The sequence below is a fragment of the Mobula birostris genome, unplaced genomic scaffold (genome assembly GCF_030028105.1).
Source record: "Mobula birostris isolate sMobBir1 unplaced genomic scaffold, sMobBir1.hap1 scaffold_913, whole genome shotgun sequence".
NCBI lineage: Eukaryota > Metazoa > Chordata > Chondrichthyes > Myliobatiformes > Myliobatidae > Mobula > Mobula birostris.
Window position 1 is genome coordinate 82,765 of NW_027278630.1, and position 72,089 is coordinate 154,853.

General features: G+C 48.6%; 1 protein-coding gene across 1 annotated transcript; it reads left to right on the forward strand.

The window, feature by feature from the left end:
• The first annotated feature begins 30,234 nt into the window (after positions 1-30,234).
• LOC140193841 (high affinity cGMP-specific 3',5'-cyclic phosphodiesterase 9A-like) lies at positions 30,235-44,137 on the forward strand. The gene is made up of 14 exons (XM_072250997.1): positions 30,235-30,331; positions 30,703-30,757; positions 31,579-31,649; positions 35,368-35,443; positions 36,169-36,250; positions 36,900-36,974; positions 38,903-38,989; positions 39,645-39,749; positions 40,063-40,145; positions 40,905-41,061; positions 41,836-41,949; positions 42,784-42,888; positions 43,194-43,322; positions 43,996-44,137. Exons 1-14 carry the CDS (start codon positions 30,235-30,237, stop codon positions 44,128-44,130), a joined length of 1,371 nt encoding a protein of 456 aa, XP_072107098.1. The 3' UTR covers positions 44,131-44,137.
• The last annotated feature ends 27,952 nt before the right edge of the window (positions 44,138-72,089 follow it).

A 72,089-nucleotide genomic window follows, 5' to 3' on the forward strand; every position in this document is an offset into this window, starting at 1 on the left:
GCATGTCCACAGTTTACAAATCCGAACTCGTGAGTCTTTGGAATGTTGGAGCAAAACTCGAGCACACGGAGGAAGCCCACACGTTTACAAGGAGAACATAAAAATCACTTTCCGCAGCGGAAATTAACCCCCCATAGGCGATTGGAAGGGAGGTGGTGAGAGAGTGGTTGATGATGGGAAGTGAGACAGGTAGTGGAAGTGGCAGGTAGATTCTCTACAAAGGAAACTCTGAGAATTACACGACTGATTCCAGCTGACTCATCTACAATTCCAATTGAATGATTAAGTAGATTTTCCCTTCTCAGATAAACACACTCCCCTTCCAATCCCACTCCTGTCTCTTTATTTTTGCTGTCTTCCCTCTCCCCCAGGCAGACAGCGCAGTCAGACCTCCACTGCACGTCTCCAAGACTCATGGATAGGTACCTTAGCCAACCTCAGGAGTGGATTAACGAGGACATCCTCCTCCCTCCCTACTCCCCTCTTTACTGAATGACCAAAGATAACGAGGGCGGGGTTAAAATGCGACCAGGAAGCGAGAGAAAATCCCAACAGATATTTGATAGGGGCTGCAGCCTCGCGCACACCCTGTTTATATGGTACCCCGTCTCTTCCAGCCCGCGGAACGACGGGTGGCTGGGAGATCCGTGTAGAAAGTGATGGACTTGTTACAGAGCACAGCTCTATGCAGCACCCTGCACTCCCGGTCCCTGATGTACACGGGAAGGACACACTCGTAAAAGGACTTCCACTGGGGACATCGCCACCCATCACACCCACCTCCACTCCCAGGTGGAAAAACTGACCGCGCCGTGTGTCAGGCCGCCGCACAATTTGTTTTCGGTTTATTTTGGTGTAATATATTTATTACAAATTTCGTTCTACGATACGACAACAAACGCAACAATTAACATAAAAGGCAACACTGATTGTCAAACAAACACGTCCTACAAATTACATTCTACGTTACTACAATAAATATCGTAACTTAGATAAACACTAACACAGACTAAATTAAACCGAAATATTCCCATCCTGATCAAGGATGACATTTATCCCCTGCAGTTCCCAACGGCCCCGGAACACCTCTGTGGTACCCGTGGACACCGCGTGTTACCTCTCCACGGTTACATTTGTTATAAATTCAAACCACAACAGTCACATTACAAACAGAACCAGACAAATCATATCTAATTCCCCATCCTCATCGAGGGAAACATTTTCTGGCGCATTGTCCTGGCAGCACAGAAGAATCAGAAGCCCTGTCCATTGGCAGTGGTTGGGATTTGAATCCACATCTCCCCAGTGACTGACCCCTTACCCCAGCGATTTTAACTGCTTCAGCACAATACCACCCAGCTCGGTACAACTGTTTGCTGTCAAGTGCTGTGCGGCGCTTTCGGGTGAAGTAGAGGTTGTGCCGCAGGGGTTCGGTGGGGCCACTAGGAGGGAGGAGAGGGGATAGGGTGGGGTTAGGAAGCCCCTCCAATCATTGGCTGATCTGACCATGGACTCCTCTCCACCGACCTACTTTTTCTCCATAACCCTTAATTCCCCAACTATGCAAAAATCTAATCAACCTTGTCTTAAATATATTTACTGAGTTAGCCTCCACTGCTTCATTGGGCGGAGAATTCCACAGATTCACCACCCTCAGGGAAAAACAGTTCCACTTCATCTCTGTCCTAAGTCTACTCCCCCGAATCCAGAGGCTATGTCCCCTAGTTCTAGACTCACATATCAGAGGAAACGACTTTCCTGCCTCTATCTTATCTATCCCTTACATAATTTTATATGCTGCTATGAGATCTCCTTTCACTCTTCTGAAGTCCAGCGAGTGCAGCCCCAGGCAACTCAATCTCTCCTCATAGTCCAACCCCCTCATCTCTGGAATCAACCTGGCGAACCTCCTCTGCACCACCTCCAAAACCAGTGCATCCTTCCGCAAGTAAGGAGACCGGAATTGCACGCAGTACTCCAGGTGTGACCTCACCAGTACCCTGTACAGTTGCAGGATAACCTCCCTGCTCTTAAATTCAATCCCTCTAGTAATGAAGGCCAACATCCCCATTTGCCTTCTTGATCGTCTGCTACACCTACAAACCAACCTTCTGCAATTCATACACAAGCACACCGAAATCCCTCTGTTCAGCAGCATGCTGCAATGTTTTACCATTTAAATAATAATTTGCTCTTCCATTTTTCCTTCCAACGTGGATGATCTCACTTTTACCAACATTGTATTCCATCTGCCAGACCTTTACCCACTCATTTAACCTATCTATATTTCTCTGCAGGCTCTCCGTATCATCTGCACAATTTGCTTTTCCACTCAATTTAGTATTGTCAGTAAACTTAGTTACATTGCATTCGGTCCTCTCTTCCAGATCCACGATATAGTACTGACTGTTTAACTTCCTGCTTCTCTCCATTATTTTATCCATGTATATATCTGAGAGTCGTTTAAATGACCCTCATGAATCTACCTCTACCAACTCCCTCGGCAGCGCCTTCCACGCACCTAACACCTGTGGGATCTCCGAAAATAAATTACCTGTGTTAGTAAAGATAATGAAATAAACTACCTCTGACATCTCCTAAATATTCCCCCAATCACATTAAAATTATGCGCCCTCGTTTTCGCCAAATACGAGGAGAATATAAAAACAAGTGTCCTTGGTCTTTGTTGTATCGTAATACAGCGGTTGCCCTATTGTGACGGGGAGCAACCGCCGAGTGACCGTCCGATGATCGGAGACCTCTGTTACGCAGCATCCTGCTCCGCCTAACCCAGCACCGGTCCCGCCTCGCTCCCGAAGCACCTCGGAAGGCGGCTCCAACGCGGAGATGCTTCGCTCTGGCCTGGCGCCCGTGCTAATCCTACTCGCCGTACTGCCGAACCGGGGACGCGCGTGTGTGACCTGTGACCGGAAGCTGTGGTCCAAGTTTCAGGAGATGATGGACCGCTGCCTGTTGGTAGCGAACGAGCAAGAATGTTCGTCGCGGCTGAATCCTCTCGTCACCTACACCAGGAACTTCAAGATGGGTAAGCACAAGAGATTTTGGAGACGCTGGAAATCATGAGCAACACACGCAAAACGCTAGAGAAACTAAACAGATCAGGCAGCCTCTATGGAAATGAATAATCAGTCAACGTTTCGGGCCGAGACCCTTCTTCAAGACTGGAACGGAATGGGGGAAGAAACCTCCTGGCCTTACCCTGCAAGCATGACTTGCTACACCTCCACCCTCACCACTCTTCAGTACCAAATAGTCCTTCCAGGTGAGGCAACACTTCACCTGCGGGTCTCTTGGTGCCGTTTTCTGTATCTGATGTTCCTGGTGTGACCTCCTCTACATCGGTGAGACTCCACGCAGAACTGGTGACCGCTATGTCCGCCCCAAATGGCATGATTTCCCGGTGGCCACCCATTTCAGTTCTATTTCCCACTCACAAATTGCTCTCTCTGCTGACAAGACAAATCTAAACTAGGGTTGGAAAGGCAACACCCCATATTCCATCTGGCTAGCCTCCAACACAATGACACGAATATCGATTTATCTAACGTCCAGTGAATTCTCTCCTCCCCCCCCCCTCCCCCCCCCCGCCCCCGCACCCCGTCTTTCATTTTCTATTCCACATTCAGGTTTTCATCTCACCGTTTCTCCTCGCCTGCCCACCAACACCCTCTGGTTCTCATCCTCCTTCCCTTTATTCCATGGTCTAGTCTCCTTACCTTTCAGATTCCTTCTTCACCTTTCACCTCCCAGCTTCTCACTTCATCTCCCTCCTCCCTTCACTCACTCACCTTTCCCTTCACCTGGTCTCACCTATCACCTGCCAGCTTGTACTCCTTCCCCTCCAGCTATCTTCTTATTCTGGCTTCTGCACTCTTCCTTTCCTGTCCTGGCGAAGGGTCTCCAACAGAAACGTCGAATGTTCATTTCTCTCCAGGGATGTTGCTTTGCACGCTGAATACCTCCAGCATTTTCTGTCTTCAAGATGGAGATGGGACAGTGGTAGTGGGGGAGGGATGAAGGCGAGAAGAGGGACGAAGGTGTTGGTAGTCAACTTCCCAACTGGAGAGCGACTATGGTCATAATCCGGCCAGACATCTCCCTCGTGATCGTGAGAAGGGAGCAACATGCTGGGATATGGAGACTGCGGAGTGGGAACTGAAGGAGGAACAGTGATAAGGGTGTATTGGGGGAAGGGTGAGGAGGGAGCGCTGTGGGAATGGCGGTGAGGAGTAAGTGCTGTGGGTAGGTCGGTTTTGGCAGCCCTGTGGGACGGGCGGTGAAAAGGGACCACTGTGGGACGGGCGGTGAGATGGGAGCACTGTGGGACGGGCGGTGAGGAGGGGACGCTGAGCCATTAAAGTTCAGTTAGGGTCGGGTGTGTGCCTGGCAGTGCAGCACACTGAGTATGTGCCCTGGAAAGAGTTAGGCTGTCCTGGAGGAAGGTTAAACCGGTATTTGTTTGAGATACAGTAGTCACTGCTCTGAAATTAATCTCACCGCAGTTATGACCCAATATGTCTCTTCCTCCCGTTAGTGTACACAGAGACAATGATTTATTCATTCCTGGAGCTGATGGATTTGATTTATCCTTTCATGTTTTCCTTGGGTAAGTTATAATCCTAGATATAGTGCTCGGTCTTGTCGAGGAAAGGGGTTGAACCAGCGGGAGGGCAGCAGTTTCTTGTGCCTCTATAAAAACTCTGGGATTCACCTCCATATAACTGTAAAGTAGAATTGTTCGCTCGCACAGTCTCTTCAACTGTGGGTCAGACCCACACCGGGAGCACCGTGAACAGTTCCAGTCTCCGCATCCCACACCGGAGCACCGTGCAAAGTTCTAGTCTCCGTATCCCTGGGTCAGACCACACCGGGAATACCGTGCACAGTTCCAGTCTCCGTATCCCTGGGTCAGACCCACGCTGAGAGAACCATGCACAGCTCCAGTCTCCGTATCCCTGGGTCAGACCATACCGGGAACACCCACCCCCGACTCCCTAACCTTCTCCCCGCGCAGGTGGACTGCAGTGAGGAGGGAGCACCGCGCTACAGGAGGGGAAGAAGAGGAAGCGTCACATTGCGGAAGGGAACGCCGAGACGTTCTTTCACTCTTCCGTTCCCACTCAGAAATAGATTAGTGGGCACCGAAACATACAGCGAAATGTGTCACTTGCGTCGTCGTTTGCGATGTCCTGGGGCAGCCCTCGAGTGCCGCTACGCTCCCGGTGTCAACATAACATCCACACAATTTACTAACTTTAATCCTTGCATTGACAGAATGTGGGGGAAACTAGATGAAACCCACGGTTTGCAGCTACAAACGTCTTGCAGTTAGCGGCAGGAATCGAACCTCGGTGAAGTCTATTGTCATTCAACCATATATATGTTTACTGGCGAATGAGCCCCGGTTCTGCTTCATCGGATGTGAACCCCGGGACTCCCTCCACCCCGATCCCCAAGCGGACGGCAGAGGAACGATAGTGCAGGCCTGTCCTTTGAGGGACAGATCCAACACTGTACATTGGGGTCTTGTTGTTCTGTCCTCTGGGAGATATCTGTGTATTGACGTTTGTTTGCAGAGGGATGTATGAAAGACTGGAGTTTAACAATGTTATTCTCTCTCTGCAGACTATGAACCGTTAGATATGTCGCATGCCTTTACTCAGACGAAATTGAAGGAAGGTCAGACAGAATTCTTTTCCCAAGCTCATATCAACAATTCATGTAAATCAGTGTTCTAATTCTCCGTGAACATTGAAATGCATCTATCGATGGTCTGATCCAGTTAGGAGGAAATTGTAGGGGAATACTGAGCTGTGGGAGGGGCGGTGAGAAGGAGGCGCTGAGCTGTGGGGGGAGCAGTGAGGAGGGAGAGCTGTGCTAAGGGAGGGATGGTGACGGAGTGTGTGACAGCGGAATGTACTGTGAGGCGGGAGCGTTCATCCCAGTGATAGAGTTCCTCCTGTCCTTCCCTGCAACCCCATGAGTCTTTACATCCAATACATCACTCTCCGCAAGCGATACAAATGGCCAAAGTGATACAGCTGTCCATCACCTCCTCCCTCACCTCCATTCCGGGCCCCAAATAGTTCTTCAAGGTGAGACAAAGCATCACCTGCGAATTTGCTGGGGTTGTCTACTGTATCCGGTGCTCCCGATGCGACCTCCTCTATATTGGTGGTACACATTGTAAATTAGAGGAAGATTCACTGAGCATCTTCGCTCCATCCAACACAAACATAACTTCCCAGTGACCCAGCATTTTAACTCCATTCCCATTCCAGTTCCAACATGTCGGTCCATAGTCTCCTCTTGTGCCACGACAGGCCACACTCAAGGTGGAGGAGCAACACCCTATATAGCGTGTAGCCTCCAATCTGATGGTATAAATGTCGATTTTTCGTCCAATAAAAAGTCTTCCCTTCATTCTTCTTCTATTCTTCTCCAGCTTCCCTCTTCTCACCTGTCTTTCACCTCCCGCTGTGCCCCTTCTACTTCCCTTGCTCCTCTGGTTCACTCTCCTCTCCTATCAGATGCATTCATCTCCAGCCCTTTAGCTGTCCCATCTACCTGGCTTCACCTATCACCTTCCAGCTAGCATCCTTCCCTTCCCGCAACGGTTTTCATCTGGTGACTTCTCTTCCGTTCCTGAAGAGGGGTCTGGACCGGAAACGTCGCCTTTGTTCATTTCCATAGATGCTGCTTGACCTACAGAGTTCCTCCAGCATTGTGTATCTGTTGTTTTCGATTTCCAGCATCTGCAGACTTTCTGGCGTTTATAACCTGCTAACCGCACACTTTTGGAACGTAGGGGAGAACGGGAGGACCCGAAAGAAACCCACTCAATCACGAAGAAAACGTACAAACACCTCACCCACAGTGTTGGAATTGAACCCAGGTCGCTAGCGCTGTAATAGTGTTCCGTTAACCGTTACACTACCGTGCTGCCCACTGAATCGCTGAGTGTAGATGTTCGGGTTCCTATAGCTCCTTCCGATAGTTTTAATAAGAAGAGGACATGTCCTGGATGGTGAGGGTCCTAGTGTTGGATGCTACCTTCTTGAGGCACCGCTTCTTTAAGATGTCCTTGATTATGGGAACGGTTGTGGCCGTGATGGAGCTGGCGGAGACTCCGCAGCCCCTTTCCATTCTGCAGAATGCTCTGTACCGTACAGCTGTAAGAATTTGCAAGTGTTTGGCGACATTTAAAATCTCGACAAGCTCCCAACGAAGTGGAGCCACTGGATAAATGGTTCGGAAGGTGAGAGTAGACATTGACACCCGAACAGAATGCTCCTGTTTCCCCACTTACTGGTATAAGAATATAGACTTGCAGGCCTTGTCATTAACTGATCATCTTCTCCTTCTCTTTCCCAACCCCAGCTGTGTGTGGCGACGACTGCAGTGAGTATCAGCTATTATTTAAACCAAATTCCAAATTAACAGTTACTTTCAAACTTGAGTTGGGTGGGTGTTATTAATCCTCCCCTGTTTTCCGTCTTTCTTCTTCTGTCCCAGGTAGTGTTAATCTTAGTGTGTTTTCTAAAATTTGTCATTTCAATTCTAATTTTTTCTTGCAAATTTTCCAGATCGGTTTCAGACCAATATATTATGCCAAAAGAATACGTTAATATGGTATAGTGAAAACGTTTATTGTCTTCGTTATATTTTTCTACTAATTGGCTCTGTTTAGGAAATTTTCTTAAGCTTCGAAGTAAATTCTGTCGAGAGTTTTCTCTTTATCCCAAATGCTTATATGTTTCATATTCATACATCGGTTGTATTGTACCCCGCTTCTCTGTTTGTATTCTATTAGCTCTGTTATTAGTATTATTATTTTATTTTTTTCTCTTTGTATTTGCACAATCTGTTGTCTTTTGCACACGGATTGTTCTTTAGTCCTGTTGGGTGCGGTATTTCATTAATTTTATTGTGTTACTTATACTTACTTTGAACGCCCGCAATAAAATGGATCTCAGGGTGTTTCTGCTGACATAAATGTAATGTGATGATAAATTTACTTTGGACTTTGAATTTTAGCTTCTCCACCCTCCTCCAGTCCCAATTTCTCCACCATTGAGCACGCTCCGAGTTCTGGACTTCTTTCCCTGACACTCCTGCCTCTCCTTCCTCTTCTCCCCTCTACCTCTTCCATCACCCTCCCCTCCCTCTTTCCCTCTGGATACTTTATAACCATATAACCATATAACAATTACAGCACGGATACAGGCCATCTCGGCCCCTCTAGTCCGTGCCAAATGCTTACTCTCACCTAGTCCCACCGACCTGCACTCAGCCCATAACCCTCCATTCCTTTCCTGTCGATATACCTGTCAGATTTTACTTTAAATGACAATATCGAGCCTGCCTCTACCACTTCTACTGGAAGCTCGTTCCACACAGCTACCTCTCTCTGAGTAAAGTTCCCCCTCGCTTTACCCCTAAACTTTTGCCCTCTAACTCTCAACTCATATCCTCTTGTTTGAATCTCCCCTACTCTCAATGGAAAAAGCCTATCCACGTCAACTCTATCTACCCCCGTCATAATTTTAAATACCTCTAACAAGTCCCCCCTGAACCTTCAACGTTCCAAAGAATAAAGACCCAACTTGTTCAGCCTTTCTCTGTAACTTAGGTGCTGAAACCCAGGTAACATTCTGGTAAATCTTCTCTGTACTCTCTCTATTTTGTTGACATCTTTCCTATAATTTGGTAACCAGAACTGTACACAATGCTCCAAACTTGGCCTTACCAATACCTTGTACAATTTTAACATTACATCCCAACTCCTATACTCTATGCTCTGATTTATAAAGGCCAGCATACCAAAAGCTTTCTTCACCACCCTATCCACATGAGATTCCACCTTCACGGAACTTTGCACCACCATTCCTAGATCCCTCTGTTCTACTGCATTCCTCAATGCCCTACCATTTACCATGTATGTCCTATTTTGATTAGTCCTACTAAAATGTAGCACCTCACACTTATCAGCATTCAATTCTATCTGCCATCTTTCATCCCACTCTTCTAACTGTCCTCAATCTCTCTGCAAGGTTTGAAAGCCTACTTCATTATCCACAATACCACCTATCTTAGTATCATCTGCAGATTTACTAATCCAATTTACCACCCCATCATCCAGATCATTAATGTATATGACAAACAACATTAGACCCAGTGCAGATCCCTGAGGCACACCACTAGTCACCGGCCTTCAACCTGACAAACAGTTATCCACCACTACTCGCTGGCGTCTCCCATCCAGCCACTGTTGAATCCATTTTACTATTTCAGTATTAATACCTAACGATTGAACCTTCCTATAAAGGTAAAGGAAAAGCAATAAAGGAACAGCAGTTATAATGGGTGACTTCAATCTACATGTAGATTGGGTGAACCAAATTGGTAAAGGTGCTGAGGAAGAGGATTTCTTGGAATGTATGCGGGATGGTTTTTCGAACCAACCTGTCGAGGAACCAACTAGAGAGCAGGCTATTCTGGACTGGGTTTTGAGCAATGAGGAAGGGTTAATTAGCAATCTTGTCGTGAGAAGCCCCTTGGGTAAGAGTGACCATAATATGGTGGAATACTTCATTAAGATGGAGAGTGACATAGTTAATTCAGAAATGAAGGTTCTGAACTTAAAGAGGGGTAACTTTGAAGGTATGAGATGTGAATTAGCTAAGATAGACTGGCAAATGACACTTAAAGGATTGACGGTGGATATGCAATGGCAAGCATTTAAAGGTTGCATGGATGAACTACAACAATTGTTCATCCCAGTTTGGCAAAAGAATAAATCAAGTAAGGTAGTGCACCCATGGCTGACAAGAGAAATTAGGGATAGTATCAATTCCAAAGAAGAAGCATACAAATTAGCCAGAGAAAGTGGCTCACCTGAGGACTGGGAGAAATTCAGAGTTCAGCAGAGGAGGGCAAAGGGCTTAATTAGGAAGGGGAAAAAAGATTATGAGAGGAAACTGGCAGGGAACATAAAAACGGACTGTAAAAGCTTTTATAGATATGTAAAAAGGAAAAGACTGATAAAGACAAATGTAGGTCCCCTGCAGACAGAAACAGGTGAATTGATTATGGGGAGCAAGGACATGGCAGACCAATTGAATAATTACTTTGGTTCTGTCTTCACTAAGGAGGACGTAAATAATCTTCCAGAAATAGTAGGGGACAGAGGGTCCAGTGAGATGGAGGAACTGAGCGAAATACATGTTAGTAGGGAAGTGGTGTTAGGTAAATTGAAGGGATTGAAGGCAGATAAATCCCCAGGGCCAGATGGTCTGCATCCTAGAGTGCTTAAGGAAGTAGCCCAAGAAATAGTGGATGCATTAGTGATAATTTTTCAAAACTTGTTAGATTCTGGACTAGTTCCTGAGGATTGGAGGGTGGCTAATGTAACTCCACTTTTTAAAAAAGGAGGGAGGTAGAAACCGGGGAATTATAGACCGGTTAGCCTAACGTCGGTGGTGGGGAAACTGCTGGAGTCAGTTATCAAGGATGTGATAACAGCACATTTGGAAAGTGGTGAAATGATCGGACAAAGTCAGCATGGATTTGTGAAAGGAAAATCATGTCTGACGAGTCTCATAGAATTTTTTGAGGATGTAACTAGTAGACTGGATAGGGGAGAACCAGTGGATGTGGTATATTTGGATTTTCAGAAGGCTTTTGACAAGGTCCCACACAGGAGATTAGTGTGCAAACTTAAAGCACACGGTATTGGGGGTAAGGTACTGGTGTGGGTGGAGAATTGGTTAGCAGACAGGAAGCAAAGAGTGGGAATAAACGGGACCTTTTCAGAATGGCAGGTGGTGACTAGTGGGGTACCGCAAGGCTCAGTGCTGGGACCCCAGTTGTTTACAATATATATTAATGACTTGGATGAGGGAATTAAATGCAGCATCTCCAAGTTTGCGGATGACACAAAGCTGGGTGGCAGTGTTAGCTGTGAGGAGGATGCTAAGAGGATGCAGGGTGACTTGGATAGGTTGGGTGAGGGGGCAAATTCATGGCAGATGCAATTTAATGTGGATAAATGTGAAGTTATCCACTTTGGTGGCAAAAATAGGAAAACAGATTATTATCTGAATGGTGGCCGATTAGGAAAAGGGGAGGTGCAACGAGACCTGGGTGTCATTATACACCAGTCATTGAAAGTGGGCATGTAGGTACAGCAGGCGGTGAAAAAGGCGAATGGAATGCTGGCATTTATAGCGAGAGGATTCGAATACAGGAGCAGGGAGGTACTACTGCAGTTGTACAAGGCCTTGGTGAGACCACACCTGGAGTATTGTGTGCAGTTTTGGTCCCCTAATCTGAGGAAAGACATCCTTGCCATAGAGGGAGTACAAAGAAGGTTCACCAGATTGATTCCTGGGATGGCAGGACTTTCATATGAAGAAAGACTGGATGAACTGGGCTTGTACTCGTTGGAATTTAGAAGATTGAGGGGGGATCTGATTGAAACGTATAAGATCCTGAAGGGATTGGACAGGCTAGATGCAGGAAGATTGTTCCCGATGTTGGGGAAGTCCAGAACGAGGGGCCACAGTTTGAGGATAGAGGGGAAGCCTTTTAGGACCGAGATTAGGAAAAACTTCTTCACACAGAGAGTGGTGAATCTGTGGAATTCTCTGCCACAGGAAACAGTTGAGGCCAGTTCATTGGCTATATTTAAGAGCGAGTTAGATATGGCCCTTGTGGCTACGGGGGTCAGGGGGTATGGAGGGAAGACTGGGGCGGGGTTCTGAGTTGGATGATCAGCCATGATCATAATAAATGGCGGTGCAGGCTCGAAGGGCCGAATGGCCTACTCCTGCACCTATTTTCTATGTTTCTATGTTTCTAACTAACCTTCCGTGGGCAACCTTGTCAAAGGCCTTACTGTAGTCCATATAGACAATATCCACCGCTTTACCCTCGTCAACTTTCCTAGTAACCTCTTCAAAAAATTCAATCAGATTTGTCAAACATGACCTTCCATGCACAAATCCATGTTGACTGTTCCTAAGCAGACCCTGTCTATCCAGATAATTATATACAACATATTTAAGAATATTTTTCCATTAATTTACCCACTACTGACGTCAAACATACAGGCAAATAATTTCTAGGTTTACTCTTAGGACTCTTTTTAAACAATGGAACAATACGCCAATCTTCCGGCACCATCCCCATTTCTAATGACATTTGAAATGTTTCTGTCAGATCCCTGCTATTTCCACACTAACTTCCCTCAAGGTCCTTGGGGATATGCTGTCAGGACCTGGAAACTTATCCACTTTTATATTCCTTAAAAGCGCCAACGCTTTCCCTTCTTTAATCATCATAGTTTCCATAACTCCCTACCTGTTTCCCTTACCTTACACAATTCAATATCCTTCTCCTTAGTGAATATCGAAGAAAAGAAATTGTTCAAAATCTCCCCCATCTCTTTTGGTTCACTCTGATTCTCTAAGGGACCAATTTTATCCCTAAACTATCCTCTTGCTATTAATATAACTGTAGAAACCCTTTGAATTTATTTTCACCTTACTGACCAAAGCAACCTCGTATCTTCTTTTAGCTTTTCTAATTTCTTTCTTAAGATTCTTTTTACATTCTTTATATTCCTCGAGGACCTCATTTACTCCATGCTGCCTATTTTTATTGTAGATATCTCTCTTTTTCCGAACCAAGTTTCCAATATCCCTTGAAAACCATGGCTCTCTAAAACTTTTAACGTTTCCTTTCAACCTAACAGGGACATAAAGATTCTGTACCCTGAAAGTTTCACCTTTAAATGACCTCCATTTCTCTATTACATCCTTCCCATAAAACAATTTGTCCCAATCCACTCCTTCTAAATCCTTTCGCATCTCCTTAAAGTTTGCCTTTCTCCAATCAAAAATCTCAACCCTGGGTCCAGACCTATCCTTCTCCATAATTATATTGAAACTAATGGCATTGTAATCACTGGACCCGAAGTTTTTCCCCAACACATACCTCCGCCACCTGACCTATCGCATTCCCAAACAGGAGATCCAACACTGTCCCTACTCTAGTTGGTACCTCTATGTATTGCTGCAAAAAACTATCCTGCACACATTTTACAAACTCCAAACCATCCAGCCCTTTTACAGTATAGGCTTCCCAGTCTATGCGTGGAAAATTGAAATCTTCCACAATGACAACTTTGTGCTTACTACAAATATGTCATTACAAATTTGTGGGGACCTCGCCACTCCCATCTCCCCACCCCCCCAGACTAATCCTCGGAGACCAGCGGCAGTGACGCGGAGTGTGATCGGTGGGTTGCCGGTTGGAGGAGAAGCGCGGGTCAGAATCAGAAGCATATTTCGTGAAATTTGTGACATCAGTACATTCCGATACATAATAGAAAAAAAAGGCAATAAATTACAATGAGAAATTAAAATAAAAAAATAGTGACAAAAAGAGAGGAAAATGGTGAGGCGGTTTACATTGCCCGTTCAGAAACCCGATGGTGAAAAGGAAGAAGCTGTTTCTGAAATGTCTTCAGGCTTCTGTACCACGGTAGCGATGAGAAGAGGGCATGTCCTGGGTAATGGGGATCTTTAATGTTGGATGCCACCTTTCTAAGCCATCGCCTCCTGAAGCTGTCCTACCATGGCGGTGTTAATTACACTGACACTCCGCCTTGTCTGTGTCTTTTAGGTAAGGATTTCCCCGTCCCGGTGCTGTTCTGCAGCAACTGCTCGGTGAACCCGGTACCCTGTCATTGGCCGCACATCTGCGGAGGCGGGAGGCGGCGCACAGCGCGGGGTCTGGCCGCCCGATCCCGAAGAGGTACGAAATCAATGCTGGGAGGTGTGGCTGGGACTAAACTTTCCTCACCTCCTCTTACCCCATTCCCCTCGCCTTCCCGTCCCAGCTGCGCTCACGGAGATGGGTCCCGGGGAGGAGGGGCCATCCCGGAGCGGTATCTGCGGTGAGTGGGGAAGGTTGAAACAGTTCAGCTCTGACTCTACACCAGCTTCACATTCACTCTTACCCATCCCTTCCCCGGGCTCGGTGTGGACTGGGGAGTGGGGGAATGGTGGATGTTGTACAGACAGGTCAGTGGGTGGCGTGGAGAGGGGTCGATGTGGGTGGGAGAGAGTAGGTTGGGGACGGATCAGTATGGGGGGAGATGTCGATGGAGGTTGTGGGAAGACCGGTCTGTGTGGGAGAGGGTTCGTTTTGAGGAGATAGGTCAGTGTATGGCGACGGATGAGTGTAGGAGCAGGGGTCTGTGAGGGCTCTGGCGGGAGGGATAAGTATGATGTGTGGATGGGAGGGGTCTGTGTGGGCTTGGATCGGAGGGAGACAGTGTGGGTTCCAGTCCCGTCACTGAGCCCCGCCCTCCATTCCAGTTCCCAGGCTTCAGCCGAAGACGAGGAGGGATCTCGTAGGCCTCGAGTCCCTGGAAGCGCAGAGGTGGAAGATAGCAGAGATGATCATAATTCCCACCATCGCCGTCCTCTTCATCGGCATGTGAGTGCGCCCCAGTGTTAATGATCTGTTAATTGTCAGAAGCACAAGACCTTGGGTGTCAGGGCCAATGCAGCAGAGAACAGTGCCGGCCCTTCGGCCCACTTTGTTGGTACTGAGAAATGAGAGGATGGAGGGAGCTGAAGAGGGAGAGGGATCGTGAGGAAGAGAAGGAACTAATAAACAGGGAGAAACCACTCTGTAAAACAAAACTATCTTTGACATCTCTCACTCCCCCCCCCCCCCCGGCGCAATAATTTTCCAGTTTCTCGCTTCCTCTTTCTGTTACTCTCCCTTCATCCTCTCGTTCCTCAGTCCCTTATGGCCCAGGTCGAAGGGCCTGTACAGTGCTGTACTGTTCTGAGATCTATTGTCCGGTGCAAACTTGGACGTATCTGCTTGATCTTTGCCTTTTGTCAGTTTCTACACCGCTATCAAGTCAGAGGTAATGCAGAATCACAGAATTACCGTATCAGATAAGGAAGATCAGGGTCATGAGCGCTGCGGCTTGCCGTAGAGCATTGAGCATCTCGGGTGTTTGAACACATGTTTCCCACATGCTATGATTATAGAGGACTCTCATTCAGTGCCTCAGTCGGGTCATGGTGTCAGAGAGGATGAATTCTCCTGGTGTCGCTCATTCGCACTTCGGAGGTTCTGATTCCGACGTTTAATCTCTTGTTTTCGTCTATTCCTGGCGATCCTGCTGTTCCTTGGTCCTGGGTCCAATCCTTCGTGAGCGCACCATGACAAACATAACTTATACAATTTTACACCAAAGAACACAGAATTAAAAGGAAGTCAATTTTAGCGGCAAAGGGTGAAAGTGAACACAGTGTAACCCGACTGAGGTTCTGTTGGTTGGTTCAAGAACGTCCCCGCACCCTCCCCAATCCCTTTCTCTCTCCCACCCTCCCTCACAGATACCCTTTCTCATCCACTCACTCACTCACTATCCGCCCTCCAGCCTCTATCCTCCACCAATTTGTGTGACATCATTCGGCCCCTGCACCCTCTCTGACCCACGTCCCCGTTGACTCCTACATCCCAGTCCGTCCCTGTCAGCCCCTTTGACGCCTACTCCCCTCCCTATCTCTGACCCTCCTCCACCACCACTGATCATCCACAATCAGTATCCAGTTCCTGCCTTATCCCCATTACCTTTGATTCCACTATCTTTATGAACTCTAGCCATCTCTTTCTTGAAAACACCCAGGGACTTAGCCTCCACTGCCTTCTGGGGCAGAGCATTCCACATATCCAGCACTCTCTGGGTGAAAAAGTTTTTTCCTCAACTCCGTTCTAAATGGCCTACCCCTTATTTTTAAACTGTGGTCTTTGGTTCTGGACTCACCCATACATCCCACTCCGTCTCTGTCAGCCCCTTTGACGCCTACCCACTCCCCATCTCTGACCCTCCCCCACCACCGACCCGCGTATCCCTCTCCATTTCTGTGAGCCTCTCTGACCCCTGTGTCCCCACCAGCCCCTACAACCCTCCCCGTCTCTGTAACCCTCTTCATTCCTCTACAACCCTCCCCGTCTCTGTAACCCTCTTCAGGCCGCTACACCCTTCCCCGTCTCTGTGACCTCTCCATCAGCTACATGCCTCCCTGTCTCTGTGATCCCCTCCGGCACCTATACCCCTCCCCCGTATCTGTCACCCCATTTGAGCCCGACTCCTATCCCTATTTCTATGAACACCCACCGCCCCCGTATCTCCATTTCTGTGAGCCTCTCTAACCCTGATGCACCGTGACCCTCTTCCGACTCCTGGACGGCTCTCCGTTTCTGTGACCCCCTCCAGCCCCTACACCCCTCCCGTCTCTGTGACCCTCCCTCCGTACGTGATGTGCAGTATACAACGGACAGAATCGTTACAGGAGTGGGGTTGTGTTCGTACCCCGACAGTGCACGGCACGCCTGCCGCACGTTCATGGGCAGCGTGGGAGGGAGGTGAAGCGCCTACATTGTGGAGCATATTAATCCTTCTCCTCCTGGTGTTCCTCTCCGGCAGGGTATCAATTCTGATTATTATCCTCCTGTGGATGAAGCAGGTGAGACAGTACGCAGCGAATTGCAACCAGGGCTACCGATACCTGAAAGACGAGACCGTGACGCCCACCCACTGACATTTAATGGCGAACGCGGGGAGGCCCGATTCTGGGTTGGAGAAGTAGGGCCAGGTCTCGGTCTGTAAACACGTTCTTCAATAAAGACTCAAAGTTTAAACACAAGAGATTCTGAAGATGGAGGAAATCCAGAGCAACACACAGAAAATGCAGTAGAACCCAGCAAGTCAGGCAGGATGTGTGCAGGGGTATAAACAGGGGTGGGGTCGCAAGGTTGCTGTGAATTGCAGAGGTGGGTAGGGGAGTATTGGGGGCGGTGTCAGGCTGAGGGAGATGGAAATTGGAAGCTGGTCAGGGTGTGAGCGATTTGGACAGAAGATTCTGCACCAGAGGCAGGGGTGGGGTCTGTGAGTGAGGGTTATAAAGGCGGGGAGGTTTTATCAGTGAGGGAGGGAGTTACAGCGATTGGGATTGAGTCGGGGTTTCGTTGGGGGAGGGATGGTTCTATTTACCAAATAAATTGTCACCTCACCCCTCCCTCCAACAACTCGGCTAATCCCGGGGTGTCCCAGCACAACGCTTGTATAGAAGATAACCATGCCAACGAAACGGAGCAGTTGGTGTGCACACAGCAAGATCCCACAATCAGGAATGTGACAACGTGTACCTTCGACTCTGTCGTATCACACGCCTTGGGGTCAGACACAGAGTGAAGCTCCCTCCACACCATCCCATTTCACACTCCTGGGGTCAGACACAGAGTGAAGCTCCCTCCACACCGTCCCATCTCGCACTCTCATGGTCAGGTACAGAGTGAAACTCTCTCCACACTGTTCCATCACATAATCATGGGATCAAACACGGAGTGAATCTCCTTCCACATGGTCCCGTCACACACTCCTGGGGTCAGGCACAGCGTGCTGCTCTTCTCAAAGAGCTAAGAGAAATAGAGGGAAAACTGCTGCATAAAGTTTGTGAGATACTTTGGAAGGGATGCGAAGTCGCTCTTGGACATTTCAGTGAGTGGCTGTTTTAGTGTGGAAGCTTCGTTCAGAGTTTTTCTGCCAGTTTGGACTGGGTTTCTTGGCGGCTGCTAACTGCGTAGCTCCCAGCTCCCAGCAACCAGCCAGGAAGCCGTTTGTCTCCGAAAACAGGGAGACAAACGCTGTTGTTCTCCCAGTAACATCGGAACAACATCCTTCGTCCTTTGTCATCGTGATTTTCGTTCGGTACAGGAGCCGGAGCATTTTTTGAGACGTCTCGACCTCTCACGGTCTGAGAATTCCTCAGGACCGACGGAGCCTTTCCTGGCTTTGGAATTTCTGACGCCGAGCCAGCAAGGTACTTTCCAGTACAAGCTTTTCCATCCAGTTACTCCACTCGCTCCAGTATTTTATAACCGGCGCCGCCACATATTTTTCGATTCGGAGGTAGTGCCAGTATACCGGACCGGTCTCCAGGGATTCGCAGGCCTTCGGGGAGTTATGCAAAGGCGGCTGCGTCTCCACCCTCGGACTGTGCCCTGTTTCAGTCGGTGGAAGATGAACACGGGGTGCAATGTATTTGCGTCCTGGAATAACTCTGGAACCATGTGCCGAGGCCATGGAGGACTTGGTTGGGGAAGGTGGCATTTTGGCCTCCGAGAAAGAGTTCGGGAAGGCAGTGTCTTATCTGGGAAATGATCAGTTAGTGCACCGGGCTCTCAGTAGGGCGGGGGGTGTGGGGAGTCTCTGTGAAAGACGTATTTTTACAGATGGAGCCGGTGACAGCTCCCACGCAACGAATTGTCCTCGGTCTCGTCAAGCCTTTCATCCCCAGCGAAGTCCTGCTTCCCCATCTAGCCTGCTTGGGACAAGTACAGTCAGGGATAGCTGCCATAAGGCACAAATTTAAGAGACATACCCTCCGCAAGGTATCTCTTTCCAGCGCCAGGCCTTCATGCATCTGCTACGGGATGACACCGTTCAGGGCCGGTTTACTGCCCGGCACAAGCGGGTGGACCATCAGGTGCATTAGAGCGCTGAGCGCCCACGATGTCATGCGTGCAGGAAGGTGGGGCACTTTCAGAGGGACTGTCCCAACTCCCGAAACCCTGGGGAGACTACTTCTGGCACCAGTACCCCAGCTGCCTCTGCCCCAGTTGTTATTCCTGCGCCAGCGCCTGCCCCTACCCCTGACCCTATTCCCGCGTCTGTTTCGCCCCTGCCTTTACCGCTGTGGTTCGGGTGGGAGATCTTGAGGCTATGTGCAGGAAGGTTCCGGCAGGGGACGGGGTGGAGCCTGCGCGGGGCAAGAAAGCGAAGAAGAAATACAAACACCCTAAGAAATCGGCCCCCGAGAACGCAGAGCTCACGCTCACTTGCCCTGAAGTGGAGCGTGAGGCCCGGGGAACTGTGCGGGTGGACGGGACGATGGAAGCTGAGAGTGCCGCTGCATCGGTGAATCCTGCAGCTGTGTGCTCCTCCGGCTGGAAGAGGAAAAGGGGATCTTCCCCACGAGGGCAGGGAATGTAGACGTGTGGGAGACCCCAGGAGGGGTGGGAATCCGGGTGGAGGTTGGTTCTAAACCTGAATCACCAGACGTGGCCTCTCGTCCTGTGGTAGATGAAGTGTTTGTGCAGAAATGTGGTGTTAGCCCTGTTTACGCAACTGAGACAGCCCTAGAGCCCTCCACCCAGGACTTAGTAGTTAGCGCCTCCCTGGAGGCAAGGGTCTAAAATAATGTCAGCGGAGCGGAGCCCAGCCTCTCCCACTCTCAGCATCAGACTGCCGGTGGACCCCTAGAACCGGAGTTGCTGGGGTCCACCTCGTAGCTGTCTCCTGGGGAGGGTGATGTACTTTGCATGCCGACCCCATCAACTAATGGCTGGCAGGGAGTTCCTGCGGATTATCCCTCCACTGTCGCAACTGTGGGTAAAGTTGATGCGACGGTGGAGCGGGCAGGTATGAGTGAGGTACCTGCTGCGCAGTGTGGGTTACAAGCGCAACCGGCAATTGGTACATATGGGGAGGAGATGGGGCATCTATTTGTAGTGAGGGGTGGAGGGAGATTCCTTTGATAGTGAGACACCCCCTCTTGAGAAATCACCGTTGATAACTGTGGAGGAGATCAGAGAGTTCATTCTCACCCCTGAGGGTGCAAAGCAACGGCCGAAATTAGCCTCCCTTCGCTGGTCGAGCATGCCGAGACTGGTTAAGTCCTTGCGTGTCATCCTCAGACGGAACGGGAAGGGGAAGAGGAATGTTGTGTCCCGGCACGACAGGCGATAGCTGAAATCCTTCCCGGATGACCTGGTGAGGGACATCAGAGTGGTAAGCAGCTTTACTCCTTCGGAAAATGGTGGGTTACAGGGTGGAGTTGGAACAACTCGGGCCCGGAAGGCAAAGAGTATGCTTGTTTTTTTTTCGGGAAAGTGTGGTTAAGGGCGCCTCCTATTGTACTCCCGACATGAAGCTCACTAGTCTAAATGTAAATTGTAACAGGGATTCTCTCCGCAGATTTAATAATTTCTCAGTCCTCAGGATGGGAGATATGCGCTGAATTTCCGGCAGGAAACCCATTCCATCCCGGGGGACGAGTCCGCTTGGCTCCTGGACTGGCAGGGAGAGGTCTACATGAGCCACCTCAGCAACAGCTCTAGTGGAGTGGCGATCCTGCCGGCCCCAACCTTCCAGCCGGCAATCGTCAGAGTCCAAGATGTCGTGCCCGGCCGTCTGCTCCACCTGGCCGTGCGCCTGGGTGGTGAACCTTTGCATATCATCAATGTTAATGCCCCGAGGGGCGGGGTGATGCAGACGCGCCTATTCTATCAGCTGTTCACTCTGCGGAGTTCCATCGATGCTGGGGACTGTGTTATCCTTGGGGGAGACTTCAACTGTATCCTCGAGGTGGAGGACCGCTCTGGACCCCAGCGCAACCCAGTATCGGCAAAGACATTAAAGGAGTTAGACCGCTCCTTTGACTTGATGGTCACCTGGCGGAATATTCACCCCGATTCTAGCGCCTTCTCGAGAAGATCTAGAGGGGGAGATTCCCGTATAGACCGCCTGTATGTCTCTCGAGTGTACTTCTCACGCGTGTCGGCACCCTCCATGGGGACGGTGTCGTGCTCCGATCTTGTGTGGATGGAAATTACTCCTCTGCACCCTCGGGTGGGATCTGGATATTGGCATTCTAACAACCGGCTGCTGGGGGACAGCCGATTCCGGGATACTTTCCGAGCGTTCTGGGTCACCTGAAGAGAGAGACGGGAAATTTCTGCAAAGCCTACATCCGGTTTTTATGTCAGGAGTACACTAGGGGTTCGACAAAGAAGCGGGGCTCTGAGATTGAGCGGCTTGAGAGAGCGTTGCTTGACCTAGGGTCCCGTCTTGGTCCGACCGCTGGAGACCAACAGCTATGGCAGGAATATCAGGAGAAGAAGGACTCACTAAGGAATCCGCAGCTCCAGCAGTCCCGGGGTGCGAATGTGAGATCAGGGAGCCAAACACTGCAGGATTTGGACCGTGGCTCACCCTTCTTCTACTCGTTGGGAGTCCAAAAACAATTAGTGGAGTTACGGGCTGCTGATGGTTCCTCCGTTACGGACCCTGATGAAATCAATAAAGAAGTTCGTTCATTCTGTCGGTCCTTATTCTCACTAGACCAGTCAAATGCAGATTTGTGCAATGAGGTCTGGAAAGATTTGGTTAAGGTCGCCCTAAGGACACAGTGCGGCTGGACGCTCCCCTGACGCGGGAGAAGCTGACTACTCTCCTTAAGCAACTCCGGAGTGGTAAGTCCTCTGGCTTAGCTGAACTAAGTGTAGAATTTTATCAGGCTTTCTGGGATGTTCTGGGGGATGACTATAGTTTTCTCCTAGGGTAGAGCCTCGTCACGGGGAAAATGTTCCTGTGATGGCGGAAAGCCGTTGTGATCCTACTGCCCAAGAAGGGAGACCACCGCCTGCGAAAGGACTGGTGTCCGGTCTCCCTCTTGTGCTCGGACTAGCAAATCTTCACCCGGGCAATGGGCAACCGTCTTGGCTCGGTATTGAGGTAGGTGATCCTTCCTGAGCAATCTTACACAGTCCCGGGCCGGTCAATTCAGGATAATGTCCATCTGGTACGGGACCTGATCCACCTGCTCCAGAAGACTGGGTCCCCAGCAGCGTTTTTCTCTCTTGACCAGGAGAAGGCGTTAGACCGGGTAGACCAGAGTTTCCTGGTGGGCACTCTGCAGGCGTTAGGGCTCGGACAACACTTTATAACCCGAGTTCGGCTCCTTTTCTCTGCCGCAAGAGTGCCTTGTTAAGGTTAATGGATCACTGACGGCGCCCATTCCCTTCAGAAGAGGAGTACATCAGGGGTGCTCCATGTCCGGCCAGTTGTATGCGATCTGTGTCGAACCATTCCTGAGCCGCCTTCGCCGAAGTCTGACGGGTCTGGTTCTGCATGAACCGGACATGGAGGTAGTCCTCTCGGCTTTCGCCGACGATGTACTCCTCATGCTTGCAGATCCCGATGACCTGCGGAGGATGCGCGAGTGCCAAGAAGTTTTCTCGGCGGCATCCTCCACTACTGTCAACTGGGCGAAATGTTCCGGACACTTAGTGGGTCATTGGCAAGTGGACTACCTGCCGGAGGAGATGAGAGCTTTTGAGTGGAGCACCGGGTATCTCCTCTATCTGTGAGTCTACCCAAGTCCTTCTGGGGAGACCTGGCTTGCGAACTGGCAGGACCTGGAAACGAAAGTCATGGCCCGGCTGGGGCGCTGGTCAAGCCTTCTCAGGGTGCTTTCTTATCGAGGCAGGGTGGCGGTCAAAAACCAGCTGGTGGCCTCCATGTTGAAGTACTGTATGGTCATCTTGGCCCCACCTGCCCCCTTTGTCGCAAGAATGCAGAGGAAGCTAGTGAACTTCTCCTGTGGTAATAGGAAACACTGGGTCTCCGCAGCGGTCTTGAGTCTCCTAGTGGGAGAGGGCGGACAGTCGCTGGTGTATGTACGTCCGCAACCGGCGTCTCTCCGCCTCAGGACCCTGCAGAGATTCCTGAACGCCGAGCACCCTCCCAGGTGGCACGCGTTGGCGACATTCTTTCTCCGGAGGGGCTGCTGTCTTCACGAAGAGATGCGGCTACCACCCGGAGGCGTCAGCCGTGCCGCTTTGCGGAGTCTGCCCGGCTTCTATCAGGACTTACTGACAGCCTGGAACATAGTTCCCTCAGGCCGGGAATCCCCTCCTCTGGCAGAGGGCGGAGTTCTGGCTGTCCCCTGCCCTACCTCAGCAGATGTCGGTGCTGCTCAGGCGTGTGGATCGACTCAGGCTGGTCTCACCTCTGCACCGCCGGAACTGCTTGTCGGGCCCAAGCCCCGCGATTTTATCCGAGGGCCGAGCCACACAAGTTGAGCCGTCGCTCCTCGACATCCACAATCCCATTCAGGAATGCAAGTAAGAGGTACCTGTGTGGGTTGCTGATCCACACCTTTCACTTCCGAGCCCGTGTCCACCGTCCCGACACGCCATGGCGGGATGTCATTCCACCTGGAGGTGAGGGTAGTCCCAAATGGAAGCCCCTTTACGAGGGAGTTCTTCCCATGAAGAACATGGGGTGGAGGCTGCTGCATAGAGCAGTACCCTGTAATAAGTTATTTAGTTTGTACATTGACCTCCCAGCCGCATGGAGGAGACCTTGTACCAAATGTACATGGAGTGTGCGAGGCCTCAGCCGCGTTTTGCGTATATGTTTGGCCAGCTTCTCGCCGTCTGGTTACATTTTAGCTCCAACCTATTTTTATACAGTCATCCAGTGATAAGGGGGCATGGTTGGATGAGGATATCCCTGTCAACTTGCTCCTGGGCTTCTCGTGGGGGGCGGGGAGGTTAGTGCAATCATTGACAGAGATGGAAACATTTTAGTTTAATGTGTATTTTCTATTTGTAGTGCAATAATTGTGTTAGTCACTGGTCTGCATACATTGTAGCACTGAATCTTAGAAAGATATTTTGTAAAATATAGGGATCAGACATAGAGTAAAGCTCCCTCGACACTGTCCCATCACGCACTCACATGGTCAGGCACAGAGTGAAACTCTCTCCACACTGTTCTGTCATATAATCACGGGGTCAAACGGGGAGCGAAGCTCCCTCCACATCGTCCCATCACATACTCCTGGGGCCAGACACAGAGTGAAACTCCCTCCACACAGTCCTGTGGTCAGACACAGATTAAAACTCCCTCCACACAGTCCTGTGGTCAGACACAGATTGAAACTCCGTCCACACAGTCCTGTGGTCAGAAACAGAGTGAGGCTCCCTCAACATAGAAACATAGAAAATAAGTGCAGGAGTAGGCCATTCGGCCCTTCGAGCCTGCACCGCCATTCAGTATGATCATGGCTGATCATCCAACTCAGAACCCTGTACCTACTTTCTCTCCATACCCCCGATCCCTTTCGCCACAAGGGCCATATCTAACTCTCTCTTAAATATAGCCAATGAACTGGCCTCAGCTGTTTCCTGTGGAAAAGAATTCCACAGATTCACCACTCTCTGTGTGAAGAAGTTTTTCGTCATCTCTGTCCTAAAAGGCTTCCTCTTTATCCTTAAACTGTGACCCCTCGTTCTGGACTTCCCCAACATTGGGAACAATCTTCCTGCATCTAGCCTGTCCAATCCTTTTAGGATTTTATATGCTTCAATCAGATCCCCCGCTCAACCTTCTAAATTCCAGAGGGTATAAGCTTAGTCGATCCAGTCTTTCATCATATGAAAGTCCTGCCATCCCAGGAATCAATCTGGTGAACCTTCTTTGTACTCCGTCTATGGCAAGAATGTCTTTCCTCAGATTAGGGGACCAAAACTGCACACAATACTCCAGGTGAGGTCTCACCAAGGCCTTGTACAACTGCAGTAGTACCTCCCTGCTCCTGTACTCGAATTCTCTTGCTATGAATGCCAGCATACCATTTGCTTTTTTCACCACCTGCTGTACCTGCATGCCCACTTTCAATGACTGGTGTATAATGACACCCAGGTCTCTTTGCACCTCCCCTTTTCCTAATCAGCCACCATTCAGATAATAATCTGTTTTTCCTATTTTTGCCACAGAAGTGGAAAACTTCACATTTATCCACATTAAATTGCATCTGCCATGAATTTGCCCACTCACCTAACCTATCCAAGTCACCCTGCATCCTCTTAGCATCCTCCTCACAGCTAACACTGCTGCCCAGCTTCATGTCATCTGAAAACTTGGAGATGCAGCATTTAATTCCCTCGTCTAAGTCATTAATATATATTGTAAACAACTGGGTCCCAGCACTGAGCCTTGCGGTACCCCACTAGTCACTGCCTGCCATTCTGAAAAGGTCCCTTTTACTCCCACTGTTTGCTTCCTGTCTCCCAACCAATTCTCTATCCACATCAATACCATACCCCCAATAGCATGTGCCTTAAGTCCGCACACTAATCTCCTGTGTGGAACCTTATCAAAAGCCTTTTGAAAATCCAAATATACCACATCCACTGGTTCTCCCCTATCCGCTCAACTAGTTACATCCTCAAAAAATTCTATGAGTTTCGTCAGACCTGATTTTCCTTTCACAAATCCATGCTGACTTTGTCCAATGATTTCACCGCTTGCCAAATGTGCTGTTATCACATCTTTGATAACTGACTCTAGCATTTTCCCCACCACTGATATTAGGCTAACCGGTCTATAATTCCCTGGTTTCTCTCTCCCTCCTTTTTTAAAAAGCGGGGTTACATTAGCCATCCTCCAATCCTCAGGAACTAATCCAGAATCTAAACAGTTTTGAAAAATTATCACTAATGCAGCCACTATTTCTTGGGCTACTTCCTTAAGCACTCTGGGATGCAGACCATCTGGCCCTGGGGATTTATCTGCCTTTAATTCCTTCAATTTACCTAACACCACTTCCCTACTAACATGTATTTCCCTCAGTTCCTCCATCTCACTAGACCCTCGGTCCCCTACTATTTCTGGAAGATTATTTATGTCCTCCTTAGTGAAGACAGAACCAAAATAGTTACTCAATTGGTCTGCCATGTCCTTGCTCCATATGATCAATTCACCTGTTTCTGACTGTAAGGGACCTACATTTGTCTCAACCAATCTTTTTCTTTTCACGTATCTATAAAAGCTTTTACAGTCAATTTTTATATTCCCTGCCAGTTTTCTCTCATAATCTTTTTTCCCTTTCCTAATTAAGCCCTTTGTCCTCCTCTGCTGGACTCTGAATTTCTCCCAGTCCTCAGGTGAGCCGCTTTTTCTGGGCAATTTGTATGTTTCTTCTTTGGAATTGATATTATCCAAAATTTCCCTTGTCAGCCACGGGTGCACTACCTTCCCTGGTTTGTTCTTTTGCCAAACTAGGATGAACAATTGTTGTAGTTAATCCATGCAATCTTGAAATGCTTGCCATTGCATATCCACCATCAACCCTCTAAGTATCATTTGCCAGCCTATCTTAACTAATTCACATCTCATACCTTCAAAGTTACCCTTCTTTAAGTTCAGAACCTTTGTTTCTGAATTAACTATGCCACTCTCCATCATAATGAAGAATTCCACCATATTGTGGTCACTTTTACCCAAGGGGCCTCTCACAACAAGATTATTAATTAACCCTTCCTCATTGCTCAATACCCAGTCTAGAATGGCCTGCTCTCTAGTTGGTTCCTCGACATGTTGGTTCAGAAAACCATCCTGCATACATTCCAAGAAATCCTCTTCCTCAGCACCCTTACCAATTTGGTTCACCCAATCTATATGTAGATTGAAGTCACCCATTATAACTGTTGTTCCTTTATTGCAACGTTGTCCTATCACACACTCTCAAGACAGGGAAATCACAGTTTATTTATTCTATCTCCCTCGAGTTAAGCTGTAGTTGGGGCTTTGGAAAGAAATGTGTACAGACATGCAGCGTGTAAATACAGGTCAGCAGGGAGGCTGCTGAGAGGCTTCTTTAATGTTAATTAGCACCAGTCTGTCTATTATTACCTCAGCTTTGAGGACTGATTTACATCTGCTGAGGATTAAACCCCTGTTATGCACCCACGGTGACACACTCTCCCCCAAATCCAACATCCCACCACCCTGGCAACCCGCCATGGCAGGCTTCAGGACTGAACCCGTTCAATGAATATCAACGGGTTCTGATTCAGCAGCCATCCCCAAGCTCCCAAAGGCAGAGAGAAGAGATGATAATGAGCCGATGGTGAATATTTTCCATCCCTCAGACGCCAAGGACTGGGTTACCCTGGAAACTGGGTTGCAGAGAGGTTGTAATCAGTTTATGAGAGAGGCAGAGACGGCAGGGAGAGAGAAGAAAGCTGTTTGCGACCAGTGTGAGAGAGAGGGCAGAGGGGGGAGAGGGAAGGGCAGAAACAGAGAGTTGCAGAGAGAGAAAGAAAGAGAGGGGGCAGAGGTGGAGAAATAGTGATCGATGTAGCGAGGAAAGCATATTGAGTTTGCTGAGGAATTGTGATCATTTTGTGTGAGAGAGGCAGAGAGGTGGGAGAGAGAGAGGGAGGGAGAGAGGGGGAGAGAGAAAGGGAGTGGGAGGCTGTGTAAGTGGCAGAGAGTGAGAGAAAGAGACAGACAGAGAGTGTGTGAGACGGGGAGAGAATACTCCATGGTTATTGAGACGTTGTAATCAGTTTATTATCGATCGATATAGAGAGGGAGTGAGAAAGACAGAGGAAGGGAGAGAGAGAGAGAAGGGGGAGGGAGGGGGAGCAGAAGAGACCCCTAGATCCCAGCTTTGTACTGGATTTCCGCCATCCTGTGCAAGGTTTGTCCTGGAGCACGGTTCTCTGAGACACTATGGGATCCGTCCCTTCCGCAGCCCTGCCCAAGATCATTCACCTGGAGGTGGATGGAAGGATTCGGAAGGTAGGATTATTGTCCAATGGTTTCTCACTTCATCCCTCATTATCAGAGCCCAGAAACAGCTCATCCTTTGAAGAAATAGAGTTCGCACTTATCCAGTGCTGGGTTGGTGGGATAGGAATCCTTCCCAGGAAGGATTCTGTAATGTAGATATGTCTGGTGGGACAGTGTGGAGGGAGATTCACTCTGTTTCTGACCACAGTAGTGTGTGATGGGATGGTGTGGAGGGAAATTCACTCTGTTTCTGACCACAGAAGTGTGTGATGGGGCGGTGTGGAGGGAGCTTCACTCTGTTTCTGACCACAGGAGTGTGTGATGGGACGGTGTGGAGGGAGTTTCACTCTAAGTCTCACCCTAGAAATCTGTGATGGTGTGGTGGAAGTTCCACTTGGTGTCTGACCTGGGGAGCGTGTGATGGGATATTTGAAACATTGATCTCCACTGGTGGTGCTGGACACTGAAGAAGATTGATTATTTCCTTGAAACCCAGGAAGTGGCCCTATGGCCCATCCTGACTGTGACGGTGCACGGAGCAGTCCCATTCCCGCACCGATTTTACATGTAACCGAGTCTCCTCGCAGTCCCAGTCTGAGAGCCGGGTCAGTAACTGAGACAGAGGCTCTGTCCAGCTCCCCTGACTTGTCAGAATGTTCTGGCAGCTCGTCCTGTGCACTGCGTGGGTATCAAACACTCTCGTACTGGGAAACATTCCGGTAAACTACTCGTGTGTCCTCTCACAAACTCCCAGAGTGTATTTCCCTGAATTGGACCAAGTCATTTCAGGCTGGAATAACTAAACCCGATGCTTTCGCGCCTGGGGAGGGGGTGTGGTGGGTTGGGGCTTAGAAAAACCAGTGCGGCCCCTCTCCAGCCTGTTAGAAGACAGGAGCAGGGGAGGGAGAGGAGAGGGAGATCGTTCAGCCGAATGACCCTGACACAGAAGTAGAAGAAGGGGCGATTTGTCCCCAGGTCCCAATGAATATTCGCCAGAGGTCCAAAAACAGTTCTAGGGGTTCTGCCCTATCCATGCACCCACCTTGTCCGGACTGAACCCTTTCTGCACCAAGGTTCTCATTACGCCCTCTCGTCTAAGATGGAGCACATGGGCAGACCAGCACATTCATGGCTATCGTGACCACCCTTTCCCTCCTCCTCTCCCCCCTCCTCCTCCACCTTCACCCTCTCCCCTCCTCCTCTCCTCCCACCCCTCCTTCCCCTTCCCCACATTCTGCTCTCCCTCCCCCTCCCCTCTTCCCTCCCCCTCCCCTCCCCTATCCTCTCCTCTCCCCCTCCCCCATCTTCCCCTGCTCCTCCCTTGCCGTCTTCCCCCTTCCTCTATTCCAGGTGATCTTCAGCCGCTTATCTAGTCCGTCCGACGTTCGGGATCTCTTGTGTGCCGCTACTGGGCTTGTCAGGTCAGTCGGGCCGCTTGGCGCAGCGACTAACTCCCCGCTCCTTAGCCAGAGGACGGCACGTTCGGATCCATACGTTTTAGCACCGAGGTCCGTGCTGGGGGAGGAGTAGTGAGGAGGGAGGGCTACGGGAGGCGTGGTGTGGAAGAATCGCTGTGAGAGCGACGGCTAGAGGAGAGGGAGGGAGTTTTATGGAAAGCTGAGGGAGTCTGCCTCTCGTTCTCAGATCTTCTCTTCCTATCCAGAGGGGGCACGCTGTCCTTGCTTGACCACAAGGGGTCGCTGGTGACAATTGATCCTGAGATGCCACCGAATACCAGAAGGTAGGACTCGACGGTCAAGGGGCCCGGGATGTTTGGAAATATCCTTGGAATGAGGAGGTGATTGAGTAATGAGGACAGGTTTAGTAGAGATTTAATCCCAGAGACCTGGGTTCGATCCGACCCCTCACGCAACGTTCCCTCCCTCCTCACTGTCTGTTTGGAGTTTGTCAGTGGACTGTGGCTGGAGATTCACTGTGGAAAGAGTGTCTGTGGCTGTGGGAGGAGATTCAGTGGGTGAGGGGGGAAGTTGGTGATGGGGAGTGTCTGTGGTTTGTGGGAGGAGATTCAGTGGGTGGGGGGGGAGTTGGTAATGGGGAGTGGGGAGTGTCTGTAGGAGGAGATTCAGTGGGTGAGGGGGGAGTTGGTGATGGGGAGTGGGGAGTGTCTGTGGGCTGTGGGAGGAAATTCAGTGGGTGAGGGGGGAGTTGGTGATGGAGAGTGGGGATGTCTGCGGGAGGAGATTCAGTGGGTGAGGGGGTGTTGGTGATGGAGAGTGGGGAGTGTCTGTGGGAGGAGATTCAGTGGGTGAGGAGGGAGTTGGTGATGGGGAGTGGGGAGTGTCTGTGGGCTGTGGGAGAAGGGGGAGTTGGTGATGGAGAGTGGGGATGTCTGCGGGAGGAGATTCAGTGGGTGAGGGGGGAGTGTTCATCAAAGTGACAGATATTAATTATGAAATATTTGTTTTATAGTTCTCCATATAAGGTTATTGTTACATCATCAGGGCCCTCAGGTAAACAATTTTTAAATGTTAAATTCTTCCTTGGATCAGGCCTTCACTGGCCCAGATCAGCATTTTGCCCATCACTCTACCCCGTTGCTTCGAGGGCCATAGCCCTGGTTCAGAAACGTATACGCCACGGACAGGACAGCTCACCAACACCTCTACTTCCTCCGGCGGTTTCAGAAGTTCAACATGTCACTGTTGACATTGACGATCTCTATCAATGCGCCAAGGAAAGCTTCCTGTCCTGGTGCATCAGGGCTTAATACGGCAACTGCTCTGCCCATGACCGCAAGAAACAACAGAGTTGTGGACACAGCTGCGCACATCGCAGGCACCAACTTCCCTTCCAAGGACTCTGCTTACACTTCCCTCTGCCTTGGTAAAGCAGCCAGCATAATCAATGATCCCATCCATCCCCAGACATTCTCTCTCCTCCCCTCTCCCATCGGACAGAAGATACAAAAACCTGGAAGCATGTACCACCAGGCTCAAAGACAACTTCCACCTCACTGTCATAAGATTATTGAACAGCCCCCCAGTGCGATAAGATGGACACTCGACCTCACAATCTACCATGTACCTCGCTGTCTGCCTGACTGCGCTTCCCGGGTAATTGTAACAGCTACTGTTTTACCCTTGCACTATGTCGATGCACTGATGTGAGGAAACGATCTGTGTGGACAGGATGTGACATCACTGTACCTCGGGACTTGTGACAATAACAAGCTGATTTATTGATTTCACTCACAGACAGAGAGGTCCTACTACAGAAATTCTGCACTGATGTCACCGTCCAGCTCTCCAGGTACTGGATTCAGAACAGCGGAAAGTGGGAACGTGATTACCGGCGCGCTCTCTCCCCTTCATTGCTGACGTCCCCGCTGCCTTTGGTGGCCAGGCCCATAAGACCACAAGACATAGAATTCTGCTCCGCTATCCCCCATCATGGCTGATTTATTTTCCCTCTCAACTCCATGGACCTCAGGAGACTGGAGAGAGCAGATAGTCTGAGACTGTTTACCCCGGAGCAGTGGAAGCTGAGGGGGTGACCTGGTAGAGGTCTATAAGATTTGTGGGAAACAGATGTAGGGAAGACATTTTACCTTGCTAATGGATCCCCAAGCATGATAACATTGACTCCTGAACTCGCAATCTACCTCGTTGCGGTCCTTGTCTGCCTGCGCTGCACTTTCTCTGCCACTGTGACACTTTATTGTGCATTTTGTAATTGTTTCACCTTTTCATATTTTTTTTGGTATGGGTATCAAAAACAAGAGGATGGAGATGTAAAGTCCATCTGAGGTGTAATCACTTTCACACAGGAGGACATTAAAATTATTCTTACACAGAGAGGGGTTGGTTATCTAGAACGGGTTGTCAGAGAACATCTTTTTCTGTTCTGTGTGTTCTCCCTGAAACTCCCCTCATCCCTCACCACATCTTCAGGCGGTGTAGGTCTTTGACACAGAACAACATCCATCACAGTACGTATCAATGTTTTGCTGTTTGATGTGACAAATGAAGCTAAACTTTAATCTTAATCGTTTTCTACTCTCGCCCTTGATTTCTCAGAAAAATCGCTCTGTCCCCTCTCTCCTCACCGCCTCCCTCCCTCCCCCTTTGCAGGTACCTGAGGGTGGGCGAAATCGAGAGCGAGATTCGGAATAAGCTGGTTGTCTTGGAGAGACGGGTGGAGGGTGAGTGATGTTTGTCCACCCCTGCGCCCCCAACCATGGTCTCCAACCCCCTCCTCAGTGACTGGGGGGAGGGGGATCATGATATTTCCGCAGTAATTCCATACAGCTACCCCCTCCTCCCTCATCCTGCCCCTCCCTACTTATCCTCCTCCCTCTTGCTCTGCCTCTCTACCTCATTCTTTTCCCGTCCTTCTTTGAGAGACGCTCGAGCTCTCTCAACCCTTTCTCATAAGACATGCTCTCTAATCCAGCCAACATCCTGATACATCTCCTCTGCACCCTATCTGAAGTTTCCACATTCTTCTTATAAAGAAGTGACCGGAACTGAGCACAGTTCCCCAAGTGGGGTCTAACCAGAGTTTTACAGAGCAGCAACATTACTTCGCAGCTCTTGACCCCAACCCAATCCCCCCCACTGATGAAGGCCAACATATTATAAGCCTTCTTAAACCCACTCCCATGTTTCTAGTAAATCTCACCCCTTTCACCCCAAGCATCGAGTTCAGTTGTTCCAAACCTGGGGTCCATGGACCCCTCGGCAAAGGGTAGGGGTCCATAGCATAACAAAGGGTGGGAACCGCAGCTGTAGTTCTTGGTTCTCTTACCTTGGCGAAAAGATAGATCATAATTACAGGCCTCATGATTTTCTACTCCTCTATAATTTCTCCATTCAGTCTCCTGCGCTCAAAGGAATGAATTCCTATTCTGCCCAACCAGTTCCTTTAACTCAGGGCCTTGAGTCCCGGCAATATACCCATCAACGTCTGCCTTTTTCCCAGCTTAATGGTAGTTTTTCCTGAACGGGGTGACCAAAACTGTATACAATATTCAAAGTGCAGCCTCAACAACATTTGGTGCATCTGTAACATAGAAACATAGAAAACCTACAGCACAATACAGGCCCTTCGGCCCACGAAGTTGTGCCGAACATGTCCCTACCTTAGAAATTACTAGAATTCCCCATAGCCCTCTATTTTCCGAAGCTCAATGTATCTATATAAAGGTCTCTTAAAAGACCCTGTCCTATCTGCCTCCACCACCGTTGCCGGCAGCCCATTCCACGCACTCACCACTCTGAGTAAAAAACTTACCCCTGACATCTCCTCTCTACCTACCTATAAAGAGGAATAGATTGAGTGGTCAGCCAGCGCCTCTCCCCCAGGCACCACTGCTCAATACAAAAGGACATGGCTTTAAGGTAAGGGGTGGGAAGTTCAAGGGGGATATCAGAGAGTAGTTGGTGCGTGGAATGCACTGCCTGAGTCACTGGTGGAGGCAGATACACTAACGAAATTTAAGAGACTACTATACAGGTATATGGAGGAATTTAAAGCGGGGGGTTATATGGGAGGCAGGGTTTTAGGGTCGGCACAACATTGTGGGCTGTACGATGTTCTATATTCTACTCCCCAGCACCTTAAACCTGTGTCCTCTTGTGGCAACCATTTTAGCCCTGGGCAAAAGCCTCTGATTATCCACAAGATCAATGCCTCTCATCATCTTATACGCCTCTGTCAGGTCACCTCTCATCCTCCGTCGCTCCAAGGAGAGAAGGCCAAGTTCACTCAACCAGACGTGACGTCCAACTCCAGTACTCAGTGCCCTAACTGATGAAGGCCGGTGTTTAGAAGGAGATGGGTGAACTCACTGAAACTTCTCAGATCCTGAGGGGACAGGACAAGGGGGATATTTGCCCCAGTGGGATTGTCTCTCGATCGAGGGGACAGAGTTATCAGAACTGGCGGCGGGGGGGGGGGGGCGCTGGGGGTGTCATTTAATACTGTGATGGGTAGGGACCAGCACGTGTCATCAGAAACAGACATGACTGCGCCTCTGTTTTGTGGAATTTAATGCCATGGCTGGTGATGGATACCAAGTCATTGGGTATATTTAAAACAGAAGTTGATGGTTTCTTTGAGTCATAGACTCCTAGAACACTATAGCACAGAAACAGACACTTTGGCGCATCTAGTCTGTGCCGAACCACTAATCTGCCTCGTTTTATCGATCTGCACCTCGACCATAGCTCCCCATACACCTTCAACCCATGCGCCTGTCCAAATTTGTCTTAAACGTTGACGTCGGCCCGCACCCATCACTTTCACTGGCAGCTCATTCCACTCTCTCACCGCGCTCTGAGTGAAGAATATTCCCTTCATATTCTCCTTAAACATTTCACCTTTCACCCTAATCCATGTCCTCTAGTTGTAGTCTCACCTAACCTTGGTGTGATTCGCACATTTGCTGATCCAGTTTACCACATTATCATCAGATGATTGATTTATGTGACAGACAAACAATGGAGCCAGCACCGATCCCATGGCACACCACTAGTCACTGGCTTTGAGACAGAGAGGCAATCATCTACAACCACTCCCTGGCTTCTCCTGCAAATCCAATGTTTAATCCGATTTACAGCCTTGTCTTGAATACCAAGTGACTCACTAGTATATATTTCCCTGGCTTATTCTTGAAACATTTCTTAAAGAATAGAACAAAATTAACTATCCTCCAATCCTTGGGCATCTCACCTGTGGCTAAGGATGTTTTAAATATCTTTGTCAGAGGGTCGGAGGGAACACCTTGTCAAGCCCTGTGGATTTCTCCACCCAACCTGCCTTCAGACTCCTCCTGTGATCCGTACAGGACCAATGACCTCGCCTCTGCATTGCCTCACACCTATAGACTCTGTGTCCATCTCCTGAGGAAACAGAGATGGAAAACAAACATAAAAAAATCCATGTAAGATCGCTGCCGTCTCATTCGGCTCCACACAGAGATCACCACGCTGATCTTCCAGAGGACCAATTTTGCCCCTTGTTATCCGTTCACTCTTAACGTAGCTGTAAAATCCCTTCCGATTCTCCTTCAGCTTGTCTGCTCGAGCAACCTCATGTCTTCTTTTAGCCCTCCTGATTTCCTTCTTAAGTGTTCTCTTGCATTTCTTATACTCCTAAAACACCTCATTGTGCCTGCCTACTCCTGCACCTCCTTCTTTATCTCAACCAGGGCCTCAATATCTCTGAATACCCAGGTTCCATTAACCTGTTATCCTTGCCTTTTATCCTGACAGGCACATACAAGCTTTGTACTCATGAAAACTGAAGTCCTCTCTCCTACCAAGTACACCTTTCAAAGAAAGCAAAATCTATACAAGCCAGATCCTTTCTGGTACCATCAAAATGGGAGTTTTTCTGACCAGTAATGCCACCTGCTCCCCCACCCCGGCACCGCTCTGTCATGTCTCAAACAATGAAACCCCGGAATACTGAGCAGCCAGCCCTGCCCCCCACCACAACCAAATTTCAGTGATGGCTAAAATGTCATAAACTTCACTTGCTGATCCATGCTTTAATCTCTCCCTCCTTTCCTACAATACTCCTTGCATTGAAACATGCGCAGCTCAGAACCTCAGTCCCACCACGCTCAGCCTTTTGTAACAACACCTTTCTTCACAACACTTGCAATTAGTAATTTTGTGATTAGTAAAGGTGTTAAAGGTAACGGGGAGAAGGCAAGAGAATGGGGTTGAGAGGGATAATGAATCAGTCGTGATCGAATGGTGGATGGATCAACCCCGCACACCGACACTCTGGTTCGATCGCTCCCCGTGATTGTTGCCCTCCTCCGTGGGTGTCCTCAGCACAGGCTGATCCCAGGATCCCACGGACACGGAAGACCAGGCGGTTAATCGGGAATGGCTTGGATTCTGTTGCAGTGGAGAGCAGGAGGAGAGCCGAAATCGCCAAGTGTCAGGGGGAGATCGAGAGGCTGCGGGAAGAGCTTGCCAAGAGGTAGGAGGTAGACAAGAGGCCACCCTCCAACCGATCCATGTCCGCAGGGTGAATTCCTCTCTCTCATTGGGCCAGATCAGGATTTATTGTCTCCCTCTCGCCTCCCTCAAACGTGGAGCTGAGTCGCCCCTTCAAACAGCCACAGCCCACAGTACGGAGTGGGAGAGAGGGAGTCCTAGGGTTCAGGCCCAGCAACGGTGAAGGAATGGCCCACAGATTTCCGAGTGGGGGTATTGGGGAAATAGCTGTCCCCACAAACATAAAGCTGCCCTCATCCTTCTGGGCAGAAAGGGGTGCGGACGTAGATACTGTGCGAGTAGCCCGAGCGAGTAACAGCAGAGCGTTCTGTAGACACTGCACTCTGCAGCAATGGTAGAGGGTGAGGAGTGAGGGTGTTTAGGGTGGGTAGGTGGGGTGCTGAATGAACGGCCTGCCTTGTTCTGGGTGGCATTGCGCTCCTCCAGAGGTGCTGGACCACCGTGAGGCAGCAGGGTCCGAAAAAAAAATCTCCACAGTATTTTCTCAGCAACTCTGAGAAAACCCTGGAGATGAGGACCGAGATTGTCAGTGTTGGACAGAGGGAAGGGGACACACGGAGGGGTGGGGGGGAGCTGAGGCTCAGGGTGAGTGGATCCTAGTTGTCGAGTAGCGTTGTGAAGGGCCGTGGGATTGGGGTGAGGAATGAATGCTGAAAGCTGATCTCTCTGTCTCTCTCTCTCCCTCAGATCCCTCTGGATTCCTGACTCCCCATGTCCCCCTGCCAGCAGGAGGCTCACCCCTCGCCGTGACGTTCCCTCACATCCCAAGGTAAGAACCCCCCTGTCCCAATGTCTTCAGTCACTCCTCCTAGTCTGTGACCTTCTCCAGCACCTAGAACCCTCCTTGTCTCTGTAAACTCCTCCAACCCCTACACCCCTCCCCATCTCTACACCCCCTTCCAGACCCCACACACCTCCCAGTCTTTGTAACCCCTCCAGCTCCTATACCCCTCTCTGCTTCTGTGAAATACAATTCCTGCCAGCACACCCCTCACTGAGTGGGGAGCACTACACTGTGGAGGTGCTGTGAGGAGGGAGCGTGGGCTGTGGGCGGGGGAGTGAGGAGGGAGCACCACGCTGCAGGAGGGTCACTGAGGAGGGAACCTCATGCTTTCTCCAGACGAGACGTTAATCCAAGGCCCGGTCTGTGCATGTTAATGTCCCACAGCCACAAATGGGGAGTCTGGGATGGGTGGGGGAGTGAGTTTCTCCCCGGGGTTCCAGAATGCTGTTAATGAGATCTTACTGATTGGTGCTTCCGACTGCATAGACAAAGGTATGCGCTTCTGTGAAAAGGCACCAGGCCGGGGTGAGGGTGTGGTTTGGTGGGGCCGAGGTTTAAGACATGTGGCTTTGACGTGGAGATGTTGCACTCATGCACTGACCTCCTGTTCCTCTTTGTGCCTCCCCGCTCCCAGTACACCCTCTCTCCAGAGACCATCGAGGCACTGAAGAAGCCAACCTTTGACATCTGGCAGTGGGCTCCCAACGAGGTAATTTCAGAAGCGGAGCTTCTGAGCACAGCAAGAGTCCATCACCGGGCCATGAGGTGCAGTTCCTCATCGAGTCCCACCCCATGGGAGATTGCCTGTTTGAACACAATGTTATTGTACTTGGCCAGCTCTCTTTGGAATTGCTATTAGGTTGTTATTGTCACATGCTCGGAGATACAGTGAAAAGCTCGTGTTGCATATTGTTCATACAGATCAGATCACTACACAGTGCACTGAGCTAGATCAATGCAAAACAATAACAATGCAGAATAAAGTGTAGAAATTACCAAAAGAATGCAGTGCAGGTATACGATAAAGTGCAAGATCATAACAAGGTAGATTGTGAGGTCAAAAGTCCATCTTATCACATAAAAGGTCCGTTCTAGAGTCCAACAATCGTGAGATAGAAACTGTCCTTGAGCTTGGTGGTGTGTGATTTCAGGGTTTTGTACCTTCTGCCCGACGAAAGAGGAGATCTCCGGGGTGGGAAAGGCCTTTCATTATGCTGGCTGCTTTACTGAGGCAGTGGGAAGTGTAGAGTCCATGGAGGGGAGGCTGTTTTCCATGATGTACACAGCTCTCTGCAGTTTCTTGTCATCACGGGCAGAGCAGTTGTCGTACCAAGCCGCCATGCATCCAAACAGTATGATTGCTGTCGTGTGTCGATGAGAATTGGTGAGGGTCGATGGAGACATGCCAAATGTCTTAAACCTCCTGAGGAAGTAGAGGCATTGGTGAGCTTTCTTGGCCATGGGGACAAACTATTAGTGATATTCGCTCCTGGGAACTTGAATCTCTAAGCCTTTCTGCCTCAGCACTGTTAATGTAAACAGGGGACCATCCCCCACCGTCACCTTCCTGAAATCAATGACCGGCCCTTTTGTTTTGTTGACATTGAGGGAAATATTGTCACAACGCCGTATTACTGAGCCATTGGAGATCATTGTAGGTCCCAATGGAAGGGTCATCCTTGTCCCTGCGCTCTCCCAATTGGTTCACTGGTAGACTCTTCCTTTCTCTGTGATTCGATGACCTTTAGTCAATCATTCCAATGCTTCCATTTTCCTGTCAGAACATTCAAAGGCAATGGGATTTCAAAATGTTGCATACAACCTGTCACCTCCTCCCTCCCTCAGTCTCTCAAATGTCCACAGCCGGTCAGCTCCTCTCTCCCTCAGTCTCTCAAATGTACACAGACGGTCATCTCTCTTCCCCAGTCTTTCAAAAGTACAAACCTGTCACCTCCCTCTCCCAGTCTTTTAAATGTACTCAGCGGGTCACCCCTCTCCCCCAGTCTCTCAATGCAACCCATGTCACCTCTGTTCTCTCCCCAGTCTCTCAAATGCACACAATCTCTCTCCCCAGTCACTCAATCCTATCTTTCTCCACCCATCTCCCCGCTCACTCTTTCTTCAGTTTCTCTCTAACTCCTTCTCTTTCTGTTTTTTAATTCCATTGTGCTTTTTATCTCCTTAACCCGAATTTGCTCACTCACTGCAACTCTTTCTCTCCCTGCTCTCCCTCCCTCTCTGTCTATTGCTTAATTTGCTTGCTCACTTTCACCATAATATTCATCACCTCTCTTTATTTCCTTTCTCTTTCTTCTCATTTCAATTTAATTCTCTCTCCATTCTCTCATTCCTTTTATCTCATTCTCTCTCATTTCTCAGCTTTGCTGCATTCTCTCTTGCTATCTATCTCTCATGTTCCCTCTCTCCCTCTCTCATTTAAATCCTCAGATCTGCTCTCACACCATTCTTCCCCACCTCCTTTCAAACAGAGAGTCCCAGATCACGACAGCTTAACCCAGGAAATGTCCGCTCCACCCCCGGTGGGTTATGTTGGGGATGAAGAGGACTGGCGAGAAGAGGGAAGACTGGGGGTGGGATGGGGGTCTGAATTTGGATGTGTTTCTGCTCTCCCCACAGATGCTGAGTTGTATCGAGTACATGTTCCACAGTCTGGGCTTGGTCCACCAGTTTAACATCAATGCCATCACTCTGAAGCGATGGCTGGTAGGTACCCTTTCCTCATCCACCTCTCCCAGTAACCATTCATCCACAAGATCTCCATTCCAAACCCTTCCAGTCTACCTGTCTAATGGCCTCCCTCTGTCTGCTACAACTCCCTCATCTCACTCCTCATCTCTCAACTTTCTTCTGAATCATCCATCTCTCCCTCTCTCATTTTCCCATCCATCTCTCTGTGAAAGAGTTGAGGGGTGGAGGCAGGAATCTCAATTATTATGTATCTCTCTCCTCTTCTCTAATCTCTCTTTATTTTTTCCTCTAATGCCTCTCCCTCTATTTTCTTTCTTTCTTCTTCCCCACCTCTTCATCCGCATCATTCCCCTTACCCTTCCAGAGTTACAGAGATGGGATGGCAATGCGTGCCGAAGGGGGTCACAGAGATGGGAAGGGGTGCAGATGCTGGCGGGGGTGATAGAGATGGAGGAGGGGTAAAGGGGCTGAAGGAGGTTACAGGGACATGAGATGGGGAGGGGTTAATGGGTTCTGTTCGAAGAGGCTGAACCCAATGAGGGAACAGAGGGATCCCTGATGGCCCTCAGCCCCTAATGGAGGGATTGGTCAAGTGTGAGGCCAGAGCACCAGCAGGAACCCGATGGACCGAAGTGTCTGTAACTATCTGCATCCTCTCTCTGTGCCACAGCTGAGCGTCCAGGAGAACTACAGGCAGAATCCGTTCCACAACTTCCGTCACTCCTTCTGCGTAACCCAGATGATGCATGGCATGATCCAACTGTGTGAGCTGCAGGTGGGTGCATGGGAGCAAGTTCTGACCATCCCGTCCGTACTAGTCCTCTGTAACGATCACTACAGTCAGGTTCACTCCCCACCGCACCCTCATCATTGCCCCTCCCACCACCCTCTCCTCAACACCCTCCCACAACATTCTGTCCTCACTCTCCCTCCCACAGCACTCCCTCCTCACGCTCCCCCCTGATTTGGAGGTGTTCGAGAAGATGGTGAGGGGAGGGAGCCCCAGTTGGGTGAAGTGTTGTGGTGGGGAAGGGGGAGGTGTGAGCCCAGACATACACTGACCCCATCCTTCTCCCTTGTGATCGCAGGCCCGGCTGAAACCCATCGAGATCTTGATCCTGATGACCTCCGCTGTCTGCCACGACCTGGACCACCCCGGACTCAACAACACGTGAGTCTGAGTGCCCAGCCCCTGGGGGTCACTCCATGTTGTAATTCCCGCTCCAACATTGGCCTTGATCCTGATTCCCCACCCCCCACCTCCCAACAACAGCTCCAGTGAGTTCACCAAAAGCTCCTCAAACATTAACCTTTCATTCTCGAAATCATTGTCATAAACCTCTCCAATGGCATCTTATCCTTCCTCAGCTAAACGGCACAAAACTGCTCACAATGCACCAAGTGCAGCCTGACCATGTTTTATAAAACCTCAGCATTACCTCCTTGCTTTTATAAACTAGTTCTCTGAAAATGAATACTATCATTCCAATTGCCTTCCTTACTTCCGACTCAACCTGCAAGTTAACCTTTACAGAATCCTCACAAGGATTACCAAGTCCCTTTGCAACTCCAATTTCTGAATTCGTTCCCAATTTCGAAATTCATCTTTACCTATATTTCTTCTACAAAAATATACAGTGTGGCTGTACACAATGCTACACTCTTCCATCTGCCATTTCTTTGCCCATTCTCCTAATCTGTCTAAGTCCTTCTGCCGACATCCTGCTTCCTCAACAATACATACTCCTCCACCGATCTTCGTACAGTCTACAAACATTGTCACAAAGCCATCAATTCCGTCATCCAATAATTGACACTTAACGTGATGCCAAGCTCACTGCGGAGGAGAGATGACCACTGATGACTGTCCCCGCTCTCAGTCTAAGGGTTGGACTCTTGCCTCCCACTACCCCACACCTCCCCCAAATAGATACCAGGTCAATGCTCAGACCGACCTCGCACGTCGCTACGGCAACCACTCCCCCCTGGAACAGCACCACTGCGCCGTGGCCTTCCAGATACTCTCAGATCCCAACTGTAACATCTTCGCTGGCACAGAGACGGGAGTCTCGGAGGAGATCCGGAAGGTGAGACATTCTGCAGAGGTTGGCGGGGTAGGGGAGGAGAGGTGGCGAGACTGAGGGAGGGTAATGTGGGGGAGGGGCCACAAGAGAAGTGGGAAAAAGCTCACCGAAGATTCAGGGGTGGGAAACTCTCAGGAGGGGGGTGGAAGGAGGTACGGATGATCGAACATCTTCCAGATTTCCACAAACATCGCAGGATATTTTAGAGTGACTGATCGTTCAAAGGTACTGAAATAGCCCAGACACTGATCACCAACAGGCCGTAGACAAGGAAGAACCAGACAAGTCTTGGTACAGAAATTGGTCTGACAAGGTAGCAATGGTACAGGAGTTGGGACATAATGTTACAGCTGTACAAGACATTGGTGAGATCACACTTGGAGTTTTGTGTGCATTTCTGGTCGTCCAGCTATAGGAAGGATATCATGAAGCTGGAGAGAGTGAAGGGAAGATTCACGAGGATATCACCAGGTCTGCATTCTGAAGATGTCCGTGATGGTGGGGAGGGTTGTGTCTGTGATGGTGTGGAGGGTTGTGTCCATGATGGTGGGGAGCGTTGTGCCCGTGACGGTGGGGAGCGTTGTGCCCGTGACGGATCTGCCTGAGTCTACGACCCTCTGCAGCCTCTTGTGATCCCGTGTATTGGAGCCTCCACACCGGGTGGCAATGCAACCAGTCAGAATGCTCTGTTACAGGGAGAGTTGGTGGGTGGGAGGGGGGCGGTAAGCCACGTGTCTGTATACAGGAGGGGCTCTGACCTTCTCCCTTTCCCCCCAGGGGATGACGGAGCTGATCTTGGCCACAGACATGGCGAGGCACGGGAACATCATGGATGTGTTTGCACAATGCCTCGACGTATTCGACTACCAGAACCAGGAACACGTCCGACTGGTCAGTAATGAGACCCCAGGGGACTCTGGACATCAGGATCTAAACAGCTGAAGGCAGAGAGAAGGGAGGCACAAAGACAGCGAGGGGTGTAGGGGTCGGAGGGGCTCATAAAGATGGGATGGGTATAGGAATTGGAGGGTGGAAGGAGTGGCAGAGATGGAAAGGTGTGTAGGGGTTAGAGGGCTGACAGAGATGGGAAGTGTGTTGGAACTGGAAGGAATCACAGAGTGTAGGGTGTAAGGGAGGAAGTGGGTCACAGACACGGGGAGGTGTGTGGAATCCAGCGGCAGGGAGGGGGAGTGACACAGAGACAGGGAATGTAGGGGGCTGAGGGGGTGATAGAGATGGGGATACACACTCAATGTTCTTGTTAATTGGAATTGGTTTATTATTGTCATATACAGTGATACAGTGAAAAGTACACTGTTCATACAGACAGGTCATTACACAGTGATTTCAGCTAGAATGAGGTCAAACAATAACTGAATGCAGAATCAGGTGTAACAGCTACAAGGAGAGTGCAGTGCGGGTGGACAATAAGCTGCGAGGCCGAGACCTGGATTGTGAGGTCAAGTCCTTTAATGGCACAAGAGATCTATTGAAGAGTCTGATCACAGAAGGGTGGAATCTGTTTGAGCCTGGTGGTACGTGTCTTCCGAGGACGTTTTACCTTCCCCAGGGGGGTGGCGGGAAGGTTTGATGATGAGGGACTGTCTGGGGCCAGGCATCACTGTGTTAACAAGTTGAGTAGAGGGGTGGGAATCGGCTACCCACGACTTGTCGACTTCCTCCTTCTCTGCAGCTCACTGACACCCTCGCCCTTCCTGTCCACAGCTGGAACAAGTACTGATCAAATTCTGTGACACCTCCAACGAGATGTGTCCCACCCAGGTCTCTGAGCCCTGGCTCGACTGTTTGTTACAGGAGTGCTTCATGCAGGTGGGTGGTGGCGGGGAAGTGTCATGGGTGGAAGGAGTGAGGCAGGAGCATCTCGCTGTGAGGAGAGAGTGTCGCACTAAGTGAAGGACAGTAGGGTGGGGGGAGCGCTGGGGGAGGAGCGGTGAGGAGGGAGCGCTGTGGGGGGGGGGCAATGAGAATGAAGTGCCTTGCTGTGGGAGGGGGAATGAGGAGGGAGCAATGAGGAGGGAATGCTGTGGGAGGAGCGCTGAGAAGGGAAGGAATGCCTCACGGTCAGGAGAGGTTCCGGTCTCTGTCAATCCTGATGCAGTTGGACCTGTTCCCAGGGAGACCGGGAGAAGTCTGAGGGTTTACCAGTGTCGCCCTTCATGGACCGGGACCGGGTGTGGAAATCTCACACACAGAGCGCATTCTTCACTTCCACCCTCATGCCCATGTTCGAGTCCTTGACCAAGGTAACAGGGCTGAGAGTCGGGCGGGGGGGGGGGAATTCACTGGGGGAGGGAACAAGTAATAGGGCTCATACTGAGTGGGGAGGGGGAAGGGACCAGGTCTTCACCCTCTCTTCATCCCATCCCCTGCTGCTCTCACTCTTCCCTCTTGAAGGTCAATCTCTTGAAGATGTACTCAGTGGTGGGGACGGTTATGCCGTGGTGGAGAGGAGCTGGCTCAGATTACAGCCCTCTGCCGCCTCTTGTGATCCACCAGAACAGGTTGTGATGCAGCCAGTCAGAATGTTCTCTACCACACATCTATTTAAAAAATTGCTGTTTATTTGGTGAGATAACAAATCTCTTCAAAATCTGAACGCTGACATTGCCTTCCAGATAAGAATATAGACCCCTCAGGCCCCAACACCCCTCCCCATCTCCATGATCCCCCTCTGGCCCCTACATCCCCTCCCATCTCGGTGACACCCCTCTGGGCCCCACACCCCTCCCCGTTTCCATGAACCACCAATCGCCGCTACACTCCTCCCCATATCCGTAACCCCGAGCTCGAATTCCTGGCAATATTATCAGGAGATACCTTGTGATTGCGATAGGATGACCGGGAATGCCAACAGAGGGGAACGTTAGTCAGAATCTGCTCCCAGGATGTGATGAGACATTGTCTGCTCTCTTCCAGCTCTTCCCCCAGCTGGAGGAGGAGATGCTGCATCCCCTCAGGCTGGCGAGGGATCGTTACCAGCAGCTCGGAGAGGGGGAGATGGCGAGACTGGAGGTGCCATCGGAGCCCACCATGGCATCTGTCTCCATCTGACGGGACAGCGGGATTTTTGTCTCTTGGGGGTGGGGTTGGGTTTGAGGTTTGGCAAAGGGGGCGGGATAGAGATGGGCAGAGCACACACACTCTCTCTGTCACTCTCTCTCTCACACACACACTCACACTCTCAGGGCTCTGTGTTGTATAGACTAACTCTTTCCAGATCGTTTTGAACATCAACACTAACCAATCTCCCACAATTTAACAAATACTTTGCTTCTCTGTTCTGTTGTTTAGTGGATGTCTCCAAACATCTCCACATTATAATTTCTCACCCATGTTCGCATCCACTGTCAGCATGCCCTTCCCTCTCATAGCTCTTAATGTCCTCCCTTCCCCCTCCCTCCCCCAACGGCACTGGAGTGTCGTGTTTAGCACAAGGCTTTACAGTGCCAGTGACCTGAGTTCAATTCCCAGGTCTGTCTCTGAGGAGTTTGCATGTTCTCCCCATGAACGTGTGGGTTTCCTCCGGTTTCCTCCCGCAGTCCAAAGACCTGCCGCTTGGTAGGTGAATCGCTGGTTGTAAATTGTCCTGTGATTAGTCTAGGGTTAAATCGGGGATTGCTGGGTGGTGTGGCTTTAAGGGCCAGAAGGGCCTATTCCGTGCTGTGTCTCAATAAGTCAATAAAAGATCCCGATCTCAGCCAGTCTAATCAGGTCAGCAACCTGTGAGCAGTCCTGATCATGAATTACCGTAAATATCCTGAATAATTTGCACCAGATATTGAAAATACGTTGTGAACACACATAACCCAGTATCATAAACATCAGTGACAAGCCTCACTGGCTACCGTATTGCTAATCAGCCTCAGATATGGTAAATATTGCAAACCACTGTCTCTGAAAACTGTAAACACTGAACCAGCCCCTCTGAATACCGTAAATGTTATGAACCAAAGTCCGAAGTTGCAGGTAAATTTATTAACATGGTGCATGTTACCACATAGTACCTTGAGATTCATTTCTTTGCAGGCATTACGGAAAAAGAGAAATACCATAGAGTTTACAAAATGCTACTATTTGTGGAGACTGCAAACAACCAAGGTGCAAAAGAAGACAAACTGTGCAAATAAAAAATAATACTGACAAAAGGAGTTGTAAAGAGTCCTTGAAAGTGAGTCTGCAGCTCATAGAATCAGTTCAGTGTGGAGGAGAGTGAAGTTATCCACGCTGGTTCAGGAGCTGATGGTTGTGGGGGATTAACTCTTCCTGAACTTGGTGGTGTGGGATCTGACCAGTCTGACTGTCAAAATATTATGGACCTTCTGCACCAGCTACTGTAAAGATTATGAACACAACACTATACATACTGAGCACATGCTATACGAAATGTAAATATCAGAAGAGAAATGCACTGTACCATAAATATTGTGAACAAGCTGCAGTGATAAAGGGTTTAAGAGAGTGCTGGTGAACACAGAGACAACTTGCTGGCTAGAAACTACTGATTATTTTATTAATCACACTTTTTCTCTATGAGGATCACTGTAAACAATAGCTTATAACTTTCATTTCACAGCTGAGCATCTGAACTACCTGTATGATCTAGCATTTTTGCGGTGTGAACTGAGATTAGAAGGTGCAGCACACTTGTGACGTGGTGAATTGAGGTGGCAGGGCCCAGGCCCAAGGGGGAGGCGGGGATCGAGTTGATGTTCACTAATTTAAGTGCTGGGCCAGATGGGAAAGGTCGGGTACGGGCCAGACGGGAAAGGTTGGGTACGGACCATATTGAGGCAACAGGTGCTGGGCCCAAGAGCATATCAAAGCGGCACGGCCCAGGTCAAAGTTCGACTAGGACTGGTTTCATGGCTGTGGACTCACTTCTGGATGACATTTGCTTAATTTTATTGTTTGCACAATTAGTGTTTTTGTTCTGCACATTGGAAAAAGACCGTCAAACACCCAATGGGTTCCATTGGGTTTCTTTGTTTTGCGGCTGCCTGTAAGGAGAAAAATCTCAGGGTTGTATATAGTACACCTACCTTGATAATAAATGTACTTTGAACTGTAACCTGCAAACAATGTGAAGACAGAGCACCAAGTAACATAAATACTGTGAACACACTCTACCGGATGCAGATATGTTTTGGCATAAATACTGTGAATACCAGTACCATAATGTACTCTCACTGGCCACTTTATTAGGTACTCCTGTACACCTGCTCATTAATGCAAATATCTAATCAGTCAATCATGTGGCAGCAACTCAATGCATAAAAGCATGCAGACATGGTCAAGAGGTTCAGGTGTCGCTCAGACCAAATATCAGAGTGGGAAAGAAATGTGATCTAAGTGATTTTGACAATGGAGTGATTGTTGGTGCCAGAAGGGGTGGTTTGAGTATCTCAAAAACTGCTCATCTCCTCAGATTTACATGCACAACAGTCTCTAGAGTTTACAGAGAATGGTGTGAAAAATAAAACAGAGAAAAATAATCATCCAGTGAGTGGCATTTCTGTGGGTGAAATGAGAGAGGTCAGAGGAGAATGGCCAGGCTGGTTCAAGCTGACATGAAGGTGACAGTAACTCAGGTAAACGTGTGTTGCAACAGTAGTTTGCAGAAAAGCCTCCCTGAACACACAGCACCAGAGCACCACGAAACATCACCTCGTGACCACTTTATTATGCAAAGGAGGAACCTAATAAAGTGGTCTCTGAGCATTGATACCATAGTTATGGTACTGGTGTAATACTAAATATCATAATGGTGACCCAGCTTACCGAATACCATAAATATTGCGAACTCACTGCAGGAAGTACCATAAAGATTGAGAAACAACCTCACAGAATACTGTCAAGGTTCTAAACACACAGCAATACACCACGAATATTGCAACGAGCCACACCGTGTCCTCTCAGACTGAATTCTGCAAATATTGTGGACACAGAGGGCTCTTCGTTGTAAATATCATAATGGAAGAACACGAAAAAGCGGAAGCACTGATGATGTCAGACCAAACGCTATAAATATTATGAACTGGGTCACATAAATATTATGAAGGTGTTGCCGTTGAGAAGTTACAGTGGCTACCGTAAATATTAGGAACACGGGGCACCAAATGCTGTAATTATTGACTGGGTCAATCGCAGCGCTACTGTAACGTGAGCGTCAATACCGTAAACATTATAAACATCCCGCGCTTAAGCTGATCACTATTGGGATGGCACATTGAGTACAGTGAAGTTGTACCGTGGTTAAACTGGAAAGAATACAGAGAAGATTTATCGAGCCATTGCCAGGATTGGCGCGGCTGAGTTACAGGAAGAGGTTGGCCAGGCTGGGTTTTTATTCCTTGGAACGGGGGAGAGGGTGCGGCGAATATATAGAAGTGTTCAAAATGATGATAGGCATCGATAAGGTGGGCCGTAACTGGGACGATCGAAAGCTAAAGGGCACGGGTTTAGGGTAAGAGAGGAAACATTTAAAGGGGACTTGAGGAGCAAGTTCTTCACACAGAGAGGATAGTGAGTAACTGGAACGAGCTGCCAGAGGAAGTGGTTGAGACAGGAACATTAGTATCATTTATGAAGCGCTTGGATAGGTATGTAGAGGAACACAGGTTGGGGAATTTTGGCCGAATGGAGGAAATCGTGATTAGCTGGTGGGCACTGTGGTCGCCATGTATTGGTGGGGCCGAAGGTCCTGGAGCCGGGCTGTATCGCTGTGACTCCTCCTGACTCTGTCCAATCCTATCTCTCTTTTACTACTGCTATACAGCTCCACCCTTCGTTTCAGATTCCTGCATTTTAACCTCCACTGATGTCTGGCTGGTGGCTCAGTAGTTCACTGTTGTTCTGCAAAGGAACAAGCCCTTCGGCCCATCATGTTAATGCCGACCATGATACCAAACGACCAATTCCCGCGCATGGACCTTATCGCTGCAGTCCCTGGGTGTTCACTTGTCTCCCTGTGGATACAGTTCTGAGTGCTGTAAATATCTGGAACACTCAGCACTGAGTATCATAAATATTAGAGACACAGGACATCAAGGAATGTAATTATTATTTTTTAACTATCTCGAGGAGCTGCTCCTCAGGTACTGGCTGCACACCGGCCCGAGGCTCCTCAACTTCGGTCACCCGGTGACACCAGGTGGGGATAATGGCCCTAGTGCGGAGTGAGAAACACTGAAGCAGGTCGATAGTTCACAGACTTTAATGCGAACAGTGTTAAAGGAAAAAGAAAACGATAAACGCCAGGCCAAACAGGGCCATTAACTAAAACTCTCAAACGGAAAATGAAGCTTACACTGCAACTGAAAAGAGCAACTAAGAATAAAACGGATACCGCTCGTCTTCAGAGCCAGTTGACTCGACAGTCCAATTTCTCAGGCAAGGCAGATTGCAATCAGGCAGCGAAGCGTTGTTGTGTCCAAGTCTCAACAAATACTACAACGGAATGAATGGAGCTAAATCCGATCTCAATGAAATAACAATTAGCTGACACGTGCTTATTCACAAGCGCAATTGCCGTGTCTTCTGCGCTGCCGAATCCGTGGTTGTGACATCCGGTGCAGTGGGTGGGGATGGGTCAGATTGGTCATCTCCTGGTCAGCTTGCTCCTGGGCTTGGCGAGGTGGCTATTCACAGGTCTGGCAGCAGATGGTCGAGGGTCCTGCCCGAGCCAACTACCGACCCCTCTTTTGGGGTTGCCATCTGTACCAGGATGTCCCTGAGCAAGCAGCATGTGGTATCGATGGGATCAGTGGAGGATTTCTTGGAATGATGCAATAGAAATGACTGAGATTGATCTAAACAGTGAAAATCATGGAATAATTAGTACTGTAACAAAGTGACACTGTAATTACTGAAGATCCCTCCTTTGGAAACAGGTAAAATGGAGAAGAATGAATTGTCATTATGCTGAACATAGATTCACATGGAACAGAAGCAAACCCTTTGGCTCGACGAGCCCATGCCGGTCAAGATATCCATCTCATCTAGTCCCATTTGCCCACAGTTGGTCTATTTCCATCTGAAATGCTGTTAATGTACCTGTGTCAACCACTTCCTCTGGTAATTTGTTTCATGTACAGGCCATACCCTGGGTGAAAATAGCCATTTCAGGTTTCTGTTAGATCTCTTCACTCTCACCTTCAACCTCAATAAGATCACTCGTCATTCACCGCTGCTTGGGGGAATGAATTCCCAGCCTGTTCGACCTCTCCTTATAACTCAGTCCCTCATCTCTCATACAGTGAGTTTTGGACTGTGTTCATCGTTGATACAAATGACGCTTTTCACTGCAGGTTTCAATGTGTCGATGTACGTATGCCAAATAAAACTAAACTTTGCTTTCTGTAATCACAAAATCACAATTCCTGTGCCCACTGCCCTGACTGATGAAGGCCGGCATGCCAAATCCCTTCTTCACCATCCAGTCTGCACAGTCATCACATTCAGGGAACAATGTACCTGTATTTCCACATCCAGCTTCCCGGAGCCCGACCGTTCACTGACCTCATTTGATTTCTCAAATTGTAACACCTTACTCTTATCCAAATTAAACTCCATTTGCCATTTGTCAGCCTAATTATCCAACTGATCAAGATCCCCCTGTAAATCCTGACATCTTCTTCACTGTCGACTTCACCACCTCTTTAAGTGTCATCTGCAAACTTCTTCACCATATCTTGCACGTTCTCATCCAAACTGTTGACGTACAGTACTGTGCAAAAGTCTTAGGCACATGTTAAATGAAGTAAAACAAAGATGTTTTCAAAAATAATAAAATGAAACGTTTCTAAATATCAAAAATTACTATAAAGAGCAGTAAACCAATCAGTATTTCACGTGACCACAGTTTGCTTTTAAAACTGCTCCAACTCTCTTGGGTACAGTGTCATGCAGTTTTATCAGAAAATCAGCAGGTTGGTTGTTCTTAGCATCTTGGAGAACTTGCCACAGTTCTTCTGCAGACTTTGGCTGTCTCACTTCCTTCTGTCTGTTCAGAAAATCTTTAACATACCCGATGTTGAGATCAAAGTTTTGTGCAGGCCATAGCATCTGAAACCATACAAAAAGTCTCGGTGCCTAAGACTTTTGCACAGTACTGTAGACAACAAATAACAAGTGTGCCAGCACTGAGCTCTGGGGAGAACCATTAGTCACAAGTCTCTGGTCTGATACACAACCATCCATCATCACTCTGCTTCCCACCATTGAGCAATTCACCAACTCTCTCTAAGTACATAGCTTCAAGTACCACAAATCCTGTAACGACAAAGACAGGATACCTTGAATATTGGAAAATGCTACAGAATACTGTGAATATCGGAGACATTTATAGTAAGACTGTAAGGATTGTAAGACTCTGTTGGTCTTTAACAGTACAGTCTTTTGCAAAATTCAAAAATGAGAGTTGCAAAGGGACTTGTAAGTCCTTGTGCAGGTTAGCCTGAAAGTTAATTTGCAGGTTGAGTTGGCGGTAAGGAAGGCAAGTGCAATGTTAGCATTCATTTCAAGAGGACTAGAATATACAAGCATAGATGTAATGCTGAAGCTTTATAAGACATCGGTCAGACTGCATTTGGAACATTGTGAGCAGTTTTGGGTCCTGTATCTAAGAAACGATTTGCTGGTATTTGAGATGGTCCAGAGGAATTACAAAAGAATGATCCTGGGCACGAAAGGGTTAATGTACAAGAGGGATTTGATCTTTTTAGGCCTGTACTCACTCGAGTTTAAGAGAATGCTGCTGGGTTAGGGTTGTGTGGGATCTCCTTGAAACCTCCTGGATACTGAAAGGCCTAGAGAGGCCCGAGACAGAGGAGACGTGGAGAGGATGTTTCCAATAGTAGGAGAGTCCAGGACCAGAGGGCTTGGCATCAGAACCTAAGAAAGTCCCTGTAAAATAGACATTTCTTTAATTTCTTTAGCCAGAGGTTTGTTAATTGGTGGAATTGATTGACTGGGGAAGGGAAGTCACCGGGTATATGTAAGGCAGAATTTGAAAGGTTCCTGATTGGTAAGGGTGGGTTAAGCTCATGGAGAGAGGGCAAGAGAATGGGGTCAAGAAAAATCAGCCATGACTGAACAGCTTTAGATGGACTGAATGGCTTCATTCTTCTCCTACATCTTCTGGTCTTTAATTTGTGCAGAATCGTCCAACACAGAATGTGTTGAGGCTATGCCCTTCTGCCCATCATATGAATGCTGATCATCAGCTCACAGAATACAAAGGGATCCTGAAGTCCAGGTCCACAGTGGCTACACAGAGCTGAAAGTATCTACTGTTCTCCAACTTCCGGTAATTCCCTTCCCCTCCCTTCCCCTATCCCTGTGTAATTCTGCCCCCTTCCCCAGCAGCCTACCACCTCCCTATTGGTTCCACCTCCTTCTACTACCCATTGTGTTTTCCCCTATTCTTTCTTCACCTTTCCTGCCTATCACCTCCCTGCCTCCCTTCCCCCACCCCTTTATCTTTCCCTTACTGGTTTTTCACCTGGAACCTACCAGCCTTCTCCTTCCCACCCTCCCCCCACCTTCTTTATAGGGCCTCTGCCCCTTCCCTCTACAGTCCTGATGAAGGGTTCCAGCCCAAAACATCGACCGATCTTTTCCACGGATGCTGCCCGACCTGCTGAGTTCCTCCAGCATGTTGTCAGTATCTATTGTTTTTTTTTACACAGAGAGTGGTGGGTGCCTGGAGTCTGCTGCCAGGGGTGGTGCTGGAGTCAGATACAACAGAGCTGTTTAAGAAGCTCTTAGATAGCCAAGCACAGGGAATGGAGGGAAGTGGACATTGTGGGATTTGTTTAGTTAAATCCAAGTAAATCCTACTAATGATAGTCTTGAGTCATTTATCCCCTTCAGCTTGTCGTCTGATAGCATTTGTTACATTAATAGTCAGAAGATCCATTTTATTTAAATGGAAAGATTCTAATCCCCCTACTACATTTCAATGGCTTTCCCAAACTTTAACATAATTACACTTGGAAAAAATTAGGAGTGGTACGACTGATCCTTCAGTTAAATTTGAAGAAACATGGAGGCCATTTATTCAACACACACAGAAGTCCTGACAAAGGGTCTCAGCCCGAAACGTCGACTGTACCTCTTCCTAGAGATGCTGACTGGCCTGCTGCGTTCACCAGCAACTTTTATGTGTGTTGCTTGAAATTCCAGCATCTGCAGATTTCCTCGTGTTTCAGGCCATTTATTCAACATTTTCATATGATGTAAGCTGACCTTTTCGGAATCCTTTTTAATAATTTTTTGTTCGTGTATAGAGGAGCAGAGTTAATGACAAATAATGATCTTAACCGATGAAATATGGCAGGCCAGTCTTTGTTTTGTTTTGTTTTGTTTTTTTTTAGTGTGGGGGGTAAAAACTTTTTTTGGAAATTTTTTCATGTTCATTTATTAAGAGATTGGGAGGTTTAAATTAAATATGTTACTCGGAGTCTGTGTCTGTATACGTTAACCGTTATTAATGTAATCCCGATCTCTTTGTATTATTATCATTGTTATGTTTATCAATTTGAAACTCAATAAAAAAAATTGTAAAAGGAAGTCCAGGTAAATCTATTATCAAAGTACACACACACACACACACACATATATATAGATAGATAGATAGCTAGATATCTCACCATATACAACCCTATTGTAGTTCCACACAGAACTGTGGGCTCATGGGCCTGTTCCTGTGCTGTACTGTTCTATGTCCTAACATAGTGTTACAATATTATACAAATACTTAGATTGTCAAGGAAAAATCCAAAATCCTGCAGATGCTGGAAGTCCGAAATAGCAACGACATGAAGTGTGGGAGAAACTCAGATTCTGAGCAGCTGCTGTGGAGAGAGAATATTCCATTCTCAGTATTGGCACTGGGTCAAGCAGAGAACTTTCTCCAGAGCTGATAATATCTGGACTGTTGTCGGTGTTACACAAAGACGAGTTCCCTGAGCACTTACGGCAGGCAGAGCGTCCTACCATTACAATGCGGACCCTGTTTACACACTGCACCTGGTGACTTCTAACACTCGTAACTGCTCAGAAGCTCTGGCGGTTTGAGTCTTGGTTGCTCATGTTTCAGTGGAAAGAGGAAACAGATTGAAATTGAGAAAATAAACAACCATCTCCTGGAACTTGCTGGTGACACGGTGCTGCAAAGTTTCTCTGCGGTCAAATACCAAATTCGCTATTTACTGCTGCACCGGGCCGTAAATATTGTAAAAGCAGCACCCTGAGAAAAGCAGGCATTGCTTGATCCTCTCGGTAGGGACCAGAGGCAGGGAAGATCTTTCTTTTTATTCTGTGCGAATGGCAGCTCGTACCAGTCAGGAAGGTGGATTACCGCCACTTACTGTAATGGAATATAACAGAGATCAGATCCTACCTTCCAAACCTGTTTTAATTAAAAAGTTCACCAGAGCCTTACACGACTTTACCGTTCCTACCTCAGGTGCCAGAGTATCCTGCATGGTATGATCACATGTTCCACTGTCCTGGGGCCGTACAAAAATCACATCACCTATTCCCATGTTGACCAATAAGTGCCAAAGTAGAGCGCAAACCCGTATGTCCAAACCTCAGTCTCGGCAAGCACGCATCTTCCCTCCTATTCCTTCCCAAAGGGCTCCTCCCCTGAACTGATGGAAACAAATTGCAATGCCACCTCCCTGTCCGACTCCAATTCCACAATTTCTGCCCTTTTCCAGCCAACCTTATACAAGATTAGGCTTCATACTTTCTCACATTGACTATAATATCTACCTCTGACTTAGGAAGTCCTGTTTTGCTATAACATCTGCCTTTTCGTTACCCGATACACCCACGTGTGCAGGTACCCAACAAGACTGAACTACTACTGCCACACTCTGCAGAACATATAGATTTTAATACACTTCCATCAACAGATCAGTTCTCCTTGAATATTTTGATTCCAAACTCTGCATTACAGAAGCAGAACCTGAGCAGATTGCGACTCTTGTGTGGTTAACTTGTTGCATTAACCCATTGCAGATTAATGATTATGACCATAAATCCTGCTGACACCCCAGCTGTCAGCCTTTTCCCCAGGTCAACATTAAACCAGAGGATAAATATCCCTCAGCCCACCCGGTTACTAACTGGGTCTTTAGAATAACCTGTAAAGATAGATAAAAAGAAAAAAGTACTGCTGGCATAAATGACCAGGCACCCTCACACCACCCACAAGACCCTGTCTATCCCCCAGTGACATGAAACCTTTCCCTGCGTCTGGAAATTTCCACCGTGGAACTCCTGGCCAGGGCACAATTGGTCTAATCCGCAAATTCCCGCATATATTCCCTAATTCTCTGCCCAAAACCCACCGGGCCAGATGGATTGAAAATGCAGAGTGTCGGGACCAGAGGCAAGGGTCGAATCAGTTCTGCTCCTTGCTCAGTAACGTTTGCTCTGCCCTGTGGGCCTGCTCCCACTGCTCCGGGATTCATGTCTGCGAGCTCCTCGACATTTTGCTCTGCCGAGTGATGAACAGAGGCTGAGGTTGTGGGCCTGTTCTGGGCTTTGAGTCTCTGGACTCACTTCCGTTCTGAACGCTGTTGGTTGTTTTATTATTCATAAGATTTGTGTTTTTTCTCTCTGCGCATTGGATGTTTGTTGGTCTTTTTCAATGGATTCTTTGGACTTCTTGTGTTGTGGCTACCTGTAAGGAAATTAATCTCACGGTTGTATAATGTATACATACTTTGATAATAAATGTACTTTCAACAGAACACTTACCAGCTCTGTTCGTGTATTCCCAACAATCCATTAAAAAAGAATACATGAATTGCATTCTGCCCCCGATCCACACATGACTGAGGAAATCCAGTATGTAAGGCACACATTTTAACACACAAAATGCTGGAGGAACTCAGCAGGCCAGGCAGCAACTATGGAAGAAGTACAGTTGACGTTTCAGGCCGAAACCCTTTGGCAGGACTGGGGGAAGAAAACAGTTGAGGAGTAGATTTAAAAACTAGGGGTAGGAGAGAGCGGAGCACCAGGTGATAGGTGAAACCTATAAGGGGAGGGATAAAGTACAGCACTGGGAAGTTGATTGGTGAAAGAGATACAGGTCTGGAGAAGGGGAAGTCTGATAGAAGAGGACAGAAGGCCACCAAAGAAAGAAAAGTGGAGAGGAGCACCAGAGTCGGGAGGCTACATGGTGTTGTTCTTCCAACTTAAGTCTGGCTTCATCACGACTGTGGAAGAAGTCATGGATAGACATATCTGAATGGGAATGCAAAGTGGAATTAAAATGGGTAGCCACCGGGAGATCCTGCATCTTCTGGCGGACGGAGCGTAGGTGCTTGGTGGTGCGGTCGCCCAATCTACGTCGGGTTTGACTGATATACATAAGGCCACACTGGGAGCACCGGACAGAGTCTATGACCCAAACAGTTTCACAGGTGAAGGTTGCTTCACTTGGAAGGACTGTTTGGAGCCCTGGATTGCAGAGAGGGAGGACGTGTAGGGACAGATGTTGCACTCGTTCCATTTGCAAGGATAAGTGCCAGGGGGAGATCAGTGAGGAGGGGCGAATAGATAAGGGAATCACGTAGATCCCTGTGGAAAGCAGAAAGTGGGGGGTGGGAAGGGAAAGATGTGCTTGGTGGTGGGATCCTGTTGGAGATGGCGGAAGTTGTGGAAAATTATGATGCTGGAAGCTGAGACTGGTGGGGAGGTAGGTGAGGACAGGAGGAACCCTATCCCTGGTAGGCTGGTGGGAGGATGTTGTGAGAGCAGATGTGTGTGAAATGGCAGAGATGCGACTGAGGGCAGCATTGATGGTGGAGAAAGGGAAACCCCTTTCTTTGAAGAAGGGGAACATCCTTTTCATTCTGGAATGAAGAGATATTTCAATGAGTTCCACTTCCAATGTGTCTCTAGGTAGTGAAGTCCCTACAATATTGTATATTATTGGGTAACATAAATAGTATGGAAGTTTTACCCTGATACTGTAGTTGTGATGAAAATTTTATAAAGTACAGGCCTTAAATAGTGTACAGTAAATATCATAGCCATGTGACTACAAAATGTGATTATCGTAAATACCATGTCCTGTGTTTCATCAATAGTGTAAACGTGCCTCAGTAATGACCAAAATACAATCCTGCTTGCTGGCAGACAGTGTGTGGTGGTTCCCCAATCGATGTTCAGTCTCAGCAATGTAGAGGAGGCCGCACTGGGAGCACTTGTTACTAAATATAGATGACCCGATGGATTGCAGGTGAAATTTTGCCTCCCCTAGACCATGAGTGAGGATGGTTAGGGAGGAGGTGTAGGGGCAGGTGCAGCAGGGTAAGTGCTGCAAGGGAGATCAGTGGGGAGGAACGAATGGACAAGGGAATCATGGAGGGAGCAATTCCTGCAGAAGGCAGAGAGTGGGGTGATGTGTTTAGTGGTAGGAAGATGGATGAAGTTGCAGAGAATGAACAGCTGGATGCAGAGATCCAGGAGGTAAGGACAAGCGAAAGTGTCTCTGGTCAGGCAACAGGAAGATGGTGTGAGATCGGATGTCTGGGAAATGGACAAGATACGGGTGTGGACATCATCAATGGTAGAGGAAGAGAAACCTCATTCTTTGAAGAAGGAGGACATCCCTGATGTTTTGGAAAGCTTCATTCTGGGAACAGAGAGGCAGAGACTGGTGGAGATGGAGGAACCAGGCTGTAAGGAGGAGCTGGACACACTTGGATTGTTTTCTCTAGAACACTGGAAACTGAGGGGAGACCTGATTGTAGCTTATAAAATTAAGAGACTTTCCCAGTCTCTAAGTGTCTCATACTAGAGGGCATTGATTTCATATGAGAACGGGTCATTTCAAAGATGTGCAGGGCATATTTTTCACAGAGAGCAGGGAGAACAGAGTGTTTCATTCACTGTCACCAACCTGATAGTTCCCACACCCAGCACCTTCAATTTCTATACACCTCCATCCCCCACCAGGGAGGCCTCAACGCTCTCCATTTTTTCTGAACACCAGACATAACCAGTTTCCCTCCACCACCAATCTCCTCTGCCTAACAGAACTTGTCCTCACTGTCGATAATTTCTCCTTTCGGTCCTCTCACTTCCTTTAAACAAAAGGGTTAGCATAGGCACTTGCATGTGTCCCAACTATGACTGCCTGTTTGTCAGCTACATGGAACAGTCCATGTTCCAAGCCTACACAGGTGACCGTCCCACACTTTTCCTACACTACATCAACAACTGCATTAGTGCTGCTTCCTGCACCCATGCCGAACTCGTCAGCTTTATCCACTTTGCCTCTAACTTCCACCCTGACCTCAATTTCACCTGGTCCATTTGCGACACCTCCCTTCCCTTTTTTGATCTCACATTCTTTAACTCCAGAGACAGCTTATCCACTGAGGTTTATCACAAACCCATGGAGTCTCACAGTTACCAGGACTATACCTTGTCCCATCCTGCTACTTGTGAAAACGCCATCCCCTTCTGTCAATTCCTCCGTCTCCACCACAACTGCTCTCAGGATGAGACTTTTCATTCTAGAATGAAAGTGATGTCCTCCTTTTAAAAGAAAGGGGCTTCCCTTCCTCCACCGTCAACGCACGCCCAACCGCCACTCTTCCATTTCACACACATCTGCTCTTACTCCATCCTCCCGCCATCGTACCAGGGATAGGCCTCCTCTTGTCCTTGTCTACCACCCCACCAGCCTCTGTGTCCTGCACATAATTCTCTGCAAACTGCCACCTCCAATCACCACCACCAAGCACATCTCTCTTTCCCCCAACACCCCCCACTTTCTGTTTTCTACAGGGATCACTCCCTATGCAACTCCCTTGTGCCTTTGACCTTCCCCACTGATCTCCCTCGTAGCACTTATCATTGCAAGTGGAACAAGTGCGACATCTGCCCCTACACCTCCTCCTTCACTCCAATTCAGGGCTCCAAACAGTCCTTCCAGGTGAGGTGACACGTCACCTGTGAGTCTCTTGGGGTCATAAACTGTGTCTAGTATTCCCAGTGTAGCCTCCTGTATATCGGTGAGGCCCGACGTAGATTGGGAGACCGCAAGACCATTTTGCCGAGCACCTATACTCAGTCTGCCAGAAAAAGCCGGATCTTGGTCCTTGGACTCACTTTACACCGCACGCTGTCAGCGCAGTGACGCCAGGATAATCAAGGACACAATCCACCCAGCCAACACACTTTTCGTCCCTCTTCCCTCCGGGAGAAGGCTCAGGAGCTTGAAGACTCGTACGGCCAGATTTGGGAACAGCTTCTTTCCAACTGTGAGAAAGACTGCTGAACGGATCCTGACCTGGATCTGGGCCGTACCCTCCAAATATCCAGACCTGCCTCTCAGTTTTTTTGCACTACCTTACTTTGATTTTTCTATTTTCTATTTATGATCTATAATTTAAATTTTTAATATTTACTATTGATTTGTAATCCGGGGAACGGTAAGCGCAGAATCAAATATCGCTGTGATGATTGTACCTTCTAGTATCAATTGTTTGGTGACAATAAAGTATAAAGTATAAAGTATCTCCCAGTGGCCACCCATTTCAATTCCACTTCCCATTCCCATTCAGATATGTCTATCTATGGCCTCTTCCACTGCCGTGATGAGGCCAAACTTATGTTAGAGAAACAACACCTTATATTCCATCTGGGTAGCCTCCTACCTGATGGCATGAAGATTGATTTCTCACACTTCCGGTCATACCTCCCCTCCTTCAAATTTCCCCATCCCCTTTTCCCTCTCTCACCTTATTTCCTTGCCTGCCCATCACCTCTCTCTAGTGCATCTCCCCCTTTTCTTTCTTCCTTCCATGGCCTTCTGTCCTCTTATGTCACACCTTCCCTTTTGCAGCCCTAAATTTCTTTCACCAATCAACTTCCCAGCTCTGTACTTCACCCCTCCCCCTCCAGGATTCACCCATCGCCTGGTGTTTCTCTCTCTCCCCACCCCACCCCCTTTTAAATCTACTCCTCAGCTTTTCTCCCCCAGTCCTGCCGAAGGGACTCAGCCCAAAATGTCGATTGTACTTTTTTCCATAGATGCCGCCTGGCCTGCTGAGTTCCTCCATCATTCTGTGTGTGTTGCTTAAGTACATTGTGCAGGTAAACAAGGCTAGTTTAGTTAGGCATTTAATTATTGGTTTAATTTGACTGGTAAAACATTGAGGGCCGAGGACCAGTTACTGTCTTGTACAGAGCATGTTCTTTGTCTATGTTAAATCCCTTCCCCTTCCCCTAAATTGACATTCTCTAGTTTTGTTCTCTCTTGTGTCAGAGAGTATCATAGCATGGAAAAAGTCCCTTCAGCCCATCAAATCTCTGCTAATTGACACCGAGCCTTCAAACACTAATGAGGGCAAATCACAGCAACCAAATAACCCAACTTGCCCACCCCTCTCCTCCACCTTGGGGAAGTGGGAGGCAATGCGGAGCTCCTGGGGGAAAGCAAGTCTCTGAGGGGAAATGTGCAAACACACACACACTGACCATCACAGGGGACAGGTCTCACACACACACACACACACACACACACGCACACACACTGACCATCACTGGGGGACAGGTCACACACACACACCAGGATATGGGCCCAACTTTGGCAAATATGAACAGCTCAGTTGGTTGCTTGGTCAGTATGGACCCGTTTCTGTACTGAGTGACTCTGACCAGAAATGAGAGAGAACTTACTTCCTGTTTCACCACCAGCTTTTGGGGAAGCAATGACAATCCTTCAGGGCTTCCTCCATTGTTCCTCCCTCTCAGTTTTCACCAGTGTCAGTCATGCAAGTCCCGAGTGGAGACTCAGGAATACTGTCAACTCAGATGTAGAAGGATTCTTCATTTCCGTTCCATAAAAGTTCTATTTGACCAGTCAGGGTTATTAGCCCCGAACTGAACCCCTGAACCTGGAGGACTGGTGGACCACTCTTAGTCTGACCTCTACCCTTTGACCTGTTTGCATGGGTGACCCTACCAAGAGATAAAGCATAAAGCCCTGACTTCAGCCAACCGAGCTCTTTGGGTCACTGAGGCACGCAAGCCTCCAAAGCACGACAAGGTTGTGTTTGAGAGAGGAAGTGGCCAGTAGGAAGAGGGAGGTGGGACAGGAGCCTGAGGTGATTGGTGGATAAGGAGGGGTGAAAGATGGCAGGCATATTTTGCTGGGGAATGGGCCAGAACATCACTACAAGAGTAACTTGGGGCAGCATCCTGGACCCAGCCATCTTCAGCTGTCTCATTGGTGACCCTCCTCCAGTCAGGAGGTCAGGACTGGTGATGTTTGCTGATCACTGCATGAGGTTTGTCCCATCAATGTCTGGGCTCCTGGGTCTGAATCTTGCTGGATTAGCAAAGGGAACGAGCTTCACATCCACACTGTCCTGAATCAGAATCATGTTTTTCATTACCTCCATCCATTGTGAAATTTGTTGTCTTGTGACAGCAGTTCAGTGCAATTAATAAAATTTATAGAAACTACGTCAATAAATAAATAGTGGAAAGAAAAAGGAATAATGATTTCGTGTTCATGAGTTTATGGATCATTCAGAAATCCGATCAGGGAGGGGAAGAAGTTGTTCCTAAAATATTGAGTGTGTGCCTTCAGGCTCCTGTACCTCCTCCCCGGTGGTAGTAATGAGAAGAGGGCTTATTCCAGATGGTGAGGGCCCTTAATGTTGTATGCCAGCTTCTTGAGGCACCACTTCCTGAAGATATCCTCAGGGATGGGGAGGGTTGTGTCCGTGATGGTGGGGAATGTTGTGTCCGTGATGGTGGGGAGGGCTGTATCCGTGATGATGGGGAGGATTGTGTCCATGATGGTGGGGAGGGTTGTGTCCCTGATGGAGGGGAGGGTTGTGTCCATGACGGTGGGGAGGGTTGTGTCCATGATGGTGAGGGGGTTTCGGTCTGTGATGGTGAGGAGAAATGTGTCCGTGACAGTGGGGAGGGTTGTGTCCGTGATGGTGAGGAGGGTTGTGTCAATGATGGTGGGGAGGGTTGTGTCCGTGATGGTGGGGAGGGATGTGACCGTGATGGTGAGGAGGGTTCTGTCCATGATGGTGGGGAGGATTGTGTCCGTGATGGTGGGGAGTGTTGTGTCCGTGATGATGGGGAGGATTGTGTCCGTGATGGTGGGGAGGGTTGTGTCTCTGACGGTGGAGAGGGTTGTGTCCGTGATGGTGGGGAGGGTTGTGTCTATGATGGTGGGGAGGGTTGTGTCCGTGATGGTGGGGAGGGTTGTGTCCGTGATGATGTGAAGGGTTGTGACCGTGATGGTGGGGAGGGTTCTGTCCATGATGGTGGGGAGGGTTGTGTCCATGTTGATGGGGCGGGTTGTGACCGTGATGGTGGGAAGGGTCGTGTCTGTGATGGTAGGGAGGGTCGTGTCCGTGATGGTGGGGTGGATTGTGTCCGTGATGGTGGGGACTGTTGTGTCTGTGATGATGGGGAGGATTGTGTCGGTGATGGTGGGGAGGGTTGTGTCCGTGTTGATGGGGTGGGTTGTGACCATGATGGCGGGGAGGGTCGTGTCCGTGATGGTGGGGAGGGTTGTGTCCGTTATGGTGGAGAGTGTTGTGTCCTTGATGGTGGGGAGGATTGTGTCCGTGATGGTGGGGAGGGTTGTGTCCATGTTGATGGGGTGGGTTGTGACCATGATGGTAGGGAGGGTCGTGTCCGGGATGGTGGGGAGGGTTGTGTCCGTGTTGATGGGGTGGGTTGTGACCGTGATGGTGGGGAGGGTTGTGTCCATGATGGTAGGGAGGGTTCTGTCCGTGATGGTGGGGAGGATTGTGTCCGTGATGGTGGGGAGGGTCGTGTCTATGCCGGTGGGGAGGGTTGTGTCCGTGATGGATCTGCCTGAGTCTACAACCCTCTGCAGCTTCTTGTGATCCCGTGTATTGGAGCCTCCACACCGGGTGGCAATGCAATCAGTCAGAATGCTCTGTTCCAGGACATTTTCAAGTCCTCTGTATTGGAGTATCTATACCGGACAGTGAATCAGCCAGTCAGAATGCTCTGCACCGGACATTTTGTTATTTCACATTTATTTAGAGTTAGGGTGTGGGACAGGCCCTTCCAGCCCAATGAGCCACACCACCCAGCAACCCCTCTATTGAACACCAGTCTAATCACAGGACAGTTTATCACCAAATAACCAGTTACATCTTTGGAATGTGGGAAGGAACCGGAGCACCCGGAGGAAACCCACGCGGTTATGGAGTGAGCGCACACTCTTTACAGACGCGGCCCATTCCGACACCCCGAGTGGAATTAGCATGAGGCTAACTGTTACGCCACTGTGGCATCCCAAACTTCGACATCTGCAGATGTTTGTAAGAGTGACAGAGCAAATCTCAAACTCCGAATGAAAGTTGTTGTTATCTCTTTTTTACTATTTGTATGATTTGATCAAGGAGTTTCAGCGGTCAACTGACTCTGCAGCTGTGGCCTGCAACCATCGGGTTCCTGGACCGGTGTCACTCACCTCAGTGGCTCTGTGGCTGTGGACTGTGGACACACTTGGGGACTCTGCAGTTTGATATTTAATGTTCTGTGTGTTATTTGTTTTCTTTCTAATTGACCAATTTGTTTTTTCCACACCATTTTCACACCATTGGGTGTGCGATGGCCTTGGTTTTGTGGGTTTTTTTCTTTAAACTGGTCTTATTGTGTTTCTGTGTTTAGTGGCTGCCTGCAAGTAGACAAATCTCAAGGTTGTACAGTGTATACACACTTCGATAATACATGTACTCTGAACTCTGAACTTTGATTAGATCACGGTGCTGGACCCAGAATAGATCGTCTGAGATGTTGACACTCAGGAACACGTCCACGGCAGATTAAATTAGTCTGGAGAGGTTGCAGGCTTGAATGAACCAATGTGACAGGACCCTCAGGGGGTAGCAGAAAGCCTTGTACAGAAGTCACAGTTCACTGATGCAGAGTTCAAAGCATATTTATAATTTTCTTCAAAGAAAGAAATTGAGAAAGGCACAAAAGACACATGTGAACATAATTTCACTTCCCCAGCAAGACATGAAGTCAATGTGGATGATGAAGAGGGCAGAATGCAAACCTCAAAGCTCAGTCCCTCTCTTTCTCTATGAACCCCGCTGGCACATTCAGCCCTCTCTGTCTCTGTGACACCCCTACCTCCATCCTTACACCCCTTCCCAACTCTGTGACCCCCTCTGGCCCCTACAACCCTCCCAGTCTCCATGACCCTCTCCAACCCCTACACACCTGCACCCCTCCAGCCCCTGCACCCTTCACTCTGTCACTCCTTCTCTCCCCACCGTCTCTGGAATGACATGACCCACCTGGTGACTGGGGACTCAGTGCTGGGAGTGTCACCTGGGACAGGACACTGACTTTGTCCCACTTATTCTGCTTGTGTATCAAAAGGATACTGTGGGCGGAGTGGGCCACTCTCCATCCCCACCCAGAGCCTGAAGGTGTCTGCTCTCAGATGTCCAGCATTACAGGAGGGCAGCGATCGTGATGGCGAGTGGAAAGTGTGGCTTATTTTCATCATCCACATCATCCTTTTCTGAGAGAGACACTTCCTCCCTCCCTGATCCACCCATCATCTTCTAGCCACTGCCTACCCTTGGCTGAGAAGCACGGAGAGCCCATGGGGATCAGTGCTGTCGCTGTGCTGGCCGGTGTTTGTGATAAAATAATTTGGACAACCCTTCCTATCCCTGTATGCAGTGAGATCCAGATAGCGTCCAGACAATATCTGATCTGTCGACGGCACCCCACACATCTCCTGTGACTGTCTCCTACAGGAGTCTCACCACCATCTCCTGTCACTCAGTGGTGTTCTCTTCACTCAGATCCTCCCACCCTCCTTATCTTAGGGGTTGTGCTATCACCACTGACCAGGAACTCAACCGGACCAACCGCAGAAACACTGTGGCTATCGGGGCAGGTCAGACACTGGAGGTCCCATGGAGAGTGACATCGACAGGGTTCAGGAATGTAATGGGACACTCCCCACCTCCCTGGGTGGAGTTACTCAATAACCACATACCCTGGCCCATCCCCCAACCTTCCACAAGTCAGGAAGGTGAAGGGACACTCTCCACATCCCTGGTTGAGTGCAAATCTAACAAATCTCAAGGTTGTATAATTTATACATTCTTTGACAATAATTATACTTTAAAACTTTGAAACACCAAATAGAGCACAGCAGCCCACTCGGTAACACCAATGCCTTTCAGTGAAAAACCCTACAAAAGGTAATGGATTCGGCCCAGTACATCACAGGTAAAACACTAACAGCCACTGAGCACACCTGCATGAAACATTGGCATAACAAAACAGCATCCATCATCAACAATCGTCACCACCCAGGCCATTCTCTTTTCTCACTGCTGCCATCAGGTAAAAGGTACAGGAGCCTCAGGGCTCACACCACCAGGTTCAAGAACAGTTACTCCCCGTCAACCATCAGACTCTTGAACAAAAGGGACAACAACATTCATTTGATTCAATTATCTTCTTATTTCACACTTGTTATTTATTGCTATTTATCTGTATTTACACAGTTTGTTGACAGTTTACAGTTCCTGATGTTAACAGTTTACAGATCCTGTTTCAATAGGTACATTTAATGTCAGAGAAATGTATACAATATGCATCCTGAAATTCGTTTTCTTCACAAACATCCACAGAAACAGAGGAGTGCCCCAAAGAATGAATGACAGTAAAATGTTAGAACACCAAAGGGCCCCAAGCTCCCCTCTCCCCCCCACAAGCAGCAGTAAGGCAATGTCCACCTCTCCCTCCCCGACAAGCAAAAAAACATTGACACCACCCAATGAGCACTCAAGCATGCAGCAAAGCATCAAGAAAGACACAGTCTTGCAGTACCCCAAAGACTACTCGTTCACCTGGTATTCGACATACCACCTGGTCTCTCTGTCCCTAAAAAGGGAAAAAGAGGTGTCCCCATTTAACAGCGAGAGGGGAGACATAACAAAACAACTCACTGATTCATGGTGTTAAAAGTCTGTTGCATCGCTTTGTCCGAGATCTGTACCTCTTGTTCGCCCACGGCACATCAGTCAGCGGCAGCCCACCTCCGGAGCCACGAAAATCCAGCACCCTGAAGGTGCACCTGTCTTCTAGTCCGCGTCCTTGGCATATCAAAAAGTGGCCGGTCATGAGGCCCTGTGAACAGGTCATGTTCCAGCAAAGAACCGAGGTCAGAGTGTAACTCCAGGTCAGGGTCTTCAAAAGAACCTGAAAGGGGGAAAAGGAGATATCAAAGATAGAAATAAAGCTGTTTCTGAAGATGCAAGCAAAGGATTTGCCGTTTACAGTTACTGTTCTATAGATTTTCTAAGTATGCCTGCAGAAAAAGAATCTCAGATTTGTAGGTGGTGAAATGTATGTACTCTGAAAATAAACTTTACTTTGAACTTTAAAATCCATCTTCCTCCCCACCCTTCCCCCTTCCTTGTTTGTGGATCATCATTGCAAATTCCAGACCTGCTGATGGGGGAATGCAGAAAGAGGGTGGTTCCTCGGAATTGTGATGGTGGGGAGGGGGGGATTATTGTTGAGTAGGGGAGTGATTTAAGGTACTGAAAGTGTATGTAGACTTGTTTACCACCACAGGAGATGGAAAATATGAAGCAGAGTCAGCAGAGCAGAGAGTATCCCCACCCATGATCAAACTACGCATGTTCATCTGTATCTGTCAAGTTGAGAGTGTAACAGGAACAGCCCTTCTGTCATCTCACTTCCACACTGCCTTCCAACCCAGCCACACGTCTCTGTGACTCTAACCACCAGGAGGGGGATTTCCGAGAGTCCTCCCACACGGAGGAAGTACTCCCCACCCGACCCCCAATCCATGTAACCCCTCCGGATCCCACAACAGGATCAAAGCCAACATTTCTCGCCTCCGTTTGCCCGAATCGGATCAGGAAGAGGTGAATCCGATCTAAGGCTGCTGGTGAGAGACGTGACAGTTGGGGTTCAGGGGAGGCACGATTGGGTGTGGGGTGGGGGGAGAGGTGGGGAGACTCTGTAACTAATTTAACTCTGGCTTCTGTTGGTACTTGCAAAGTTACCTCATCATCGACACAGATTTAAGAAAAGGTAGCCAAGTTTGGCAAAGTTTCTTAGAGTTTTCTGTTTGGCATTGTCACAGACAGAATTGTGCAAGGGCAAACAGTAGTGGTTGAAGTGTACAAAGCTTAAAATCGAATGATCGTTAAGCAGAATTAGAACATGCAGGAGGTGTACGTGTGGGGGTTAATGGACAGAGAACATTGTACTTGTATTAGATGCGGGATCAAACAGAGCCACTTCACGAGTTACACCCGGGAGGATCGTCTGTCATATCCCCAAGCTTGTGGCTGATGTGATGCTGGGAGGGTGGTGAGAACAATTTGTAGGGATCAAGAAAAGAGGGAGACGGAAAATCTGGTGGGAGGTAGCGAGGTCATCCCCAGAGAGAGAGAAAAACAAAAAGTAACGCTGACATTTAATGGTGAGGGACTGTGAGTCCCCTGAGTCCTGAGGTCTAGTTGTGACAGCAGACACAGAACATAGAATACAGAACACAGAAGACAGAACATTAAGCATCGAACATGACAACACACTACAGCCCTTTGTCCCACAATATTGTGCCATTCTTTTAACTTACTCCATTATTATTGTAACCCTTCCCTCCAACATAAATAACCTTCATTTCTCGTTTGTGCATTTAACTGTCCAAGACTCTCTGAAATTATGCTAATGTATCTACCTCTGCCACCACTCTGATGGTGTGTACCATGCACTCATAACACTGTATAAAAAAAAAACTTATTTCTTGCATCCTCCGATCACCTTTAAGCTATGCCCTCTTATAATCACCATTGCTGCTTTGGAAAATAAACTGCTGCTCTTCTCTCTGACTATGCATCTCATCATTTTATACAGCTCTCTCAAGTCGCCTCTCGTCCTTCATTACTCAAAGAGAAAGCCCTCGCTCACTCAACCTCTCCTCATAAGACATGCTCTCTAATCCAGGCAGCATCCTGGTAAATCTCCTCTGCACCCTCTATAAAGCTTATGCATTCTTTTTATAACGGACAGGGGAGGACCCAGAGGATTGGATGATAGGTAATGTTGTTCTGCTGTTTAAAAAAGGCTCTTAACATTAACCAGGAAATGATAGACTGATGAGTCTGACATCAGCAGTGGGAAAGTTATTCTAACAAACCGGATATATAAACATCTGGGAAAACATGGATTGATTAAGGATAGTCAGCATAGTTTTGTGTGTGGCAGGTCCTGTCTAATTAATCTTATAGAGATTTTGAGAAAGTTATCAGGAAAGTGGATGAAGACAAAGAAGTGGACGTTATCTACATGGACTTTCATAAGGCACTTCACAAAGCCCCACATGGGAGTTCGTCAAGAAGGTTTAGTCACTCAGCATCCAGGATAAGGTAGTAAACTGGAAGAGACATTGACTTTGTGGGAGAGTCAGAGAGTGGTAGTAGGGGGTTGTCTCTCTGACTGGAGGCCCGTGACCAGTGTTATGTCACAGGGATTGGTGCCGGGTCCTTTGTTGTTTGTCATCTATATCAATGATCTGGATGATAATGTAGTTAACTGGATCAGAAAATTTGCAGATGACACCAGGATTGGGGTGTAATGGACAGTGAGGAAGGCTGTTGTGGCATTTAGAGCGATCTGCATCATTTGGAAAAATAAGCTGAAAAATGGGAGATGGAATTTAATGCAGACATGTGTGAGGTGTTGTATTTCAGCAGGACCCATCATGGTAGGTCTTACACAGTGAACGGTGGGGCACAGAGGAGTGTGGTAAAACAAAGGGATCTGGGAATACGGGTCCATAACTTGTTGAATGTGGCGTCACAGGTAGACAGGGTCGTAAAGAAAGCTTTTGGCCCATTGTACTTCTGAAATCGATGTATTGAGTAGAGGAGATGGGATGTTATGTTGAATTCATATAAGACATTGGTGAGACCTAATTTGGTGTATTGTGTGCAGTTTTGGTGACCTATTGACGGAAAAGATGTAAACAAGTTTGAAAGAGTACAGAGAAAATTTACAAGGATAATGACGGGTCTGGAGAGCCTGAGTTATAAGGAAAGATTGAATAGGTAGGACTGTATTCTTTAGAACAGTGAAGATTTGATAGAGGTATACAAAATTATGAGGGGTATAGATTGGGTAAATGCAAGCAGCTTTTTCCACTGAGGTTGGATGGGACTACAACCAGAGGTCATGGATTCAGGGTGAAAGGTGAGAAGTTCAAGGGGAACATGAGGGGAAACTTCTTCACTCAGAGGGTCTTGAGAATGTGGAATGAGCTGCCAGCACAAGTAGTGAACTCGATTTCAATGTTTAAGAGAAGTTTTGAGAGGTACATGGTTAGTAGGGGTATGGAGGGCTACGATCCTAGCGCAGGTCGACGGGAGTAGGCAGTTTAAGTTGTTTCAGCACTGACTAGATGGGCCAAAGGGAATGTTTCTGTACTGTACTTCTCTATGACTCTGTTACTAATGAGATGACCAGAAGGAAACACAATACTCCATCCAGAGCTGAACACAATACTCCAACTAGAACTGAACACAATACTCCACGTGTAGTCCAACCAGGGTTTTATAGAGCTGCAACATTATCTTGCAGGTCTTGAACTCAATCCCCTCACTGCTCTCTTAATAACCCTCTCACCTTGCCCACAGCTTTCAGGGATCTATGGGTGTAGACTACCCTTGTGCAGGTACAGAGAGCAGGCAGGAGAGGAAAGGGTATGGGGGTGTTCGTCGACAGTTGGAGGTAGAGAGGAGTGCCTCACCCCTATTCCCATGGGGGGGGAGGGAAATGGCCCCTGGAATACCATGTACTGTTATGGTCTCCATCACTGAGGAAGGTCAGACTCCCTTCTGGTGGAGGAAGTGGTGAACATTTGTCAGACCAATTGTTGGGACGGTGGTGTTGGGTGGGGGGATGTTGTTTGGAGAGATCAAGCAGATTGGGACATGTGGTCCCCTAGAATACAGAAGGAGAATGGGGTGGAGGGAGTCTCATTGTTCTAACAGGGAAAAAAACAGGATGTTTACCCCAGGGATAAGAGGTCAGACTGAGAGGCATGGGATGGGAAGAGGTTTCTTCACCCCAGCAGTGGGAAGTCTTGGAAAATTCTCCTCCCCCCAACCCCCAGAGCTTGGTCAGAGGGGAAATGCAAGACTGAGAGAATTAGGAGATGAAGGAGAGGTTTAGTACAGGAAGCCTAGGGGCTGATCAGTTGGGATCTCGCTGCAGGGAGGAACGGTGAGGAGGGCTGAATGGCCTGCTGACAGTTTCGGTTCCTCATCTTTTAGCACCCTCGAGAGGGGAGAGGGGAGGAAGGGATGTCCACAGCCAACTCTGGTGTGAGACGCTGGCGGAGAGGGTGGGGGAAACAGATAAATCTACCTCCCCCCTCACCAACCAAACCCCCTCTATGCAATGGCTCTCCAACTCTCTCCCCTCCCTCTCTAGCCCTGTTCTCTCTTCCCCCCCATCCCACCAACCTGACCTTGTCTGTGCAGTGGCTCCCCAGCACTCTCCCCTCCCTCTCTACCCCTGCACTGTCCCTCCCCCTCATGTACTCTCCCCACCCTATGTCCCCCCTTTCCCTGTCCCGACACATTTCACGCATTCCCCCTATCCTCTACCACCACACTCCCCAGCCTCACATTTCCCCTCCCCTCATTCTCTCCTCCCTCTCCCCCACCCTGTCCTCCCCCTCTCCTCTCACTCTCTCCCCTCTCACTACCCCCTCCTTCTCCCCTCACTCCTTCTACACCTCTTCCCTCTTTCCTGTCACCCTCCCCTCCCTCTCCTCCCACCCTCTCCTCTCTCTCTCTCCTACCACCCTCTCCCCTCTATCTCCTCCCACCTTCTCCCCATCTCTGTGCCTCGTTCCCTCTTCCTCCCTCCCTCCCTCATTATCAGTCGTCTCTCTCTCTCATTCCATTCCTCCCTTCCTCTCTCTCTATACCCTCATGGTCTCTGACTCCCCTATTCTCTTCCCTCCTGTGTCTCTCATTCCCTCACTCTCTGCTGTCCCTCATTCTCCCTCCTCTCCAGAGAAGCTTTCAGGCTGCAGTCGCAGATGTGAGGGAGTGCCTGAGGCGACCTCTGTCAGAGAGGGGCAAAGAGAGAGGGAGGGAGAGACAGAGGGGATAAGAGTACAAGGGAACGCGGGAGAGAGAGTGGACGGGAGGGGAGGGGGAGAGAGGAGGAGGGAAAGGGAGATTTATTATTTGATTAATTATTATTAATAGCTTTGTTGTATGCACAGTTTGTTCTCTTGTGCACACTGGTTGTTTGAATGACTTTGTGCGTAGTTTTCCATTGATTCTATTGTATTTATTTACATCTTCTCTTGTCGCCGGAAAATGAATCTCAGGGTAGCATATGGTGACATATACGTACTGGGGTAATAAATTTATATTAAACTTTCAAACACCTCTGTGTTTCATCACTTCCTCTTGCAGCCCAGTCCAGATATCAGCCTCGCTGCCTGTGTAAAATAATTGCCCTTTAGATCCTTTTTAAACCTCCTTCTCTCACCTCTCCCTACTTCCTTCTCAGAAACCAGAACGTAGAACAGTGCAGCACGGGAGAGGCCCAGTTCACTTGTGATGAAAGGTATTGTCTGCCCTATCTCCAGCTCTCATTATCTCGGTTATATAACCAAAGTCTTGGCTTCCACAGCCACCTGTGGCCAGATTCACCACTCTGTAGCTGAAGAAATTCCTCCTCAATTCTGTCCTTGTATTCTGAGGCTGTGGGTTCTGGCCCAGACTCTCCCACTGTAGGAAACACCCTCTCCATGTTCACACTGTCTATGTCTTTCAATGTTCGGCAGGTTTCGATGAGATCACCCCCTCAGTCTTCTAAACTCCAGAGCCATCAATAGTGCCTCATGCATTAACCCTTTCATTGCCAGAATCATTCTCATGAACATTCTCTGGACTCTCTCCAAACAGGGAGATGTATCTAACCCTGGCAGGGACGGGGATGGAGGGAGGCGCAGTTGAAAGGAAGACGAATGTAAACTGAAACTGAGAGGTTTGAGAGAGCGAGGAGGGGAGGTTCAATGTGTTAAGTTTGCTGAAAGTGGCAGAGAAAGTGGTTAAGAAGCTGACAGGAAGCTGGTTTTATAAATAGATCACAGAACTAAGATGGTGAAGGAGGTACAGCAGACACTTGTTCTGCAAACATGTGCATAGAGTTGGTGCAGGGGTTTTGGCTGCCTGGTTGGCAGAAAGTGTCTACTGCTACCGACCATCACTGTGGCACTTGTATGTGTCCAGGACAAAGAAGAAGGCAGGAAAACTCATTGTGGACACTACACACCCTGCAAACTGCCTTTCCCAAAAGTTCCATCTGAAAGTACCTATAGGGCGATTAAAGCAAAAACCTTCATGCAAACAAGGCGAGCACAGTAGTGTAGTGGTTAGTGTGACGCTTCACAGCATTAGCAATGAAGGTTCAATTCTCACTGCTGTCTGTAAGGAGTTTGTACGCTCTTCCCGTGTCCTTGTAAGTTTTCTCCCGGTGTTCCATTTCCTCCCACATTCCAAAGACATACAGATTAGGGATAGTAAGGCTTTCTGGCATGGGAAGAGGCCATTCTGCCCATCACCTTCCTGAAGGCAGAATGGCCCCTGCCCATGTCAAAGAGTCATACTATTCCTAACCTTGAGTTCTGAAATGAGTGGGGACCTCATTGAAATGTACCGTTCTTCGCAAATGGGGAGGGTGTTTCTTCAGGGTGGGGCTGCCTTGAAACAAGGTGTCATCTGTTCCATACAGACATTTTCAGGAGTTAACTGCAGTCAGGAACCGGTGACGGAGTGGTGCTGAGGTTGAATGGGGTAGGGGGCTCAAAGGGGTAAATGCCTCCTGATTTATGTAACCCTGCCAATCCATATTCCTGAAGCACACAGGTG

Coding starts and splice junctions, on each gene's coding strand:
- LOC140193841 (XM_072250997.1), top strand. CDS start 30,235: ATGACCGCAAGAAACAACAGAGTTGTGGACACAGCTGCGCACATCGCA. Junction 35,444..36,168: donor CGGGAAGAGCTTGCCAAGAG/GTAGGAGGTAGA, acceptor TCTCTCCCTCAG/ATCCCTCTGGATTCCTGACT. Junction 38,990..39,644: donor TCACTCTGAAGCGATGGCTG/GTAGGTACCCTT, acceptor TCTGTGCCACAG/CTGAGCGTCCAGGAGAACTA.